Here is a 72089-nt window from a genome sequence, read left to right as displayed (position 1 = left end):
CAGGCCACTGACTCTAACGCCGTGGTGCTGAATAGACTTGGTGGTTATGAGTGGTGCGTATCTACACCTTTACATGCAGCCTTGTACACCTTTTGGCTCTCAAGCGTGACATTTTTATTTTATTTTACAATGTTAATAATGAACGCATAGGGGTTTGATGAAACAAAGTTAAGTTGTAACTGAGGTGCCCGTGCACGCCCCAGGTTAAGAAGAAGAGCCAATGCACTTCAAGTCCACGACGTTTACAATTTGAGTTGTACGACGTTTCGCTGGTAATTACATCAACCAGCATCATCGGGCGATTTGCCATATCGTGGTGGTGATCTAACCCAATAACGTTTATGATGATACTGGTAGGAACCTCATGGTTACACTAGCCCACAGAGGATTATTGTGTCCGTCCGTACGTCGTGCATCCAAAAATGGGAGGGGTGGGGCTGGGTGGAAAGGGGATGGTGGGGAGGGGCTGGGTGGTGAGGGAGCGGCTGGGTGGGGAGGGGAGGGTGGGGAGGGGCTAGGATGGGAGGGTGGGGAGGGTGGGGCTGGGTGGGGAGGGTGGGGAGGGGCTAGGTAGGGAGGGTGGGGCTGGGTGGGGGGTGGGGCTGGGTGGGAAGGGGCTGCTCACTCCGTGGTGCCCTTATAAAACTCAACGTTTCACCTACTCATGCCGGCTTGTGCCGGGCATATTTGCGGAATACACCACGCCGCCATTGACCCTGGCCATTGACCGAGCAACCCAACGTTCCTGCCAGCTCCCTCCGCAGGAATGTGTTGATGATTAACATTGGTCGCGAAATCCTCCTGCGCGTTATTGAATCACTGCAGTTGAATACAACCCCAGCACATTTCTGGCAAGCTCAACAATACTCTTAGGTTTTTTCGGTAAAGTCACGTAGGTAAAAAATATAAATCATAAAAGTAATAATATAAATGTTATTTCTATTATTAATATTATATTTCTATTATTACTTTTATTAATTTTAATTGTATTTTTGACCTACGTGACTTTACCGAAAAAACCTAAGAGTATGAATCCTTGCAGTCACGAAAGCTTCAAATCTAAGCTCAACAATGACCACGCCATTCGATGAACCCCGCTCACGTTCGCAGGGTTACGCCCACTCAGCCAATAGCCCCCGCCCACCACTCAGCTAGCCACGCCTACCTCCCAGGCAGCCCCGCCCACCTCCGGCATCGTTAATCGATAAAAAAAGGTTTTGGGGTTCGATCGCGATCTAAGCCAAAAACCTCTATTGTGGATGATATTGGTCGCGAAAGCCTACTATGTGTTAAATCGTTAGTCGAGCACGAGGCCAGAATTTTTTTAGACCCACGGTCTCACATCGGCACAAGAGACCCATCGATTCACATAGAGACCCATAGACTCACATAGAGACCCATAGATTCACGTAGAAACCCATAGATTTACATAGAGACCCATCGACTCACACAGAAGACCCATAGACTCACTCACCTCACCACTCACTCACTCAACCACCCTTTCACCCACATAACAACTCACTCACCCACTCACTCACTCACATAACCAATCACTCAACCATGACGTTAGGGAACAATTCTGAACCAAATTTAGCAGCAATTCGATACCGCGGCGTTTGGCTCCAAACTGCATCAAGCATCTTCAGGACAACATCCGGGAAGTGGGAATAGAATAACTAGGAAATCAATATTACTTTAGTGTAAATATAGCAATCTGGTACGCAGTGTGGCTCTGCCGCAGTAGTTGTTGTGATAGTTGTGAGTGTGTAATCCAATTATTGCAGTGATTACCAAACTAGGATAACACTAAAACTATTTTAACTATTTTTTGTTCTACTAGGTAAAGCCTACTGAGCTGTGTATCTCGTTTTCAGAAGCGACCTGGCCCCCAAATAACATCTCGACGAAGTGGCTTGTCATCATCACGTGGAGATTTGTTGACGCCAAATCCTCTAAACGCATGATGTTGATGATCAAATGTGGAGGGGGAAAAAACCCCACGTGACCACAGGGAGAGAGACGCAAACTCCAAATGTACAGCAGGCGTCAGGGTCAGGATCTAACTCACGACCTCCTGAACAACGCCAGGCGAGGTAGTCAACATCTCGTAGTCACCGTGGTGATGATGAGAGAGACACGCAAACTCCAAATATACAGCAGCAGGCGTTAGGGTGGGGATCAAACCCACGACTTCCTGTATACCAAGCGAGGTCGTCAACATCTCCTAGTCACCGTGATGATGATGAGAGAGACACGCAAACTCCAAATATGCAGCAGCAGGCGTTAGGGTCGGGATCAAACCCACGACCTCCTGAACACCAGGCGAGGTAGTCAACATCTCCTAGTCACCGTGATTATGATAATGAGAGAGACACGCAAACTCCAAATATACAGCAGGCGTTAGGGTTGGGATCAAACCCACGACTTCCTGTATACCAGGCGAGGTAGTTAACATCTCATAACCACCGTGATGATGATGAGAGAGAAACACGCAAACTCCAAATATACAGCAGCAGGCGTTAGGGTCGGGATCAAACCTTCGACCTCCTGAACACCAGGCGAGGTAGTCAACATCTCCTAGCCACCGTGATGATGATGAGAGAGACACGCAAACTCCAAATATACAGCAGGCGTTAGGGTTGGGATCAAACCCACGACTTCCTGTATACCAGGCGAGGTAGTTAACATCTCATAACCACCGTGATGATGATGAGAGAGAAACACGCAAACTCCCAATATACAGCAGCAGGCGTTAGGGTCGGGATCAAACCTTCGACCTCCTGAACACCAGGCGAGGTAGTCAACATCTCCTAGCCACCGTGATGATGATGAGAGAGACACGCAAACTCCAAATATACAGCAGGCGTCAGGGTGGGGATCAAACCCACGACTTCCTGTATACCAAGCGAGGTAGTCAACATCTCCTAGCCACCGTGATGATGATGAGAGAGACACGCCAACTCCAAATATACAGCAGGCGTTAGGGTCGGGATCAAACCCACGACCTCCTGCACACCAGGCGAGGTCGTTAACATCTCGCCCATTGAGAAAACTTGTGGTGTGTCCCCATCACCGAGTAAATAAGCGTAGATAATACAAAGGCGCATGTTTTAATTGCATTATTATCCTAAACGGCAGTGTTATAATAATTATTACGGCAGTGGGCAGGGAATGTTGTAATTTCCCTTTCGACCTAAAGTAATTGTAACATTACCCGCAGGAGAAACTCGCTGTAAGAACGATCACTCGACAAGTTGGGTAATCGCTGTTGTGATTGCGAGGGCCGCAATTGTCGTAACGTAATCGTGAACTGTAAGCATCCGTGCATCTACGATACACAAGTGGTGAAGTATGGTTAACCGCCCCCCCCACTTTCTTACCCAGCCCCCCCTCCCTCGTCCATTTAGGTATTAATTGCCAAAGTAATTGTGCTCGCGTTTTAAATCCTTTATATTAAGTTCACTTGCTTGCTTGCTTGCGCGCTTACGACCGTGCAAATTATTCGGTCGTTTTTTAACCCACTTCCCGTGATCCAATCGAGCTGATATTTTGCACACAGACTCGTTGTGCGTGACAATTTATTTTCGTGAAATTTTTTTCAAACATTTTCCACTTTTTAGGAAAAAAAAACATTTCCAAAATTTTCCACTTTTTAGGAAAAAAAAAATTTCACTAACACAATCATATATTTTTCCTAAACACAGAAAATTATTCAAGAAAACAACTAAAATGTACACTATAAACAATCATACAAAAACTGAAAACCTTATAATCTATATATATAAAATCGTTCATGTCTGTCTGTCTGTGTGTGTGTGTGTGGACTTTGGCCCATACGCACTTTCATTGGACGGCGGTTGCCCCTGGCAACGGCTAGCCACGCCTTCGCCGCTTTCATTGGACCTGGCAACGGCTAGCCACGCCTTCGCCAAGGGCTGCAGTTTCATTGGACGGCGGTTGCCCCTGCCAACGGCTAGCCACGCCTTCGCCACTTTCATAAGCTCCGTATTTAATTAAATAATAGCCATTACACAGTATTGTTGGAGCGCTAGGGGGGGGGGGGGAAGGAACGCCACCCGTACCCTGCCTCTTCCAAGCCGACAATTTTAGGCGAGGCCGCAGGCTTTGCACGCTACTAGGCCTCGACACCCACCACGCCACTCTGAGGTAAATTCATCAAAGTTTTTCCTACTCTTCACTACACCCCCACCACAATGTGTGCTATTAATATTACTTTTAAACCCAACGCGCCAACAATCGATTACTTTAATGTTCACTGTACAAATACTCATTAAGCTGGGTGAGCGTACTGCCAGTCTATCATGTACACTGTAGCCTGCTTATTAAGCTCGGTGAGCGTACTGCCACTCTATCATGTACACTCTAGCCTGCTTATGAAGCTGAGTGCGTGTACTGGCAGTCTATAATGTGGACTCTTGCCTGGTTATTATAATCGATTCTTTATATGTTCTTTGTACAAACAGTCATTAAGCTGCTTGAGCGACCCCAGTTCGATTCCAACTCACGCCCACCACCGCTGACGATTATTTGAAACGGACCTGGCCCTCCCCTAGGTCCACTCAGCCTCAAACGCGTAACTGCTGTCGTGTGTGAACATCGTCACTGGGGAGACAAAGGCGGCGGGGCATCGTGGATCCAAGTCCCGGGCGAAGCCGGGTCATGTGTATGTGTGTTTGTGTTTATGTGTATGTCTGTGTGTCTCTATGTATGTGTGTATGTATGTGTATGTATGTGTTTGTGTGTATGTGTGTGTGTATGTATGTGCGTTTTTTTTATGTCTTTATGTGTATGTCTGCGTGTCTCTATGTATGTGTGTATGTACGTGTGTGCATGTGTTTGTGTGTATGTATGTGTGTGTCTATGTATGTGTGTGTATGTGTTTCTGTGTATGTATGTGTGTGTATGTATGTGTGTTACGTGTCTGTCTGTGTGTCTGCATGTATGTGTGTGTGTATTGTGTATGTGTTTGTGTGCATGTATGTGTGTGTTTGTGTGTATGTGTATGTCTGTGTGTTTGTATGTGTGTGTATGTGTTTGTGTGTATGTGTGTGTATGTATGTGTGTGTATGTGTTTGTATGTGTTTGTGTGTTTACGCTCGCATTACACAAATGTGTTGCTGGTCTAAGGCGTTCCTCGCACAGCATTGCCGCTTTATTATTTCAGTCGTTTACTGCCTTACGCACCCTGAAAGTCGTGTGTGTCTGCAGCAAGCGCGTGTATGTGTACCTATGGACGCGCGCGCGTGTGTTGTGTAGGGGGAACGGTAGTGTAGTGCTTAGCGTGCTGTCTGTGTCTGTGTGTGTGTCTGTGTGTGTGTCTGTGTGTGTGCGTGTGTGGTGTGTGGGGAGCGGTAGTGTAGTGCTTAGCGTGCTGTCTGTGTGTCTGTGTGTGTGTGTGTCTGTCTGTGTCTGTCTGTGTGTGTCTGCGTGTGTCTGTGTGTGTGTCTGTGCGTGTGTGGTGTGTGAGGAGCGGTGGGTGTAGTGCTTAACGCTACGCTGCGCTACCAACCCGGCGAACCGAGTTCGATTCCCGCTCACGGCCACCACCGGTGACGATTATTTGAACCTCCCCTAGGTCGACTCAGCCTCAAACGAGTAACTGGTGTGGCGTATTAACATCGGCACTTGGGAGACAAAGGCGGCCGGGCGTGGTGGATCCAAGTCCCGGGCGAAGCCGGGTAGTACAGCTAGTCCTTATATACAACTTTCATTTGATTTAATTTAAAATACCAATGTGATAAAAATGAAACGCTTACTCAAGAAAAACAGAAATGAATAATAAAATAAAACCGATGCCACGCATATAAAGGATTTATAGTGAAAAACTTTGTTTTTACGGGTTAAATTTTTTAAACATCCTACCCGTCCGGCTTTGTTATTAATCCAACAACACCAATGGCACGTGTGCCCGCGTCCACTGCCGGATGAAGCTAGCGCGGGGCCTGTAGCATATGTTCAAAAGGGGCCCTAAATAAATAAAAAACACAAATATTAAAACACGAATTTTTAACTTGCATAGTAAAGTAATTGGATTTTTTAATTTGCTATACAGCCAGATAATACGACAAATCGCTAACCTTAAACGCCCAGTCGTTCATATTCTTAGGTTTTATCGGTGAAGTCACGTAGGTAAAACATCAAAATTAATAACATTTAAATATTATAATAATAAAATAAAGATTACGACGTTTCGGAGGCAACACAAGTCTCCATCATCAGGAGGGACCGTCACAGCCAGATCAGCTAATCTGGCTGTGACGGTCCCACCTGATGACGGAGACTTGTGTTGCCTCCGAAACGTCGTGATCTTTATTTTATTTTAATTTTATTAATTTTGATGTTTTACCTACGTGACTTCACCGAAAAAACCTAAGAATATGAATCCTTGCAGTCACGAAAGCTTCAAATCTAGAATTAATACCCAGTCGTTCATGAAAGTTGAAGACGGTATAGTACTATAGTAATAGAGCAAGTGCAGAATCACTGAGCCGGAATTGATCGCGTTGAAAGCATTTAGCGCGGGGCCCTTGAAAGTGCGGGGCCCGTAGCTACTTTTGCTACGAGGACAATCCGGCATTGCCCGCTTCACTTCACCACCGCGATTTGATTTGCTCTGTCGGGTGGTGGAGGGCAATACAAACAAGAATTATTGAATAAACGGAACGGCCAAAAGAAAGCGATAAACCCACCACCCCGTGCCCCGCAAGCAGAGTGGGGACATTTCGATTTAAAGCTTTCGTGACTGCAGGGATTCATCTTCTTGGTTCTTTCGGTAAAGTCACGTAGAAGGGAAGTAATAAAATAAGAAAAATAAAGCATAATAAATTACTTATTTGTAGGAATAAAGAAATATTTATTTTATTAGTTCGAATTTTTATTATTTTAGCATTTCCATTCTACGTGATAATAAAAAAATCATAATAAAATATTTATTTTATTATGTTTTATTTTTATGATAAAATATTTATTTTATTATGTTTTATTTTATTATTTTATTATTTCCCTTCTACGTGATAATAAAAGTAAAACATAATAAAATTCTTATTTTATTATGTTTTATTTTATTATTTTATTATTTCCCTTCTACGTGACTTCACCGAAAGAACCAAGAAGATGACAGAGTGGGGAAGGCTCTAATCCAGCAGTGGATTGGCACACGACGTCGCAATATACAGAGGGTGGCCCACGAATCAGAATGCGTGGGCTTGTTATTCGTACATGTATTTTTTTTCTAAAATAAATCGCATAGGGTTATTTAATTCGTTTGAGCAAATGTTTATACTGACATCCATTATTAACATTACTGCAATGATGCATGAATTATCTCGTGAAATGAATGTATGGTGGGTTTTTTGTAAAAAAAAAGATGACACGTGTGTAATCTTTAAAGCATTCATCAATTACATTTTGTGTTTCGATTGAGTAACAAAATAAAAAAAAATATTTCTGTAAATGTCATCTGAAAAGGAAGATTAAAAAATAATAATAGTAGATAACAAAAATATATTAACTTAAAAGAATACACCATTCATCGCTGTTAAATTAAATACAACCGTCCTATGTGTCCTAACTTTTGGGCCACCCCTCTGTATTTGTCAAACGTGTCTTTATCATTATTTATTATTAAGATGATTAATTGACTGCTGCTTGAATGAGCCTGTTTCCACTCTCTCCACGTGGCAAATTATCTATAACACGTGACAATTATCTCCCGCCCTTTAATTAGCCGTAAATTATAGCGCCCCCAACCACACAGCAACGCCTTGTTATTCAAGAGTGAAGTGATATTTAAGTTATGCTTTGCTTCTAATTGCCGTATATTCGAGTTATCAATTATACCGTCTTTTTATTTATATACATGCATGTGCGCCGTGGTAATGCACTCTAGTAAGAGCAGTGCGCTAACCACTGCGTCACCGCTCCCCCCCTCTCCCCCTCCACCGTTTTCCCCACTACAATCATCATCATCGAAAACCCTTTTTGATAAATCCACTGCTGGATGAAGGCCTCCTACCCACGGCGCGTGGAGCGAGCGGAGTTGTTTGACCGACCATACTTCACCACGCCGGTCACCGCTGGGTGAGGTTGGTGGTGGTGCACCAGGTGCTCTCCCAAGAGGCTCGTGACGTCGCTCTGCGCTAACCACTTGCACCTCCGCTCCTACCCAGGTAACATTCTTTTGGCGCGGGGGGGGGGGGTGGAGTTTTGCATTGCATAGGACAACCCCCGTTTACCTCTCCAGCATAGTGTTTCTTACTCTTAGGTTTTTTCGGTAAAGTCACGTAGGTTAAAATAAAAATAAATTTTTTATTAATAATAATAGAAATAAAATAATAAATCACGACGTTTGGGAGGCAACACAAGTCTCCGTCATCAGATGGGACCGTCACAGCTAATTTTACTGTATCAAGTGAGGAAAAATGAGTGTTTCTTCTATTTTATCGACCCCTCCGCAGGGAATGATGATGGGTTCGAGTGTTTCCCCCCCCACCCACGCATCATCCAAACCACGTGACCGGCGGTCATGAGTATGAGGTCACTCTGTATATTTTATCATGCTGTCCATTTATTCAAATATTAATTACAGGACATGAATAATATATTAGTAATGTAATGTTATTATTTTCACGTGGTTGTGATTATGTTTTAATTATAATTATAATAATTAATTGCTCTTGAATAATTGCGTCACAGGCAACATCAATGACTCAACGTGCCATATTAAATATTATTGTTGTTAGGTTATGTGTACGAAATCACTGTAATCATGCCCACTACCAACCACCACCACCACCAACAACAACTTTTTTTTATCACCACCACCACCACCAATATCACCATCATTATTATCGTTGCCACGACCGACCACCACCAGCAAATCATCACAATGATCACCACCAACATTACCATCAATATCATCATTATCATCACCACTATCATCATCACCATTACCATCAATATCATCATTATCATAACCACTATCATCATCGCCACCACCACCATTACCATCAAAATCATCATTATCATCACCACTATCATCATCACCATTACCATCAATATCATCATTATCATAACCACTATCATCATCACCACCACCACCATTACCATCAATATCATCATTATAATCACCACTATCATCATCACCACCACCACCACCATTACCATCAATATCATCATTATCATCACCACTATCATCATCACCACCACCACCATTACCATCAATATCATCATTATCATCACCACCACCACCATTATCATCAATATCATCATTATCATCACCACTATCATCATCACCACCACCACCATTACCATCAATATCATCATTGTCATCACCACTATCATCATCACCATTACCATCAATATCATCATTATCATCACCACTATCATCATCACCACCACCACCATTACCATCAAAATCATCATTATCATCACCACTATCATCATCACCATTACCATCAATATCATCATTATCATAACCACTATCATCATCACCACCACCACCATTACCATCAATATCATCATTATAATCACCACTATCATCATCACCACCACCACCACCATTACCATCAATATCATCATTGTCATCACCACTATCATCACCACCACCACCACGACCATCAGAATAAAAAGGTCAAAGTTTCTGCTTTAATAAATGTCTCTAAAGCTATAAATAATTTATTAATGCAAGCGCCCAATAAAATAATTAATTAATCCACGCCCTGCTGCGGCAACGCCGAACCCAGTTCGCGAACGCCCCCCCAAATCTCCCTCCCTCTCCCCCATCTTCCCCATCTGCCCCCCCCAAATCTCCCTCCCTCTCCCCCATCTCCCCCCCCCCCAATCTCCCTCCCTCTCCCCCATCTTCCCCATCTGCCCCCCCCAAACCTCCCTCCCTCTCCCCCATCTCCTCCCAAATCTCCCTCCCTCTCGCCCATCTTCCCCATCTGCCCCCCCCCAAATCTCCCTCCCTCTCCCCCATCTCCCCCCCCGAATCTCCCTCCCTCTCCCCCATCTTCCCCATCTGCCCCCCCCAAATCTCCCTCCCTCTCCCCCATCTCCCTCTCACCCCCCCCACATCTCCCACCCTCTCCCCCATTTCCTTTCTCCCCATCTCCCCTCACTCCCTCCCTCTCCCCATCTCCCCCCTTTCTCACAATCTCCCTCCCAACACCATCTCATCTATCCCCATCTCACTCCCTCCGAGTACTCTCCCCATCTCACTCCCTCCCCCAACACACCTCCTCCCTCGTTCTACATCTCCCTGCGCCCCACACTCTCTCCTCATCTCCCCTCTCTCTCCAAACACACTTTCTTGATCTCTCTCTCATCTCCCTTCTCTCTCCCTCATCCCCCCCCCCTCCCTCTCCCATCTCCCCCCCTCCATCTCATCCCCCCTCCTCTCCCATCTCTCCCCCTTCTCTCATCCCCCCCCCTCTCTCATTCCCCCCCCCCCCTCTCTCATCTCCCCCTCTCTCATCCCCCCCTCTCCCATCTCCCCCCTCTCTCCCCCATCTCCCCCCCTCTCTCCCCCATCTCCCCCCCCCTCTCTCCCCCATCTCCCCCCCTCTCTCTCCCATCTCCCCCCCCCCTCTCTCCCCCATCTCCCCCCCCCTCTCTCATCCCCCCTCTCTCATCCCCCCCCTCTCTCATCTCCCCCTCTCTCATCCCCCTCTCTCCCATCTCCCCCCCTCTCTCCCCCATCTCCCCCCCTCTCTCCCCCATCTCCCCCCCATCTCTCCCCCATCTCCCCCCATCTCTCCCCCATCTCCCCCCCCTCTCTCCCCCATCTCCCCCACCTCTCTCATCCCCCCCTCTCTCATCCCCCCCCTCTCTCATCCCCCCTCTCTCATCCCCCCCTCTCTCCATCTCCACCCCCTCTCTCTCCCCATCTCCCCCTCTCTCCCCCATCTCCCCCCTCTCTCCCCCCATCTCCCCCCCCTCTCCCCCATCTCCCCCCCCTCTCTCCCCCATCTCTCCCCCCCCTCTCTCCCCCATCTCTCCCCCTCTCTCTCCCCCATCTCCCCCCCTCTCTCCCCCCATCTCCCCCCCCTCTTTCCCCCATCTCCCCCCTCTCCCCCCCCTCTCTCCCCCATCTCCCCCCTCTCTCCCCCCCCTCTCTCCCCCATATCCCCCCCCCCTCTCTCCCCCATCTCCCCATCTCCCTCTCTCAATGCACGGGGATGGGCGAGTGCCGCCGAGCGCGCCGCTCGCCTTTAATAATCTGCTGCTCTTTAATTATTCAACAGCGCTGGGGGAGGGGGGGGCGGGGTGGTGGAGGGGGGCTGGGGGGGGCGAAGGCAATTTCCAGCAGCCGGGGGTCTGCGCGGGGCCCGCTTCTAATTTAACTTTGAGTCGGTGTCTAAATATTATCTCTGCCTTTAGAAAATTTATGTCAGCGCTATTAAGCTAATCAGCGCCTGTGAAAATTCATTTGTCTGTATCGGGAGGATAAGCCCCCTTTAATATTCCATTCAATTTATTTGCAAATGAAGGCCGCTTGACCAGGAGGTGGTAGCACGGATATTTAAACTGGGCGGCTGAGACGAGCGCGAGGCAGTGCAAGGGGCTGGTGAGAAAACTAATGGTTTTAATAATTGGGGTTTGGAAGCGGTGGATGGGTGGGTGGTTCGTTTGGTGGTTGGGTGGGTGCTGACTGTGGTGGGTTGTGCGTGTGCGCGTGTCTGCGCGTGTCTGCGTGTGTCTGCGCGCGCGTGTCTGGGTGCGCGTGTGTCTGCGTGCGTGTCTGTGTGCGTGTCTATGTGCGCGTGTCTGTGTGTGCTCGTGTCTGCATGTGTCTGCGCGCGCGTGTCTGGGTGCGTGTGTGCTCGTGTCTGCATGTGTCTGCGCGCGCGTGTCTGGGTGCGCGTGTGTCTGCGTGCGTGTGTCTGCGCACGTGTCTGTGTGCGTGTCTATGTGCGCGTGTCTGTGTGTGCTCGTGTCTGCATGTGTCTGCGCGCGCGTGTCTGGGTGCGCGTGTGTCTGCGTTGCGTGTCTGCGTTGCGTGTGTCTGCGCGCGCGTGTCTACGCACGTGTCTGTGTGCGTGTCTGTGTGCGCGTGTCTGTGTGTGCTCGTGTCTGCATGTGTCTGCGCGCGCGTGTCTGGGTGCGCGTGTGTCTGCGTTGCGTGTGTCTGCGTGCGCGTGTCTGCGTGCGCGTGTCTGCGCACGTGTCTGTGCGCGTGTATGTGTACGCGTGTCTGCATGTGTCTGCGCGCGTGTCTGTGCACGTGTCTGCGTGTGCGTTGTGTCTGCGTGTGCGCGTGTCTGCGTGCCGTGTCTGCGTGTGTCTGTGCGCGTGTCTGTGCGCGCGTGTCTGTGTGCGTGTGTTTGTGCCGGCTAACAGTACTAGCCCCAACAGTCTGTGGAGGCTATACGGGGGATCTTTTGTCTGTGTGCGTATGTGCTCGCTAACATCACTTTATCCAACAGTCTGTTGAGGCTATACGGGGGATCTTAGTGTGTCTCTGTGCTGGCCTTCATAGGTGCTCACTAACAGCACTTGCCCCGAAAATATATTGAGGCTATACGGGAGGATTTTTGTATGTTTGTGATGGGGAGCGGAGGCACAACAGTTAGCGCTCGGGTTACGAACCCGGCGACCCAATAACAGTGGCAAATATTTGAAGCGGTCCTGGGCCGCTGCTAGGTCGACTCATCCTTAAATGAGTATCTGGTGCGATGCGTAAAGATCACCACGAGGAAGATAAAGCGCCGGCTTTCATAGGTGGCCACTAACAGCACTTTCCCCAACAGTCGGTCAATGATGTCGTGTCTTTGTACGTCTGTGACGGGGAGCGGTGGCGCAGCGGTTAGCGCTCTACGCCAAAAACCCGGCGACTCCCGGTGATGATTATATCTGAACCAGCCCTTCATAGCGGCTCGATAACAGCACTCGCCCAAACAATCTGTTGAGGCTATACGGGCGGATCTTTGTAATTGTTCTCTGTGCCTTTTTTTGGTCTGTACGTGTGTGTCTATTTTCGTTTATTTCCGTCCTGCCCACTATTATCTTAATATTTAACACCACGACTTGCTAAAACCACATAACACCACCACAAAAATAAGAATTAAAATCGCCACATCATCATCCCACCCCCGAACTCCACCACTACCACCACCACTCCCTACCATCAAAGACAAAGATCCCCCGTGTAGCCTTAACAGACTGTTGGGGCAATTGCTGTTCGTGACCAGCACCTATGAAGGCCGGCACGGCTCACGAGGAGATGGGTGACCAGCACCACGCGCGACCGCCTTTGTGTCTCCCGTGGCGATCTTTCCACATCTCACCGGGAATAAATTTGAGGCCAAGTGGATCTAGGAGAGGCTCAGGACCGGTTCACATATTCGCAAATGTTTGTTTATCGTGAGCGGGAATCAAACTCGGGTCGCCATCACCACAATAACCATCACCACCAACGCCACCACCATCAACCCCCCCAACTAACTTCAGCATCGCTACCACCAGCACCAAAATGATCATCTCTTCCATCAACCACAATAACCACCACCACCACTAACTTCTACTATCTCAACCATCACCCCCATCACCACCACCACGCCTGCCATACGCCTCCCGGCAGCCGCTCCTCTCCGCCAGACCTCCAGATTTGTAAAAAAAAAACTTCTTTCGGGGTCCCGGGGGGATGATGGGGGGAGGGGTGGAACCAGCCCCCCCCCCCCGAGTCGGAGTGATTGTTCACGCAGCAGCTGTCGAGAATCAAACAACCGCTCCCGAAGGATGGTACCCCCTTCCTCACGCCTTACCCCCTCCACGCCTTACCCCCTCGACACTTCCACCCCCACTCCCCTCCCCACAAACCTCCCACCCCCAACCCCCCCCCCCAACTCGCCCCCAAACGGCCCAGCCCGCCACGTACCCCAGCAGCTCCTCGCTCTATTAGCGCTGACAGCTGATCAATCGCGTGATAACTCGCGAACATCAATAATGCGCGCGGCTCAACAATGTGGCCATCATCCACCATCCGTCTTAATAACGCACGGGAGAGAGGGAGGGAGGGAGAAGGGAGATTGGGAGGAGGGAGGGAGTAGATGGGCAGGGGGGGGGGGCAGGAGGAGTAGGGGCTAATTCGCGAGTGCACGCGGGGTGGTGCTGGTGGTGGTGGTGGTGTTTAACGCGCGCTCTCTCTCTCGTCACGCACGCGCACGCGTGTACACGCGCACGCATGTACACGCGTGTTGTGTGTGTGTGGACAGGGGAGTGGTGGCGTAGCGGTTAGCGCGCTACGCTGCGCTACTAACCCGGCGACCCGAGTTCGATTCCCGCTCACGGCAAACACCGGTGACGATTATCTGAATTGGTCATGGGCCTCCCCTAGGTCGACTCGGCCTCAAATGAGAACCTGGTGCGCTGTTGTAAACCAAATCACTGGGGAGACGAAGGCGGCCGAGCGTGGTGTTGGCCACCCACCCTCTCGTGTGCCGTGCCGGCCTTCATAGGTGCTTCTCAACAGCACTTGCCCCAACAGTCTGTTAAGGCTATACGGGGGATCTTTGTCTGTGTGTGTGTACACACGCGCACACGCGCACACGCGATCCCCCCGTGCACCCCGCAGGCTCTCACGACAACCACCGACATCACAACAATTAGAATTACAGCCACAAATGACGATCATCGACACCACTACCATCATCATCCTAATCTTCACCGCTGTCTGTGAGCACACACGCCAACAACAACAACCGCCATTCGCCACTAAGTGGCGGTGACGTCACCACGACGCTTGTGCCAGGCCATGTGCACCTTGAGGCCACGTGAAGTGTCGAACGCCCGCTGGCAGGAGGTCACGGGGCAGACCCACGTGCCACGGGTCGACTGACCGAGATGACACACGCACACACACACGCGCACACACACACACGCACACACACACGCGCACACACACACGCGCACACACACACGCACACACACGCACACACACACACGCACACACACGCACACACACACGCACACACACGCACACACGCGCACACACGCACAAACACACGCACACACACACGCACACACACGCACACACACGCACACACACACGCACACACACGCACGCACACACGCGCACACACACACACGCACAAACACACGCACACACACACACGCACACACGCGCACACGCACACACACACGCACACACACACGCACACACACCACACACGCACACACACACACGCACACACCACACACACGCACACACACACACGCACACACACACACACGCGCGCGCACGCACATGCAGACGCGTCGTCTAGCTGCGCACACGTGTGCACAAAGACAAAGGTCCCCCCTCCTCCGTATAGCCCTCAACAGTCTGTTGGGGCAAGTGCTCTGAGCGATCTCCCGATTAAGGTCGGAACGGAAGACGAAAGGGTGGAGCCAGCTCCACGCCCGCCCGCCCGCCCGACCGCCTTTGGGGCCGTCCATAAATGACGTCACGCGATTTTGGACGATTTTAGACCCCCCCCCCCGCGTCACAAAAAGTCAGACCCCCCCCCCTCAAATATGACGTCACAAAGCTCTGCTCCCCCCCCAAAAAACACATGCTTCAAATCGCTTTAAGCTATTGTCATTGTAGTGCGTATTTAATGTGGCGCTGCACTCTGATGTTGTTGGAGAAAACATTTATTAAAAAGTCTATTTAATTAAGTAGAACGTGTTGTCTATATTTATTTAAAGTTGCGCATTTTGATGTGACGTCACATTTCTCAAACCCCCGCCCCCCCTCGTCACACATCGTCACAAATGTCTGACCCCCCTCCCCCCACCCTAGGTGCGTGACGTCATTTATGGACGGCCCCTGTTACCATCACCATCGTCTCTTGGGCCACCGAGCTCTCGCAATCGTGACCTCGCTCGGGTGAAGAAACGCCTCCGACTCTTATCCATCGGCGCCATCAAGAGTGCCGTTTGTTACTGGCCGCTTTGCGCCCGTGCCTTGGCTCTTGACGTATCTGTCGGTCATCTCAGTCGGTCAACCCAGTGGCCTGTCCCGGGTCTGTCCCCGTGACCTCCATGCCAGCAGCGAGCGAGGCCGTCGCTATTTCTTTCTTCGCTATTTTTTTCTTTCTTGGACTTTCTTGGATTTTCTGTTTGCACATAGTCGCTTTAAGATGTTTTCTTGTTCATGTTTTTGTTTTCTGTGTGTTGCGGTTGCACCCGATTCAAGAGCCGAATGGCTCACAGGGCTATACCTAATAAATGAAACTTGAAAACTTCTTGGTTCTTTCGGTAAAGTCACGTAGAAGGGAAGTAATAAAATAATAAAAATAAAACATAATAAAATAATTCTCACGACGTTTCGGCCACAACACAAGCAGCCGTCCTCAGGTGAAAACCAGGTCTGTCGAGGCGTTGTGGCCGAAACGTCGTGAGAATAATTTTATTATGTTTTTATTTTATTATTTTATTACTTCCCTTCTACGTGACTTTACCGAAAGAACCAAGAAGATGAATCCCTGCAGTCACGAAAGCTTTAAATCGAAATGAAACTTGAAACTTGAAATTTCGCGTGCCCTTCGGAGTGCACCTAGCCTGGCGCAAGTGGCGTGATGACGTCACCAAGTGGCGAATGGGCGACTCGTTGTCGTTGTTGTACCTGTGCTTGCGTCCCCGCTTGCATATCTCGCTCTCTCTCTCTCTCTCACCTGCGTGTCCAGGTGAGCGCACCTGGCGGACGAGACGCAGAGGCACCGCGAGCATCTCCCTACTTCTAGATTTGAAGCTTTCGTGACTGCAAGGATTCATATTCTTAGGTTTTTTCGGTAAAGTCACGTAGGTAAAACATTAAAATTAATAAAAGTAAAATAAAATAAAAATCACGACGTTTCGGAGGCAACACAAGCTTCCGTCTTCAGGTGGAACCGTCACAGCCACGACAGCTGTATCAAGTAAATGAGCATTTTAATTTTAATGTTTTACCTACGTGACTTTACCAAAAAAACCTAAGAATACATCTCCCTACTCTTCTGCATCCTCCTTACCGCGTCACGGAGGTGGGGCAGGCTCCAAATCGCGTCACGTGACGGGCTAATTAACATAATCTATCACCCCCCCCCCCCAAGAAAACACCCCTCCCCTCCCTCCCCCGTTCCACCCCCCTCCGACTCATCCCACTTCCCACTCACCCTCCCCCCTCCACCTCCCCCCCACCCACCCCTACCCATCCCTCCAACTCATCCATAGAATCGACTCAAGTTTGACGACGCCTTGCTCGGTATCCCCGTAGCGGGGGTGGGTGGGGGGGGGCTTCAACTGTGCGAGGGGGAATATTGAATTGGTTGCGTCTCGGGCCTCTGCGTGTAATAGAGGACTCTGGCGAAGGGCCGTTGCCCGGAACGTCGTACACCCCGTGCATTGTTCTCCATTGAAAGCCACGGCCGTTTGTCCTCCTATGCGTCCACGCGGTTTGTAGGACATGGCGACAACAGCTGAGCGGGGGGGGGGGGCGGTCGGTTTGGCATGGCTGTGAGCTCTCTAACCCCCCCATGCCCCCCCTCCCATGCCCCATCCCCATTATTCCCACTGGCATGCTGCCCCGTACCCACACATAATACCCCCCCCCCCCCCACAACAACAACAATGAGGCCCAGGGTGTCCTCCCCGCGTCAAAAAACAGCTCAAAACAAACACGCGCCGCGGGTTTCGACGCGATTAATTAATTATTCACGCCGCCTCGTTAATTATTCACGAGGCTAAATGAGCAGACGAGCGGAATTGCATTGTTATAAATTATTTATTTACAGCTATTTACTTTCGTTAAACAGGATATGATACACAACATATATTGCGGATAACATTGGACGATTACGACGACGCACGAGCGCTCGCGCGGCTGTGTGGTGCTGCGGCTCCCATCTCGTCCGTGGTGTCGTCTCGGGGGAGCGGTGGCGCAGTGGTTAGCGCGCTGCGCTTCGAAACCCGGGAAACCCGAAGGTGGGGGTCCCCTCCCCCGTAGCCCCCCACCCCCTCCCCCAACAGCGTGCGGTGTGTAAACATCAACACGTGGGGAGACAAAGGCGGCCGAGGGTGGTGCTGGTCCCCACACCAACCGCTCCTCGTGTGCCGTGTCGGCCTCCTTTATAAGTGCTCGCTAACAGCACTTGCCCCAACAGTCTGTGTAGGATATCTGGGGGACCTTTGTCTTTTTTCCCTCTCCCCCTCGTCTTATGAAACTCCCTTTAGCGTATTAAAGTCATATCATTATCATCATCGGAGATAACATCATTATTATTGTCGTTGTCATTACTGTCATTATTATTATTGAGCATCAATATTTAACGTAAATATATAGTTTATGTGAATGATATAGATGTGGACTCTGACGCACGCGTGACCGGTTCGGGAGTCGAACCTCTAGGCCCCGTGTCTGGGCGGCAGTGTGACGCGCGCGCGAAAATCGATCACCCCACCCACCCCACCCACACCACCCACCCCACCCACCCCATCTACACCACCCACACCACCCACACCCTCGTACTCACGGCACTCTGTCCCAACAGTCCGGTGAGGCTACACGGTGGTGTGTGTGTAGGCGGGGAGGCGAGTGGGTATCTGTGTCTGTGTTGTCTCAAACCCAACGAGGGGATTTGATGGTAACGGGCAGGGCGCCCACAATGACCCCCATTCTTGACCCAGTAACAAACAACAACGAAAAAAACACCGCACCCACACGGACTCCGAAGACTCGGTTCGAACACGAGGGCCCTGCTACTAATTGCGATGTCTCTTGGCCAATACCACTCACAGTGCGTAGGTTTTGTAGCCGCGGAAGAGAAACCGGACAACTCGGAGGAAACTCGCGCAAGCACGGGGGGGGGGGGGGGGTTGAGGGAGAGAGACTACAAAATCCACAGCAGGAAAAGCGGCACCCGAAGTGGGAATCGAACTTGGGCTCTCCGTGGTACCCGCCTGAGCGTTCCACCCCCCACGAAGCCGCCACGCTTCGCACGCCACGGGAATCTGGAAGCGGCGCTCACCACTCCCAAGTCCTCGTCTCAAGCGGCACGTTCGCTTGCTCTGGCTGCAGTTTTCAGCCGAGGGGACATCCACACCGCTGAGTGGCGGCTGTCCCTGGGCGATGCAATGTGGTACGCGGCGAGTGTCCATTTCGTCTGCCGGTGGCCGGGAGATGTTTTGTTATAGGTGGGTGGTTGGGTGGTGGAGGAGGTAGGTGGTAGGGTGGGTGGATGAGTGGGTAGTTGGGTGGGTGGTGGGGGAGGTAGGTGGTAGGGGGGTGGTTGGATGGGTGGGTGGTAAGGGAGGTAGGTGATAGGGTGGGTGGGTGGTTGGGCGGGCAGTTGGTGCGTCGTGGGTTGGGCAGGTGGTTAGTGGACTAGGTGGGTAGGTGGTAGGGTGGTTGGATGGGTTGTTGGGGGGCTGGCTGGTTGGTGGACTAGGTGGGTAGGTGGTAGGGTGGTTGGATGGGTAGTTGGGTAGTTGGTTGGTGGGTGGAGAGAAGTGAGAGTTGATTGTGGACTCGGAAACCTTTGTCAGATTTATAGCCCCGAGGTCACGTGGGCGTCTTATGATCCATTATCATCACCACCAACACTGTTATTATCATCATCGTTAATATCATAACCATCATGATCACCATCAATGGGAATTACCTCGATTACCATAATCATCACCACTATCATGACCTCATCATCATCATCACCATCATCATCATGAAGTGTCGTGCGTGCAAGAACCCATCATCATCACCGCCACCATCACCGCCACCATCAACGTGCTCATCCCTCCACGGTCAAACCACGTGAGCGCCTCTTTGTGACGATGCACACACAGAGCGGTCGTCCAAGTGACGGACAAACAGACGGACAAGACTGGTCCCCGTCGTGGTAACGTGGAGTGTCCACGGTTGTTCCTGACATCGAGAGACGCAGTTAGGAGCGGCGTCGCATCTTCGGGGGTGTTAAGAGAAAAGTTTCTGACTTTTTTTGCCGACCGCGGGAAGACAGAAGCGAGGACTTCGCGATGATATCGGCTTAGTTGTTGTTGTTGCTGCTGTTGCTTATCGATGTGTGTGTTGTTGTTGTTCGTTACGATTCCGCTTGGGTGCTTTCTGGAAGGATTCGCGTGTTGCTGGTGATGTCTCCTGCGACGTTTAAGTCTCGTCACGGCGAACACAACGAGTGCGCAACGAACACGGGGAGGGAGAGCTAGCGAGCAAGAGAGATAGCGAGAGAGATAGTGAGAGAGCGAGCGAGAGAGCGAGATTCCAGAATGAGTCAACAACATGTGAAACAGTGCCGCAGTGGAGAGATAAACAGGCAAAGACACGGTTAGGTAAGAGAGGGAAGTTGAGTAGCATCAAGCGTGGGAACGTGTGAAACCTATTTTTCCCACTGCAGACCGAGCCGCAACAGAACCGTGCCGAGCCAGGCCGGTGCCGCTGACGTTGCACGCAATGAACGAGTAATTAGTCGCGCTCCCGGTCCTGGTTTGGCCCCGAGTCAGATTCAGATATCTTCTTGCCAGGCCAGCGTATATCATGGTTTGGTTCCGGCTCGGCACCAGTGGAAAAACAAACAAACCCCACCCGTACTGGAAGGGTCCCGCGCTGGCTCGGGTTCGGATGTGCCAGTGGGAAAAACAACCCCCACCCGTACCGTGAGGGGCCCGGGTTGGCTCGGTTCGGATGTGCCAGTGGAAAAAATAAAAACTATCCGTACCGTGAGGGTCCCGCGCTGGCACGGCTCGGATGTGCCAGTGGAGAAAAAGAAGTTTCTGCCGTGGCCTATGGTGAGACACAAAGTCGTCCTCTCGGTACCCGCAAGGTTCAGCAAAGAGACGTGGTAACAGAGGAGTTCAGAGAGCCGGGTTCTGACCTGAGCGCTGGATATTGTATCGTCTTTGTCCAGAACGTGTTTTTGTAACTGTTTTAATCATGATGGTGATGATGGTGGTAACGACGATGATGACGGTGATGTTGATGGTGATGACCATAGTGATGATGATTGTGGTGCTGGTGAAGATAACGATAATGACGGCGTTGATGTGGTGATGGTGATGATGATGATGTGATGGTGGTGGTAGTGAAGATCAGGAAGATGATGGTGATGTGGTCAAGGTGGTGGTCGTGACGATGATGATGATGGTTGCGATGATTAAAGTCGCGTGATACAGCAGGCAAGAGAGATGGCGGGTGACAGGAGATGTGGCAGAGAGGGCGGAAGATCGGAGACGGAGTGGAGATTCAGAACAGGTAGAGCAGAGAGACCGGGTATAGAGTGGAGATCGAGGAAATAGATGAGTGGAGACGTAGCAGATCGAGACGAGGATAGATTGGAGATGTAGGTGATAGTTGAGAGGAGTGGAGTTTTCGGGAGATCGAGGAGAAATATCTATAACAGTGATTTTTGTTTTGTTTGTTGAATATGAATGTGTCGTTAAACCCGCCACCACCCGACACAGCCAATTAGTAAGGTTTGTCACGTGAACAGAAACGTGCCAATTCGTTACTCGTACAGCACACACACCGGCGTGTTGGAGTGTAAAGGTTTTTCTGTGTCGGGTGGTGGTGGGTGTCACGACACATTTTTATTAACGCGATCTAACCCCAAACCCCCACTCCCTCGCTCCCCTTTATTATGGTAAACATTGGTGGCGAAAGCCTCCTCCTCCTGCTGCGGCTGCTCCTACTGCTGCTGATGCTGCTGCTGCGTTAAACAGAGGCGAGAGATGTTGAGAGAGATTGGGGCGCGTTCACATCTGAGCCCAAAACGACCGGTCGATCTATTCGTGCTCTCGCGGCGAAACCCCCCCACCACCCCCAATCATAATCGATTATGATAACCAGACTTAAATAATCGATTAATTACTCCGATTTAAATCATCGATCAATTCAAACGCGGCACCATCGCACGCACGCGCACACATCCGTCGCAACTCAAATCTACACAAATAATTGCTCAAATAAATTATCACAAAAAAAAATGCACCCAAAAAAATGTAACAGACACGGCAATATGTTTAAAAATATATATATATACCACAACGTAACTAAATAATTAAACGATGAAAAAGAAAAGGCACGATGAATTACAATAAATTAAGGAGCCGATCGTTAAATACGTGGATGACTAAGATATAGGGAGGGATACCGGGGGAGGGGGGGTCGAGGGGGGAGGATTTGGGGGGGGGGGCCCACAGATTTTACCCGGAATCGAACATTGGCCGCAGAAGTGGCCATCAATCATCCCTCGGTGTTCGGAGAAGGAAGGTTGTCTAACGATCCACACCCAGACACGCGGAGAGAGTAGGGGAGATAGACACGCAAACGAGCGGGGGGGGGGGGGGCACAGGCATTCATAGACAGACACTCACACGGCCAAGCGAGCCGGCTCGCCTGTCAAGACAATGACCACATTCTCCCGATTATAAGACGCATCCGGAAAGTAAGACGCAGTATGTCCCAGGTGTCAATAAAGTTATACAGATCTGGTTTCACACACACACACAGAGCTGTCGGATTATAAGACAGCCAGACAGACAGATATATACTGCGACAGCCCGTCGACCAGCCAGACAATTTTAAAGACAGCCAAGGCAGAGACACTTACGCAGACAGCCATCGTGAAAGAGAGAGAGAGACAGGGAGATACACAACACACAGCCGACCGGTCAGCTAGCCAGATAGAGACTCACACAGCCAGATAGACACTCAGATAGATAGACAGGCACTCACTCTGACAGCCAGATAGACACTGACAGCCAGACAGACACCCACTCTGATAGCCACATAGGGGCGTGGACAGACAGACAGGCAAGTTCCAATTGTACCACGTCCTGAGTCTTCTCTCCAACCACCACCACCACCACCAACCACCACCAACCACCACCACCATCAACCACCACAATGTCCACCACGAGTCTCCAAAACAAACGCGCCAGCAAAACGTCTTCCATCCCCTCCCTCCCTTCCTCCCTCCCCTCCCTCCCACGCTCGCTCGTCGTGTCTCCCACTTCCTTCAGTCCGCTCTCGTGTCCTCACTCATCGTCATCATCATCAACATCACCGTCCTGCTCCTGCTGATGATGATGCTGCTGCTGCTGATGATGCTGATGAAGCTGCTGCTGCTGCTTGACTCCCACCTCGCTCTCCGTCACGGCGGCGGCGGGCGCGGATTTCAAAACGTCTACTCCATTCATCTCCCCGGCAGCTCTCTCCTTCTCATCCTCACCGACAGCCCCTTCGACATCATCATCATCAGCACCACCACCCACCGCTGCAGCATTCGCATCGTCAGCTGCTGGCGCCACCGCTCCAGTCTTAGCCGCCGGCGATTCAACAACAGCACCGCCCTCGGGGCCTCCGTCGTCATCGTCGTCGTCGTCGTCATCGTCGTCGTCGTCATCGTCGTCGTCATCGTCATCCCCATCATCGCCACCATCGCATCGCTGCACGTGCCTGGCGTCGTTCCCGCGTCGCTCGCTGCTGCCGCCGCTGCTGCTGCTGCTGCGGCTGCCGCACGCTCGGTGCTGAATGAGGAATCCGAGGGGCTGAGTGACCGGGAAGAAGGAGAGGCGAGGGGGGCAGCCGCCGCCCCCCCCAATCACCGGGACCCCCCCACTGCCACCACCACCGCCACCGCCACCACCCCCGATCTTGCACGGCGACTCGTAGTCGCGACGTCTGCGTTGCGGGGGGCGATCGGCCAACAGACTCTCCACGCTGAACGGGTTCGCTCTGAGCGTCGTCTTCGTGTCGTCAGACTCCCCCTGTTGCTGCTGCTGCTGCTGATGATGCTGATGCTGCTGATGAGGATGTTGAAGCTGCTGCTGGTGGTGGTGATGGTGGTTATGGTGGAGGAGGTGATGGTTGTGATGGTTGTGGTTGTGATGGTTGTTTAGCTGCTGCTGCTGCTGGTGTTGTTGGTGTTGTTCCTGCTGCTGCTGCTGCTGGTGGTGATGTTGCTGATGGAGCTGGTGATGTTGCTGCTGCTGCTGCTGATGGTGATGATGATGATGTTGTAGATCGGACGGTTGCGTAGCGCCCACGCTCTCCCGACCTCCCCCGGTTCCTCCAACCACTCCAGACCCCAAGTCCCTGCTCCCACCCGCCGATCCACCAGCACCACCAGCACCATCCACCTCCTCATCCCGCGCAACCTTCACCGAACCCTCATCATCACCACCACCACCACCAACCTTGACAGCGCCCTGCAGGAACGCGTGCGTAAACGACACGGGACCGCCTCCGCCACCGCTACTCCCACTGTCTCCACAGCCGCCCTGCATGGACGAGCTGGAATCGCTCTCGTCACCGGACACGGACAACGGCCCTTGTCTCAGCCCCCCGACTCCTCCTAAACCACCACCACCACCACCACCACCGCCGCCTCCTCCTCCGGCCGCCGCCGCCGCCGCTGCCGCAGCTGCCTTGAGCCCTCGGCGTTCGAGCTTTCGCTTCTTCCTTTCGAGCCTCTCGCGCTCCCGGCGGGCGATGTCGGCTGGGTCCATGGGTTCGCCGCTGCACGTGAGCGGGTGCGCGTTGTGCGCCGGCCTTCCTGGGCCCTTCTTCGTGTTCTCTTTCTTGCGCCACTTGGCACGCCGGTTCTGGAACCAAACCTGCAGGGGGGGGGGACGGGGACGGCGGAGTTCATGGGCGCGGTGGCGATTCGCGTTTGCCCGAGGGCGCTATCGCCCCGGAAAGGTCGCAACGGAGCTGAAGGCGAGCGAGTTAATGGTTCACGCGATTCTTGAACAAAAAAAACGTAACATATATACACAGTGTCTCTGTGTGTGTATGTGTCTGTGTGTGTCTGTGTGTGTGTATGTGTCTGTGTGTGTCTGTGTGTGTGTCTGTGTGTGTGTGAGGTAGTGGGGAGCGGTAGTGTAGCGGTTAGCGCGCTGTGCTATGAACCCGGCGACCCGGGTTTGATTCCCGCTCACGGCCAACACCAGTGACGATTATTTAAACCGGTCCTGGGCCTCTCCTAGGTCGACTCAGCCTGAAATGAGTACCTAGTGCGGTGTGTAAACATCGCCACTGGGGAGACAAAGGCGGTCGGGCGTGGTGCTGGCCACCCATCCCCTCGTGTACAGTTCCGGTAAATGGCCCACGCGATTATTGAAAAAAAAACGTAACATGCTTGTGATTTGACCACGGATACAAGCATCCTTACCACCACCACCACCACCACACTCCAAAAACACAGAACAACATTAATGAGTAGAGAAGGCCTTTAAGAAAAAAAAGCGTCTTAAGGCGGGATTTATATAAACCGAGGAATCAGAGTAGGACGGTCGAGGATGAGGATGGAGGAGGATGATGGTAACGATCACAACAACAACGGTCAGTTGCGATAACGCTGACCAGATGAACTCCATCTGTACCTTACAGATGAACTCCAACTTACATATGACCTACATCTCTACCTTGCAGATTAACTCAATCTGCACCTTACAGATTAACTCCATCTGCACCTTGCAGATATATACTCAAACTCTACCGAGCCTGTGAAGACCAGATGTAACGCAAGGACTAAACATCGAGGGTTCGTTGCCGATGGAGTTGGACGGCCTTGAGGCGTTGCGAGATGCAAACATGGACGAGCGAGGGGAGGCAGCAGCAGCCAACATTTGCCCGAGATCCGCGGTGCTCTACGTATGAAGGCGTTACCGACTCATCGACGAGTTGTTTGTACGCGAGTGCGGTGGTGGAGGGTAGGAAGGGTGGATGGATGTGGCAGTCATTGGGAGAGGAACGGAGAGCGAGAGAGAGGAACTTAGAGCGCTAAATAGAGAAAGAGAGAGTGCAGTGGAATGAGAGAGGCACGAAGGGGGGATGAGAGAGATGGAATGAGGGATGGAGGGAGAGAGAGAGAGATGGGGGGATGTGGAGGTGTGCAGAGGGGGAGGTAGTGAGAGGACGGGTGGGTGGGGGTTAAATAGAGAGGGTGGGCATTAGAGAGATGGAGTTATGAAAGGAGAGAGTAGGAGGACAGAGGGAGCTGCATCTAAACGTGTGGGGGACTCACCTACACCGACTCACACTCACATTGACTCACACTCACACCGACTCACGCTCACCCCGACTCACGCTCACCTCAACTCAAACACGTGGGAGGGTTAGAGTCAGGGTTAGGGATCAATGTTGTCTGTGTCTTTGTAGCAATATGTGTGTGTGGAGCGGTAGTGTAGCGGTAAGCGCTACACTGCGCTACGAACCCGGCGACCCGAGTTCGATTCCCGCTTACGGCCACCAACAACCTAGTTACGAATATCTTAACTGGTTTTGGGCCTCCTCTAGGTCGACTCAGCCTCAAATGAGTACCTGGTGCGGTGTGTAAACATCACCACTAGGGAGACAAAGGCGGCCGGGCGTGGTGCTGGCCACCCATCCCCTCGTGTACAGTTCCGGTAAATGGCCCACGCGATTATTGAAAAAAAAACGTAACATGCTTGTGATTTGACCACGGATACAAGCATCCTTACCACCACCACCACCACCACACTCCAAAAACACAGAACAACATTAATGAGTAGAGAAGGCCTTTAAGAAAAAAAAGCGTCTTAAGGCGGGATTTATATAAACCGAGGAATCAGAGTAGGACGGTCGAGGATGAGGATGGAGGAGGATGATGGTAACGATCACAACAACAACGGTCAGTTGCGATAACGCTGACCAGATGAACTCCATCTGTACCTTACAGATGAACTCCAACTTACATATGACCTACATCTCTACCTTGCAGATTAACTCAATCTGCACCTTACAGATTAACTCCATCTGCACCTTGCAGATATATACTCAAACTCTACCGAGCCTGTGAAGACCAGATGTAACGCAAGGACTAAACATCGAGGGTTCGTTGCCGATGGAGTTGGACGGCCTTGAGGCGTTGCGAGATGCAAACATGGACGAGCGAGGGGAGGCAGCAGCAGCCAACATTTGCCCGAGATCCGCGGTGCTCTACGTATGAAGGCGTTACCGACTCATCGACGAGTTGTTTGTACGCGAGTGCGGTGGTGGAGGGTAGGAAGGGTGGATGGATGTGGCAGTCATTGGGAGAGGAACGGAGAGCGAGAGAGAGGAACTTAGAGCGCTAAATAGAGAAAGAGAGAGTGCAGTGGAATGAGAGAGGCACGAAGGGGGGATGAGAGAGATGGAATGAGGGATGGAGGGAGAGAGAGAGAGATGGGGGGATGTGGAGGTGTGCAGAGGGGGAGGTAGTGAGAGGACGGGTGGGTGGGGGTTAAATAGAGAGGGTGGGCATTAGAGAGATGGAGTTATGAAAGGAGAGAGTAGGAGGACAGAGGGAGCTGCATCTAAACGTGTGGGGGACTCACCTACACCGACTCACACTCACATTGACTCACACTCACACCGACTCACGCTCACCCCGACTCACGCTCACCTCAACTCAAACACGTGGGAGGGTTAGAGTCAGGGTTAGGGATCAATGTTGTCTGTGTCTTTGTAGCAATATGTGTGTGTGGAGCGGTAGTGTAGCGGTAAGCGCTACACTGCGCTACGAACCCGGCGACCCGAGTTCGATTCCCGCTTACGGCCACCAACAACCTAGTTACGAATATCTTAACTGGTTTTGGGCCTCCTCTAGGTCGACTCAGCCTCAAATGAGTACCTGGTGCGGTGTGTAAACATCACCACTAGGGAGACAAAGGCGGCCGGGCGTGGTGCTGGCCACCCACCCCCTCGTGTACCGTTGCGGCCTTCATAGGTGCTCGCTAACAGCACTTGCCCCAACAGTCTGTTAAGGCTATATGGGGGATCTTTGTCTTTGTGTACGTGTGTGTGTATGTGTGTGTATGTGTACTGCGCGTGTGTGAGGGTGCGCGCATTTTTATTTATTTAATTTACGTTCAAACATTAAAATCGTTTAAGAGTTGAAACGCGGGTTCGGAGCGAACGGGGAGAGGGGAGTTTGATCTCTGGCGCTTTCTACTCCACACGTCCTCGCACGCGCGCGCGCGCGCGTACACGTGGCGCTCACGCGCACTGCAAAGACAAAGGTCCCCCGTATAGCCTCCACAGGCTGTTGGGGTTGGTGGTGGTGGGGGCAAGTGCTGCTAGCGAACAGCACCGATGAAGGCCGGCACGTCGCACAAGAAATGGTGGGTTGGGTGGCCAGAGAGCCCGCGCCAAATAAACCTCCGTTGTCTCTCCCCCCTCCGCCGAGTGACTGTCGATGTTTTGATTACACATCGCGCTAGGTACTCGTTTCAGGCTGAGTCGACCTAGGGGAGGGAGGCTCGGGCCCTCGGTTCAGATACAATTCTGTCACTGATGTTGGGTCGTGAGCCGCAATCGAGAAAGCCCGGATCGCCGGGTTCGGAGCGAGAGGCATGCTCACCGCTGCACTACCAAACAAAGACAAAGCTCCCCCGTGTAGGCTGCATCAGACTGTCGGGGCAAGTGCTGTTAGCGAGCACCAGATGAAGGTTGACAGGGAAAACGAGAGGGGGTGGATGGCTAGCAACACACACACACGTGGTCGACTCTACCCCTAAATGAGTACCTGGTGCGGTGTGTAAACATCGTCACTGGGGAGACAAAGGCGGCCGGGCGTGGTGCTGACCACTCACCCCGTCGTGCGCCGTGCCGACCTTCAGCGGTGCTACTCGCTAACAGCACTTGCCCCCCAAAATCTAAGGCTACACGGGGAGTCTTTGTCTTTGGTGTGTATGCACGCATACATCGACACGCGCGATGGAGGCTGAGACGAGGGCGATTGATGAAAGTGCGAGAACACGAACTCTCCCCCCCCCCGAAACGCAACATCACTCGCGCCGTGCATCCTTAGCCGAGCGGTGGCGGTGTTGGCTACGCTGCTGCACGGGGCTAGCTGCCTGTAGTCCAGCACTGCTCTGCAGGCAACAGCAGCAGCAGCGAAGGGTTGGTGGGTCACCACACGGATGGAGTGAATTTCCCATCTTCCCGTGAGCGGGCGCGCGGGGGGGGGGAAGACTTAGCCAGCCTCTCTATCCGTGCCCCATCTGGCGAATTTAACGAGGTGTCAAAGAGGGAGGGGGAGGAGACGGGGGCAGGGGGGGGGGACGAGGGAGATGGAATGAGGGAGGGAGCGAGGGACGAATGGAGAGAGGAGGGGGGTGGGATGAGAGAGAGGGAGGACAGAGGGAGGGAGGGAGGGGTGAGAGGGAGGAGCGAGAATCGTGGGAGGGAGGATTGGGGGGAGGCGGAGGTGTCAAGGGGATGAAGAGGAGACGGAGCAATGATTGAACGGGGACGCGAGGGAGAGGGAGGGGAGGGGGCAGACGAGGGGGCGGGGCGGGGGATAGACGGGGGATGAGGTAAGAGAGTGGGACACGCGAGAGAGAGGAAGGTATTCGTTGGCGATGAGTAGAGGCTGTGGTAGGAATGGGGGGGGGGGGCAGGGGGGGGGCTAGAGTGGGGGGGGTGTGTGGGCTGAGGGGGGGGCGCGAGATGGGTGGGGGGGGGGGGCGCGAGATGGGTGGGGGGGGGCTACCCCCAGGCACGTCACCCTGTACCGCGAACACTAAACACATATTAGCCGTGCGGAACTGCGCCTGGGGCATCGAAAGCGTGCAGCGAGGAACGGAGAGCGGAGGAGTGAGGGGATGAAGGGGGGGTGGGTGGGTAGGGGGGGTGTGGGGGTAGGGGGGGGGTGTGGGGGTGATGGCGAGGGAGTCGGGCGCGGCTTTGTGTGCGAGTTGTATTTCGGTGATTCGCTCCGCGCCCGCTGGTATCGACCTCAATAGGTGCTCGCTAACATCACTTGCCCCAAAAGCCTGTGAAGGCTACACGGGGGATCTTTGCGTTCGTTGTGTGTACGTGTGATGCGACTGGAGTGGTGGCGCAATGGTTAGTGAGTGGTGCCTTCTAACGCCTGTGAGTCCCGGCCACGGCTACGATCAGTGGCGATTGATATATAGACAGTGTCTCTGTGTGTATGTGTGTGTCTGTGTGTGTCTGTGTGTCTGTGTGTGTGTCTGTGTGTGTCTGTGTGTGTATGTGTGTCTGTGTGTTTGTCTGTGTGTGTGTGTGAGGTAGTGGGGAGCGGTGGTGTAGCGGTTAGCGCGCTGCGCTATGAACCCGGCAACCCGGGTTAGATTCCCGCTCACGGCCAAAACCATTGTAGATTATTTGAACCGGTCCTGGGCCTCCCCTAGGTAGACTCAGCCTGAAATGAGTACCTAGTGCGGTGTGTAAACATCGCCACTGGGGAGACAAAGGCGGTCGGGCGTGGTGCTGGCCACCCATCCCCTCGTGTACCGTTCCGGCCTTCATAGGTGCTGGCTAACAGCACTTGCCCCAACAGTCTTTGAAGGCTACACGGGGATCTTTGTCTTTGTGTATGTTGGCTACCCACCCCCTCGTGTGCCGTGCCGGCCTTCATAGGTGCTGGCTAACGGCACTTGCCCCTACAGTCTTTGAAGGCTACACTGGGATCTTTGTCTTTGTGTATGTTGGCCACCCACTCCCTCGTGTGCCGTGCCGGCCTTCATTAGGTGCTGGCTAACGGCACTTGCCCCTACAGTCGTTGAAGGCTACACGGGGATCTTTGTCTTTGTGTATGTTGGCCACCCACCCCCTCGTGTGCAGTGCCAGCCTTCATAGGTGCTGGCTAACGGCACTTGCCCCAACAGTCTGTTAAGGCTACACGGGGATCTTTGTCTTTGTGGGGGGAGCGGTAGTGCAATGGGGGGTAGATGGGAGGGAGGGGGGGGGGAGATTTCATGGACGCTGTCCTCCTGTGTTCCTAATGCCGCGTCGGGAAATGGAATCGAACCGGTTGCCTCTGCATCGCAAGTCCCGTGCCGCTGATGATCATTCGCTCCCGCACCTCCTACGATCCGCACGGTTGGCTACGTAGTCGAGGGCTGAACGATTTGGGGAAAAGATCGAATTGCGATTTTTCAGTGCAATATTCACTGCGTGATGGATTTTAAAACATGTGATGGAGCATTCGCACATGATACCATCAAAATATGAACTGCTCGATATATTCTAATGCAAGCATAAGAACTTAAACGATGTGAATTGCTTCCAACATGTATTTGAAATCGCTCCCACTACCAAGGAGTTTATTATTATCATCATAATAATCACTGCGTAGATATTTTTTTGAGTACGGCAAAAAAAGAAAAGAAAAACCGTTTTTTTGTGTTCCGGTTCCCCCACATGCGGTTACCGGTAATGCGACGACTTTGTGTTACAGCTCCAGAATAAACACATTCCTGCGGAGGGAGCTGGTAGGAACGTTGGGTTGCTCGGTCAATGGCCAGGTTCAACGGCGGCGTGGTGTATTCCGCAAATATGCCCGACTGTGAGGGCGGGCACAAGCCGGCGTGAGTAGGTTAAACGTTGAGTTTTATAAGGGCACCACGGGGTGACCAGTCCCTCCCCACCCAGCCCCTCCCTGCACGACGGACACAATAATCCCCTTGTGGGCTGGTGTAACCAGGAGGTTCCTACCAGTATAACCACGAGTTCAACTCCACCTCGGGCGCATCATTCGCCTGGGCGGTGGTATCGGTCATGGTTTCGAAGCGAAGTTGACGCTGCTGATGAGACGCTGAATACCGACTCTCCCCTCCCCGTCGAGAGTTTGTTCGTCTTGGAAGAAAAAAACTGTTGATGATCATCGATAAATGACGATACACCCCCCCCCCCCCCCCCCATTTTAACAGAATAATCGCGTATTTATGACGAAAGTATTATGACTATCAGATGCTGCTTCCTGTTTGCGTTTACAGTGGCGGTGCAATCACACTACGCGTGTTGCGAGTGTTTTGTTGTGTTCTGTCGTGTCGTGTGAGTGTTGTGTGTGTTGCGTGTGCTGTGTGCATGGTGTGTCTGTTGTGTGCGTGTTCTGTGTGCTGTGCGCACGTTGTGTATGTTGTGTGGGTGTTGTGTGCTTGTTGTGTGTGTGTGTTGTGTGCGTGTCGTGTGTGTTGTGTGAATGGTGTGTGTGTTGTGTGCGTGTGCGTGTTGTGTGTGCATGTTTTGTGTGTTGTGTGTCTGCGTGTGGGTGTTGCGTGTGCGTGTTTTGTGCTTGTTGTGTGTATGTTGTGTTGTCTGCTTCGTTGTGTGTGTTGTATGTGTTGTGCGTTATGTATGGTGTGTGCTATGTGTGTGTTGTGTGTGTTATGTATGTTGGGCGTTATGTATGTTGTGTGTGTTATGTATGGTGCGTGTTATGTATGTGTTATGTATGTTGTATGCGTTATGTATATTGTGTGTGTTATTCATGTTGTGTGTTGTGTATATTGTGTGCTATGTATGTTGTGTGTTATTCATGTTGTGTGTTGTGTATATTGTGTGTGTTATGTATGGTGCGTGTTATGTATGTTGTGTGCGTTATGCATGTTGTGTGCGTTATGCATGTTGTGTGCGCGTGTTGCGCGTCGTAGCGCGAGCCGTAAAACCTCAGGAAGCGGTCTAATTCGAGGCGATTTGATAATGAAGGAGAACGCGAAATGAAATTCCGCGCACGCGAACGCCTCGGGAGGGGGGGGGGGTCCCGCGTGTGATTGCCGATTACAAGACGAAACCCCCCCCTAGCCCCCCCCCCTAGCCCCCCATAAACTCACCCCCCCTCCCCAACTCAACAACAGCAAGCGTCGTCATCGTCATCGTAGCCGGGTAACTGGCTACACGAGGGTGGCTTACACCGCGTGACCCAAACAGCGTCGCGCGCACGTGGAGTTGCGTTGAAACGTCGCGACATGACGTTCGGACGACGTTCGAGACCGGGAACAACAACAGATGGGAGGCATCGTCGAGATGCCGGGGGTTGGGGTAGTAAACAAAGAGAGAGAGAAAGGCCTAGGAAACCCCGCGTGGGTTTAACATATCGGCTGTCTCACTCTGCAACGTGCGCTTGCTGCTCGAGTACTTCCATCGCCGTGATGTTATTTAAATCCGAGATACTTTCTACATTACACATATATGCTAAACAAAAACAGATGATCTCACGTTGCAAATCATCTTGGTGTTTTATTATTATTACGTGGGGGAGGGGGTGGGGAGATCAAAATGACGCTCAGTGCTCTGAGTAGAGGAGGATTGCGAGCAGAGCACGACAATAAAAGAGAGCATGGGGTGGGTTCTCTACTCGTTCTACTGATTACCATCTTACTACCAGCCAGATGTGCTAACCACTGCGCAACAACTCCTCATCTTGCGTCCCGATAATCTCTTCCATCCCATCTCCTCCCTCCCATCTCCTCCCTCCCATCTCCTCCCTCCCATCTCCTCCCTCCCATCTCCTCCCTCCCATCTCCTAACTCCCATCTCCTCCCTCCCATCTCCTCCCTCCCATCTCCTAACTCCCATCTCCTGCCTCCCATCTCCTCCCATCTCCTGCCTCCCATCTCCTCCCTCCCATCTCCTCCCTCGCATCTCCTCCCTCCCATCTCCTCCCTCCCATCTCCTAACTCCCATCTCCTCCCTCCCATCTCCTAACTCCCATCTCCTGCCTCCCATCTCCTCCCATCTCCTCCCTCCCATCTCCTGTCTCCCATCTCCTCCCATCTCCTCCCATCTCCTACCTCCCATCTCCTCCCTCCCATCTCCTGCCTCCCATCTCCTCCCTCCCATCTCCTAACTCCCATCTCCTGCCTCCCATCTCCTCCTCTTTTCTCTCGTCATCATCATCGTCACCACGTTCAGCTGAAGGAAGGCCTCTCCCCCCGCACGCCGTGCAGGGATTATTTGACCATACTTCACCATGCTGGTCAGTGCGCGGGTTTGTGATGGCTACAGGGGAGGGGCGCGGAGCTTAGAAGTGCAGCGCAACATCTCATGTTGTTGTACTGCCCTCTGCTGTCCACCCATATCCAGGCGCTATCCACACACACACAGGACACACACCCAGGTCACACACACAGGTCACACACACAGGTCACACACACACAGGACACACACACACACCCAGGTCACACACACAGGACACACACACACACAGTGACACACACACATACCCAGGTCACACACACACAGTGACACACACAGGACACACACACACAGGTCACACACACACACAGTGGCACACACACACAGGACACACACAGGACACACACACACAGTGACACACACACACACAGGTCACACACAGGTCACACATAGGTCACACACACAGGTCACACACACACAGTGACACACACACAGACACACACACAGGTCACACACACACAGGGCACACACACACACACAGGTCACACACACACAGACACACACAGGTCACACACACAGACACACACAGGTCACACACACACACAGACACACACACACATGGCACACACCCAGGTCACACACAGGTCACACATAGGTCACACACACACAAGACACACACACACACCCCAGGTACACACACACACAGGTACACACACAGGACACACACCCCAGGTACACACACACACAGGGCACACACACACACACAGACACACACACACACAGGGCACACACACACCCAGGTCACACACAGGTCACACATAGGTCACACACAAGACACACACACACACCCCAGGTACACACACACACCCCAGGTACACACACACACCCCAGGTACACACACACACACAGGTACACACACAGACCCACACCTCTCGACAACTCCACACGCGGATGGATGTCCACGCCGACGGCGTCGCCTGGGCGAGATGGCGCCCGGCACCGAAGCGGAGTCGATTCACCGTTCTCCTCCGCGCGGATTGTTAATGGGGCATAATTAGGCGTGGAGCGGCTTAATCGGCGTTCTTAATGAAACGCCGGTGAATTGGGAGGGACGCGTCATCGGAGCGCCCTTAAAGAGCGCGCAGCGACTCTTCATTTGGCGGTGAGACGGTGCGAGGGACGAGAGAGACGACGACGATGATGGTGATGTTGTTGTTGTTGATGTTGTTGATGTTGTTGTTGATGATGTTGTTGTTGTTGATGATGTTGTTGATGTTGTTGTTGATGATGATGGGAGAGAGGAGCAGGAGATGATGGGAGAGAGGAGGAAGACGATTGATGATGTTGATATTGTTGATGATGTTGTTCATGATGTTGATGTTGTTCATGATGTTGTTGTTGATGATGATGTTGTTGTTTCGATTTAAAGCTTTCGTGACTGCAGGGATTCATCTTCTTGGTTCTTTCGGTAAAGTCACGTAGAAGGGAAATAATAAAATAATAAAAATAAAACATAATAAAATACAATTCTCACGATGTTTCGGCCACAACGCAAGCAGCCGTCCTCAGGTGAAGAACAGGTCTGTCGGAAAGACAGGACACACACACAGACGCTGTCTTCCCGACAGACCTGTTCTTCACCTGAGGACGGCTGCTTGCGTTGTGGCCGAAACGTCGTGAGAATTGTATTTTATTATGTTTTATTTTTATTATTTTATTATTTCCCTTCTACGTGACTTTGCCGAAAGAACCAAGAAGATGTTGTTGTTGTTGATGATGATGATGGGAGAGAGAAGCAGGATATGATGGGAGAGAGGGCGAAGATGATTAATGATGGGAAAGAGTTGCGGGAGGAGAATGGAGAGAAAAGATATTGGGAGCGGAGGAGATGAGAAGAGGGATGATGGGAGAGAGAGAGAGGAGAGGAGAGAAAAGAGGAGATGGGGGAGAGAGAGAGGGTAGGAGGAGATGATCAGAGGACGAGAGAGGAGAAAGGGAAGAGGAGGCCACTCATCACGTGAGCGGGGCTAACGAGTGAGTGGCCGTGGTTTGCAGCGGTGACGTCAGAACCCCCTCCCCCTTCACGAAACCGCTCTTGACCATCGTGGTGAAGTATGGTCGAACAGCTCCCAGCAGTGGATTGACACGCGGGGCTGAACGTTATTATTGTTTTTTGTTGTAGAGCTTTCGCGGTTCGAACGCGTCGGCCGCCCTGGCCAACACGAACGTGCGCGGCGTCGGCTTCACGGCTGACGTTAAAGACCCCGTGACGTCACTGCACGTGTACGAAGAGTTGGCCCATTGTGGTGCCCGCGTCACGGCACAACATTGGCAACAACAAAAAAGTTGTTGCTAGAAATGTAACCCTCCAATTACTCTGCGTTAAACCTCACGGAGCAACATCGCCTCCCCTCCTACCCCCTGCTGCTGAACTACTGCAGGCTGCTGTGTCTGTGGTGTCTGCGGTGTCTGTAGATGCTGTGTCTGTGGTGTCTGTGTCTGCAGTGTCTGTGGTGTCTGTGGTGTCTGTGTCTGTGGTGTCTGTGGTGTCTGTGTCTGCAGTGTCTGTGGTGTCTGTGGTGTCTGTGTCTGTGGTGTCTGTGTCTGCAGTGTCTGTGGTGTCTGTGGTGTCTGTGTCTGCAGTGTCTGTGGTGTCTGTGGTGTCTGTGTCTGCTGTGTTTGTGGTGTCTGTGGTGTCTGTGTCTGCGGTGTCTGTGGCAGAAGCAGCGCCTCTCGTCGTGAATCCGGCGGCGACCCGAGTTCGATTCCCGCTCACGGGTGCAAAAAAAAAATCAGCGACGAATATTTTGAATAGGTCCCGGGCCTCCTCTAGGTCGACTCAGCCGCAAATTAATAACAGTACCCGGCGTGTAAACATCAGCATGTGGGAGACAAAGGCGGTCGTGCGTGGTGGTTCTGGCCACATCGCTCCCCCCCCCGCCCTCGTGTGGGGTTCTGGCCTTCTTAGCTGCTGCTATTCGCTAGCAGCACTTGCCCCGACAGCCAGTTGAAGGCTATATGGGAGATCTTCTTGGTTCTTTCGGTAAAGTCACCTGAGGACGGCTGCTTGCGTTGTGGCCGAAACGTCGTGAGAATTGTTTTATTATGTTTTATTTTTATTATTTTATTACTTCCCTTCTACGTGACTTTACCGAAAGAACCAAGAGGATGAATCCCTGCAGTCACGAAAGCTTTAAATCGAAAAATATATGGGAGATTTTTGTCTGTTTTTTTGTCTTTTTTGATATCCCTGCCGTGTCAAAAATAAAAACCGATAGCGCGCGGACACCAAATCTACTCGCCATTAGACTGAGCACCTTCGCTCACCACGAGTTTGTATTCTCTCCGCCTGCCCTGCATGGACTTCCTCCGAGCTCTGCCTGTTATCCCTCCTCCCATAGCTAAACCCACACCCACCGTGGAACTGGCGGTGGACAAACATCCCAAGGGAGCGGGACCCTCCTCCTGCTACGTTGGGACTCGGTGTGGCTCTCCTCGGTAAATGAGCGACGATCATCGTTCAACCTCGGGGGTTCTTGTGTGTCTCAGTTGAGCCTCCCAGAAACTCTGAAGTGACGCTCTCTCTCCTCCCCTCGCTCTACCTCTTACTCTCTGTCCGTCTCTCTCACTCTCTCTTCCTTTCTCCCTCCCTCCCTCTCTCACTCTGTGTGTTGTTATCTCTTCCCCTCGCTCTCCCTCTAACTCTCTGTCCGTCTCTCTCACTCTTCCTTTCTCCCTCCCTCCCTCTCTCACTCTCTGAAGCGCTCGCTCGTCACCGTGGCGTGCGCGATGACCACCACCACCACAGCCACCACGTGGCTTTTCTTTCGTGTTGTACGCGGTGCTTTTAGCGCCACGGCGCGTGGATTTGTAGCGTTTAATTTCATTTGTTTGCTGGTGACTTTGTGTATTTTTATATCGAAATCGCCTCCAGTGCTGTTGCTGCGGCGGCAATAAAAGTTGTTTAAAAGTCAAAAGTCTCTCACTGTCTCTCTCGCTCTGTGTTGTTATCTCTTCCCCTCGCTCCCCCTCTTTCTCTTTTCACTCTCTGTCTCTTCGCCTCCCCTTCTCAATTCCTCTCTCTCTCTGGTCTACGCTGTGCATGGCGCGTGTGTGTTTTTTGTGTTTGGTTAGTCACATATTCACACTCAGTCACATATTCACTTTAAGATGTTTTTTTGTTCATGTTTTTGTTTGTTGCGGTTGCACTCGATTCAAGAGCCGAATGGCTCACAGGGCTATACCTAATAAATGAACTTGAACTTGAAATTTGTTGCCGGTGACTTTGTTTCGTATCGAAATCGGCTCCGGTGCTGTTGCTGTTGGCAAGCAATAAAAGTGGTTTAAAAGTTAAAAAAGTTTTTCACTATAAATCCTTTATATGCGTGTTCAATGGGCCACAACCCAGCCCACATTGGTCTTTGAAACGGGCGGCTAGAGTCCTCTCGTCCTCTGGCTTGAGATGGCTGTCACCTATGGGTCAGATGATTGCCTGCCACCATTAAGCAATTGGTAATTAAATATAAATTTTCTTTACTTAAAAAGTGTAACATTTTGGAAAAATATTTTCACGAAAATAAATTGTCACGCACAACGAGTCTGTGTGCAAAATGTCAGCTCGATTGGATCACGGGAAGTGGGTTAAAACACGACCGAAAGATTTGCACGGTCGTAAGCGCGCAAGCGCGCAAGCAAGTGAACTTAATATAAAGGATTTAAAAAGAAAGTCTGTCTCTCGCTCTCCTCACCTGCACGCGCGACTCCACGAGGTCGAGCCGCAGGGCGAGAGCCTCGCGCATGAACACGTCCGGGTAGTGGCTCTCTGTGAAGGCGCGCTCCAGCTCCTCCAGCTGCCAGCCAGAGAAGTTGGTGCGAGTGCGACGCCGCTTACAGCCCGGGTTCTCCTTCTCAAGATCAGAGGCCTCTGCGAGCGAGCGAGAGAGAGTGAGAGAAAAAAAGGAGGAGAGAAGAGCGTGAAATCTTTTGTGAAATCATTCATTTAAAAATGGGGGGGGGGGGGGGCACATAAAGCAAAGCATTGTGGGAAAAAAACAACAAGAAAACGAAATGATGAACGAAGCAAAGTGCCGACTACACCGAGCATCTTCTTGTTTCCTCTGATCGTAAAAAAAAGAAGAGAGTGAGAGAGAGAAAGAGCAAGAGACTTGTTAACCAATTTTATTGCTGCCAGCAGCAACAGCTCTGCAGACACTTTTGCTACGGGAGGGTCACCAACATCGAGTCTAGCAACATCACGAGAGAGAGCGAGAGAAAGGGAACCTTCTAGATCATTGTGTTATTCGCTAATTTACAGAACGGGGGGGGGGGGGGCTCTGTCGCCGACAAGACATCATCAGTGTGAGGGCCACCGCACCATTTGAAGCCACTGAGGGGGGGGGGGTGTCACTCTGTGTGTCGTGTCGGGGGGTCACTTGTCAGGGGCCACGCTAAAGGCCACCGGCGGCCTCCAGTGGCCCGTGGGCCTTGCAGTGGAGAGGACACCGCCCAAGGGCAGCGCTTGTCAACCTGGTTGGTATGGTGGCCCTCCCCCCATCAAGATCACGGAAGCTCCCCCCCAAACACCCGCTCCCCCCCCCTTCTTCCCCCGCCCCTGGGTGAGTGAGTGGGTGAGTGAGTGGGTGAGTGGGTGAGTGGGTGGGTGGGTGAGTGAGTGAGTGAGTGGGTGGGTGAGTGGGTGAGTGAGTGGGTGGGTGAGTGAGTGAATGAGTGGGTGGGTGAATGGGTGGGTGAGTGAGTGAGTGAGTGGGTGAGTGAGTGGCTGGTTAGGTGAGTGGGTGGGTGAGTGGGTGGGTGAGTGAGTGGGTGAGTGAGTGGGTGAGTGAGTGGGTGAGTGAGTGGGTAGGTGAGTGGGTGGGTGAGTGAGTGGGTAGGTGAGTGGGTGGGTGAGTGAGTGGGTGAGTGGGTAGGTGAGTGGGTGAGTGAGTGGCTGAGTGAGTGAGTGAATGGGTGAGTGAGGGGTTGATATAAATTGCAGTGTTGGTGACTGAGCGGGCGATGCGAGTGCGTGGGTGGGTGAGTGAGTGATTGAGTAGGTGAGTGTGCTCTTGTGATCTGTGTGGTGGTGGTGATAGTGGTTGGACGCAGCGTGGTGGTGGTGGTGGATGAGACGACACGGTCAGTGTCTGGTGATGACCGAGCCAGCAACACGGGTGGAGGAGGAACCGACGGGTGAAGTTCACGCCGCCTGTGGCCACGGTGGTCGTGGTGGCGTGGAAGCGACTGCCCGCCGGTGAGCGAGTGAGTCACCGCAGCGAGTCGCGAGTGCGGGGACATCCGTCACCCCGACTGCTGCTTCCACTCTGAGTCAGTCGCTTCACGAGTGTGGGGGGCACGCGGGGGGGGTGCCTTGCCCCCCCCCCCCAAAACCCCCTGGTGGCCAAAGCAACGAGTAGTGGGGGGGGGGGGGGGGGCTTTACAACGCGTTAATTTAAAAAAAATAAGAAAAAAATCATTTACGTTCCACGTTTTTTTATTATTATTTTTTTATTCAAATCAAGTATTGGGGGCCCCGCTTGATCGATTGCCGCACCACCCTGAGCTGAAAACATAAATACCCACGCCACTGATCTCAATAGCTGTTTGCGAGCACCAATCCAGGCTTCCCGCCCTCCCACCCACAAAGATCCCCCGTGTAGCCTCAACAGACTGTAGGGGCAAGTGCTGTTAGCGAGCACCTATGAAGGCCGGCACGGCACACGAGGGGGTGGCTGGCCAGCACCACGCCCGACCGCCTTTGTCTCCCCAGTGGCGATGTTTACCACACATCTCACCAGGTACTCATTAGAGGCTGAGTCGACCTAGGGGAGGCCCAGGACCGGTTCAGATAATCGTCACCGGTGTTGGCCGTGAAGCTGGAATCTAATCCGGGTCGCCAGGTTCGTAGCGCAGCGTAGCGCTGAGTGTTGGTAATTCATAGGCCTCTCTTGGTTAAAGCGTGGAAGAGTAGGCCAATACTAGTGGGGGGGGGGGGTGTGATCTTCTCGCGGCAGTGTCGGTGAGCTTGCAATCTCACCTCTGATTAGCACGGTTGGCTACTTTGTACGGTGCGGAAGAAGTTTAATATACGTACAATTGCAGGGCTGCAGGTGGAGGGGGCTTTATTTCCCATTTAAAACGTGATTAATCAATGAGCTAATCAAGAGGTCAATGCGTTTGTTTGGAGCGAGTGCCGAGGGGGGTGGTGGGCGGATGGTGGGTGTTGGTGGGTGGGTGGTGGTGAGTGTTGGTGGGTGTTGGTGGGTGTTGGTGGGTGGGTGGTGGTAGGTGGGTGTTGGTGAGTGGTGGTGGTGGTGGGTGGGTGTTGGTGGGTGTTGGTGGGTGGTGGTGGGTGGTGGTGGGTGTTGGTGGTAGGTGGTGGTAGGTGGCTGTTGGTGAGTGGTGGGTGTTGGTGGGTGGTGGTGGGTGTTGGTGGGTGGTGGTGGGTGTTGGTGAGTGGTGGTGGGTGGGTGTTGGTGGGTGGTGGTGGGTGTTGGTGGTAGGTGGTGGTAGGTGGGTGGGTGTTGGTGGGTGTTGGTGGGTGTTGGTGAGTGGTAGGTGGTGGTGGGTTTTGGTGGGTGCTGGTGGGTGTTGGTGGGTGGTGGGTGTTGGTGGGTGGGTGTTGGTGGTAGGTGGTGGTAGGTGGGTGGGGGGGGAGGAAGGGGTGAGCCGGCAATTATCCCAGCCCCGAGTTCTCACGCCAATCCGCCGTTAATTAAATCCTCGGGCTCGCGAGTTCACTACCGCGAACCTCACCGCGCTATCGTCGCCGACGGAATCGACGCTCCATCACGTGACCGTTCTTGCCAGTATCAACATATCACAATTGTTGTTGTTGTTGTTGTTGTTTACCCGTTCCGGCAATATAAAACAGGAGGTGTTAAGATTCTTAGGTTTTTTCGGTAAAGTCACGTAGGTACGTGACTTTACCTAAGAATCCTTGCAGTCACGAAAGCTTGAAATCTAGAATTAGGTGTTAAGATGTTTCCAATAGCAAAGAGAAACCTTTCGCAAGGAATCATGGTCTGTATTAGCCACGCGTACTTTGTGGTGAACACGGTGATGAGGTTGGCTGGCAGCGATGGTGATTTGTTTTTTGGTGGTGATGGCGGTGGCGATGATATAAGAATTGGTTTTAGCCTTTCCGGCAAAAAAACAGGAGGGTGTCACGATGTTCAAACACCAAACAGAAACTTTTCGCAAGGAATCATGATCTGCATTAGGCACGCGTACTTTGTGGTGAACATGCGGACAAAAAAAAAACACGCTCTGGTCAATATATGATGCATCCTCTTTGGTTCTTTCGGTAAAGTCACGTAGGTGAAAATAAAAAGTAAAAAAAAATAGAGAATAAAAATAACTAAATTAAATCAAGACGTTTCAGAGGCAACACAAGCTTCCGTCATCACAGCAACATTTTTTTACTGTAGTCGACAACTTTTTGCTGTGGTTGTTCCACCTGATGACGGAAGCTTGTGTTGCCTCCGAAACGTCGTGATTTAATTTAGTTATTTTTTAATTTAATTTAATTTTCACCCACGTGACTTTTCCCCAACGTGACTTTACCGAAAGAACCAAAGAGTATGGATCCTTGCAGTCACGAAAACTTCAAATCCAGAACATGATGCAGCGTCTTGGAAACCGACCGGGTCCACTCTTCGGAGCCTCGTCTCAAACCGCGGTAGATGCTTGCCACCAAAATTAATCGGCGCCACTCGAAAAGGCCACCGGGAGAAACTGAGAAGCTGTTCAAGGTGGGAGCGGCCTGGGGTTGGTCCGTAATTCCAAGAATTTTATACGTCCACAATAGAGGGTTTTTTTTGGATGATATTGGTCGTGAAAGCCTACGTGTTAAACATTATATATATCTACAAAAATACATATAGGTTTCTACATTAATAATTGGAACACGGCAAACTGGGTACATTCGATGAAATATTATTCTCGAACTCGAATTGTAAATGTCGTGGCTTTACTGTCCAACACGCAACCCGGTTTGTGCTGAACGAGTAGCTCATCGCCACGTTTTTTGTTCACGTGACAGACCTTACTCATTGGCTGTGCCGGGTGGTGGCGGGTTTAACGACACATTTATATTTACGCGATCTAACCCCCCCCCGCCCCCTTTATCATGTATATTCTCTGGTGAATAGCAATAATAATGCAGGCAGCCCTCGATTCATGAGCGTACCGGTTTTTACGAAATGTAACACATTTGATAAATCAGGGACACCTTTTGTCGATGAACCTAAAATCGAATTTACGCGCGAACGAAATTTGACTCCGGCACGCGAGATCATCAAAAACAAGAAGCCCCCCCCCCTTATCCCCCCCCCACCCACACCCCCCCCCCTTATCCCACCCACCCCCACCCCCATCCCTCCTCGACAATGGCAGCACTAACGCCGTAACGTCGTCATCATCATCGTCATCGTCCCCTTGGCCCGGGTCATGCCAACATGTTTTTTTGTTTGTTTCGTTTTAAATTTAACGAGCATTCAATGGTTTTAATATGCTTGTTCAGTTGTTGTTGTTGTTGTTGGTGTTGTTGTTGTTATTGTTGTTGTTGGAAGTGATGGAGGTGAATATGTTTGGGTTTGGAGTACAGTTGGAACGACTGTCCAAACAGACATCTTTAAATTCATTCGAGAAGCCATTCAGATTCATGAAATTTATTTTTAGGCTTTTTTCATTTTTAAATCTTTCAAGAACGCATCCCCTTTCGTAACTCGAGGGATGCCTCGGCATTGGGCTGTGCTTCGGAGAACGCAGTACTCAATATATACTCATCGTCAACAACTCATTCGGCGACGCTGCAGTTGCAGCTGTTGCGTTAGCAGTGGTGGTGCACAAGCACAGTCAACGACAAAGGCCATTGCCCGAAACGTCGTCTATTATACATTGTTTTGCTTACAAGGCCACACACAGTGTTATTGACTAATGCGTTGCGTTGTGTTTGTGTATATTATGGACACGTCCGTCCAGCCATCAAAACTTAAATTTATTTATAATATAAGATGATTGCTCTTGCCACTGCGTACGATTCATCATCATAGCAGTCAATGTGACGCCTCTGCTTTGGCGTACGTGTTCTATTCCACGTGGTCTTCTCTCTGTTGTATATCAATACAAATTACATTACAATTGTTTGACCAGGTAAGGCCTACGGAGCTATATAGCTCTTTTTCAGAAGTGACGTGGCGAAACGAACAGCTCAACGAAGTGGCTTATCGCGTGGACATTTATAGTCGGAGCCAAATAGTCTAAACGCGTGGCGTTGATTCCACATGTGAAAGAGAAAGAACGGAGGGGACCCGGATAAAAAAAAATCCACGCGACCACAGGGAGATAAAGAGAGAGAGAGACACTCAAACTCCAAATATACAGGAATTGGGGTCGGGATCGATCCCACGACCTCCTGTAAACCAGGCGAGGTAGTCAACATCTCTATGGAAGAGAGAGACACGCAAACTCCAAATATGCAGGAGTCGGGGTCGAACCCACGACTTCCTGTAAACCAGGCGAGGTAGTCAACATCTCTATGGAAGAGAGAGACACGCAAACTCCAAATATACAGGAATTGGGGTCGGGATCGATCCCACGACCTCCTGTAAATCAGGCGAGGTAGTCAACATCTCTATGGAAGATAGAGACACGCAAACTCCAAATATATAGGAGTCGGGGTCGAACCCACGACCTCCTGCAAATCAGGCGAGGTAGTCAACATCTCTATGGAAGAGAGAGACACGCAAACTCCAAATATACAGCATGGGTCGGGATCGAACCCACGCCCTCCTGTCTCGTGCCGCTTCTACATTTAAATAATCATCGGCCTTGATCAATCCACTGCTCGATGAAGCCCTCCTTGACGATGGTCAAGTCAGCTGGTGTGGCCAGCAAACAAAGACAAAGATCCCCCAGACTGTTGGGGCAAGTGCTGTCAGCGAGTAGCATCTGTGAAGGGCCGGAACTGCGTTCACCAACACCACCATCACCACCACGGCACTGTGTACTACAACATTTTTTTGTAGGCTGAGTCAACCTAGGGGTGAACTCAGGAACCAGTTTAAATATTCAGAAGTCGCTCTTTGTTTACAAGGGCGACTCGGCCGGCAGACAACCCATTCGCTGTGACTGCAGCACTGTCGGACGTGAGCGGGGATTCGAACACCCGGTCGCGCGCTAACCACTGCGCCACCGCTCCCCCACTTTGTTTGACCTCCCCCCTTCCCAACACCCTCCCCCCACGCACCTTCCACCCACACCCCAGCAGCAGCAGCAGCTGTGGGAGTCGCTCTCTGGTCGCGACATAAGGCGCGTGGCGACGCGGGTTTGTTTCGCAGGCATCGCTTTGTTCTGAGTTGTGAGTGAAATGATGGAGGGGGGCGTGGGGGAGTGGGCGCGTGGTGGTGGTGGTGGTGGGGGGGGGGTCTCAATAACGGCGGATGAATGAAGTGCTGAGAAGTTAACTGGCGTCAACCAAAGCCCCTTTTGTGTTGAGAGCGCGAGAGAGGGAGCCGTGTGCGTGCGAGAGATACAGAGGGGCGCGTGTGTGCGTGTGTGCGTGCGTGCGTGCGCGTGTGTGCGTGTGTGTGAGTGATTGTGCGTGCGTGTGACTGATTGTTCGTGCGCGTGTGTGTGCGTGTGTGTGTGTGATTGTGGGGTGCGCGCGTGGGTGTTATTGATATTGAGAGTTTGATTGTGTGTTAGTGTGTGTGTAGTGTATTATTGAGCGTGTGATTGTGTGTTAGTGTGTGTAGTGTTGAGCGTGTGATTGTGTATTATTGAGCGTCTGATTGTGTTAGTGTGTGTAGTGTTGAGCGTGTGATTGTGTGTTAGTGTGTGTAGTGTGTGTAGTGTGTGTGTAGTGTGTGTAGTGTGTGTTAGTGTGTGTTAGTGTGTGTTAGTGTGATTGTGTGCTAGTGTGTTAGTGTGTGTAGTGTGTGTGTATTGTGTGTAGTGTGTGTGTGATAGTGTGATTGTGTGTTAGTGTGTGTAGTGTTGAGCGTGTGACTGTGTGTTAGTGTGTGTATGTAGTGTGTGTAGTGTGTAGTGTGTGTTAGTGTGTGTGTAGTGTGTGTGTATTGTGTGTAGTGTGTGTGTTAGTGTGATTGTGTGTTAGTGTGATTGTGTGTTAGTGTGATTGTGTGTTAGTGTATGTGTAGTGTGTGTAGTGTGTGGGTATTCTGTGTAGTGTGTGTGTGTTAGTGTGATTGTGTGTTAGCGTGTGCAGTGTTGTCGGCTCGGCCTCCAACGAGTACATGCTGTGGTGCGTAAACATCAGAACTGGGGAGACAAAGGCGGCCGGGCGTGGTGCTGGCCCACCAACCCCTTCGTGTGCCGTGCATGCCTTTCATAGGTGCTCGCTAAAAAAAACTCTTGTCCCAATAGTCTTTTGAGTTTATACGAGGTACCTTTGTCTTTGTGTTATTGAATGTGTTGTGTGCGTGTTAACATGTGTTGTATGATTGTGTATGTGTTGTGTTCGTGTTAACATGTGTTGTATGTTTAACACGTAGGCTTTCGCGACCAATATTATTCATAATCAACGTTTTTGGGTTAGATCGTGTTATTTCTAAATTGTAAATGTTGTGGTTTCACGCTTCAACACACCGGTGAGCTAAAGCAGTGAACTATTTTGTCTTTTGTCAACGTGACACTTTTTTGCTGATTGGCCGTGACGGGTGGTGGAGGGTTACGACACATTTATAAATAACGCGATCTAACCCAAAAACGTTGATTATGAATGTGTTGTATGATTGTGTACATGTGTGTTCTAGAGTGCATGTATGTGTATATGATTGTGCGGCCTTGTGTATTTGTCTGTGTGGTTGTGTTATTGTGTAAGATCGAGTGATTTTGTATTGCGAATGGCATCGTGTTGCCGAGTTTATACTCGCGTGTCATTGCCCGAGTTATTATTTATACTGAATGTTTGAATGTGCGATTGTGTTATCGAGTGTGTGTGTGTATGTTTGCATTCAATGTCTGTGTGTGAAATGTGTTACATTGTACTTGAATAGCAAGAGCTTTTTACGCGAGTCTCTGTCCGTGTGTGCTGCAGAGATACAGGATTGTGTGTACGTATGACAACCGGTCCTGGGCCTCCCTCTAGGTCGACTTAAATGAGTACCTGGCGAAAAGGAGACAAAGGCGGCCGGGCGTGTTGTTGGTCACCCCGACCCTGTATAGATGCTGCTGGCTAACAACAGCACTTGCCCCAACAGCCTCTTAAAGGCGATACTGGGCGGAGGAGATGGATATTTGTACATGCGAGATGTTAATCACCTCGCCTGGTATACAGGAGGTCGTGGGTTAGATCCTGACCCTCTCATCATCACGGTGGCTAGGAGATGTTAACCACCTCGCCTGGTTTACAGGAGGTCGTGGGTTCGATCCCGACCCTCTCATCATCACGGTGGCTAGGATATGTTAACCACCTCGCCTGGTATACAGGAGGTCGTGGGTTAGATCCTGACCCTCTCATCATCACGGTGGCTAGGAGATGTTAACCACCTCGCCTGGTATACCGGAGGTCGTGGGTTCGACCGGACCCTGACGCCTGCTGCTGTATATTTGGAGTTTCCATGTGGCTAGGAAATTTTAACTACCTCGCCTGGTATACAGGAGGTCGTGGGTTCGATCCCGACCCTGACGCCTGCTGTATATTTGGAGTTTGCGTGTCTCTCTCTCATCATCATAATGGTGGCTAGGAGATGTTGACTACCTCGCCTGGTATACGGGAGGTCGTGGGTTCAATCCCGACCATGACGCCTGCTGCTGCTGTATATTTCGAGTTTGCGTGTCTCTCTCCCCGTGGACGAGTTGATTTTTTTCTCCTACGGGTCCTCCGGGTTTCCCCCCCCCACTCCGCATGTAGAATGACCATCACGGGTTTTCGAGTGTATTTAGCTGCGACGAATCTCCACGTGCATCGGCCACTTCTCGTCGGGCTATCATTTGTGGCCACGTCGCTTCTGAAAAGGAACTACACATCGCTCAGTGGGACTCACCCGGTAATTGTTTTTGTTTTACATGTGCACGCAAAATATTGTTAATTGGAACTACAGTGTGTGTGTGTGTGACTGGGGAGACAAAGGCGGCCGGATGTGGTTGTGCTCGCTAACAGCATTGGACCCAGCCCCCCCCCCGAACCTCCGATTAGCGCGTTTGGCTACGTACGGTGCGAAAGAAGTCCACCGCGCACACACGCACACTACAGAGGGGGGGGGGGGCAGAACAGTCCACGTCGGAGGAGGAAGGCGGCGAGCGTGATCTTTAATGAACTTAGTGTTTAATTGATTAATTGACGAGCTTAATTGTTTACGCGCGTGCCCTCCGCTCGCACTCGGTGAGTGACACCTCGGGTCGCGCGCGTCTTTCGTCTCCATGGTAACACCCCCCCCCAAAACCGCCCCTCCCCCCCCCGCCATTTAACCCCCCCCCCCCATATCCCCTCCCCCCAATTACCGCATCACGCGCTCATTACGGCACGAGACGCACAGACGCGCGCTTTGTGGGAGGTGGATGGGTGGGGGCGGGGGGTGGAGGGGTGGGGGCGGGGGGTGGGAGGGGGGGATGGGGGGCGGGGTTGGGGGGGGTTATGATGTGGGTGCGGGTGAGGAGCGGTGGCGCAGTGATGAGCGCACTGCCCCCATCAGAAGCCGGCCACCCGAGTTCGATTCCCGCATCATCGGTGACGCATATCTGAACCGGTCCTGGGTCTCCCCCTACGTCGACTCGGACTAAAATGAGTACCGGGTGCGGTGTGCAAACATCGCCACTGGGGAGACAAAGGCGTTTGGGCGTAGTGTTGGCCACCCACCCCCTCGTGTGCCGTGCCGGCCTTCATAGGTGCTGCTCGCTAACAGCACTTGCCCCAACATTCTGTTGAGGCTATCGGGAGGGGAGGGATTTTTGTCTTTGTTGTCGTGTACGTGTGTGTGATTTCATGGGAACCCAGGGAATTCGTGGGGGTGAACGCTCCCTTACCTCTCCCTTCTGCCTCTCTGCTCCATCTCTCCCTTCGCGCTCTCTCCTCTCTCTCTCTCTCGAGGGAAGCCCGTTTTGTCATCGCAACCAGACAGTAAAAAGATTCAATACGTCACTCTGTCTCCTCATTCTGTTTTCTGTCTTTGTCTCTCCGAGTGTGTATCCGTGTCTCTCGGACTCTGCCTCTGTCTTTCTCATGGTGCGTCGCTGTATCTCTCTCTGTCGATTTCTCACTACATCTGTCTACGTCTTTGTCTAGCTTTCTTCCGCTACTCTGTACTCTTGGGCGATGTTTCTGCCTCTCTTCTGTGTCTTCTGCTCCCTGTCTCTCCCCCTCTCTCGCTGTATGGCTGTCTCTCTCTGGCACAAAGCACCACGGATGTCTCACACGTGGAGATGTTTCACACGTGGAGATGTCGTCTCAGACGTGGAGATGTCGTCTCACACGTGGAGTCATCTCACATGTGGAAATGTCTCACACGTGGAGTCATCTCACATGTGGAAATGTCTCACACGTGGATATATCTCACACGTGGAGATATCTCACACGTGGAGTCGTCTCACACGTGGAGTCGTCTCACACGTGGAGACGTCTCACACGTGGACACGTCTCACACGTGGACACGTCTCACACGTGTGAGACGTCTCACACGTAGAGACGTCTCACACGTGTGAGACGTCTCACACGTGTGAGACGTCTCACACGTAGAGACGTCTCACACGTGGAGTCGTCTCACACGTGGAGTCGTCTCACACGTGGAGACGTCGTCTCACACGTAGAGACGTCTCACACGTGGAGTCGTCTCACACGTGGAGACGTCTCACACGTGGAGACGTCTCACACGTGGAGTCGTCTCACACGTGGAGTCGTCTCACACGTAGAGTCGTCCCACACGTGTGAGTCGTCTCACACGTAGAGACGTCTCACACGTAGAGTCGTCTCACACGTGGAGTCGTCTCACACGTGGAGACGTCTCACACGTGGAGATGTCTCACACGTGGAGTCGTCTCACACGTGGAGTCGTCTCACACGTAGAGTCGTCTCACACGTGGAGTCGTCCCACACGTGGAGTCGTCTCACACGTGGAGACGTCTCACACGTGGAGATGTCTCACACGTGTGAGTCGTCTCACACGTGGAGTCGTCTCACACGTGTGAGTCGTCTCACACGTGGAGTCGTATCACACGTGGAGTCGTCTCACACGTGGAGACGTCTCACACGTGGAGACGTCTCACACGTGGAGTCGTCTCACACGTAGAGTCGTCTCACACGTGGAGTCGTCCCACACGTGGAGTCGTCTCACACGTGGAGACGTCTCACACGTGGAGATGTCTCACACGTGTGAGTCGTCTCACACGTGTGAGTCGTCTCACACGTGGAGTCGTCTCACACGTGTAGTCGTCTCACACGTGGAGTCGTCTCACACGTGGAGTCGTCTCACACGTAGAGTCGTCTCACACATAGAGTCGTCTCACACGTGGAGACGTCGTCTCACACGTGGAGACGTCGTCTCACACGTGGACACGTCTCACACGTGGAGTCGTCTCACACGTAGAGTCGTCTCACACGTAGAGTCGTCTCACACGTAGAGACGTCTCACACGTAGAGTCGTCTCACACGTGGAGTCGTCTCACACGTAGAGTCGTCTCACACGTGGAGACGTCTCACACGTGTGAGTCGTCTCACACGTGGAGTCGTCTCACACGTGGAGACGTCGTCTCACACGTGGAGACGTCGTCTCACACGTGGACACGTCTCACACGTGGAGTCGTCTCACACGTAGAGTCGTCTCACACGTGTGAGTCGTCTCACACGTAGAGACGTCTCACACGTAGAGTCGTCTCACACGTGGAGTCGTCTCACACGTGGAGTCGTCTCACACGTGGAGTCGTCTCACACGTGGACACGTCTCACACGTGGAGTCGTCTCACACGTGGAGTCGTCTCACACGTGGAGACGTCGTCTCACACGTGGAGACGTCGTCTCACACGTAGAGTCGTCTTACACGTGGAGTCGTCTCACACGTGGAGATGTCGTCTCACACGTGTGAGTCGTCTCACACGTGGAGTCGTCTCACACGTGGAGTCGTCTCACACGTGGAGACGTCGTCTCACACGTGGAGACGTCGTCTCACACGTGGACACGTCTCACACGTGGAGTCGTCTCACACGTAGAGTCGTCTCACACGTGGAGACGTCCCACACGTGGAGACGTCGTCTCACACGTGGACACGTCTCACACGTGGACACGTCTCACACGTGGAGTCGTCTCACACGTGGAGACGTCGTCTCACACGTGGACACGTCTCACACGTGGACACGTCTCACACGTGGAGTCGTCTCACACGTGGAGACGTCGTCTCACACGTGGACACGTCTCACACGTGGAGTCGTCTCACACGTGGAGACGTCGTCTCACACGTGGAGTCGTCTCACACGTAGAGTCGTCCCACACGTGGAGACGTCCCACACGTGGAGACGTCTCACACGTGGAGACGGTGCACGCTGTTGTGAGCTACATATCCCCGGATTGAGACGACCCACGTGGGGTTTTCCCGCGTTATATTCCAACGCGATATTTGTTTTTATTTAACCTATAAAATTTCCAGCCACGATTTTTGAAAGGGCTCCACGCTCGGGCCGTCAATCGGCCTCCCAGATCCCGGAATTATCCAGCACAAGCATCGGTTTGCGCTTGGACACGTGTCCACCTTTTTGGCTGTTTAGTTTTATTTGTGTACATATATTTTCAAGTGATGTGTCTACCTTTCCTATCGCGTTGTTTTTGTATTGTTTGTTGTAACGTTCTGACCTGCTCCTCCTGGACATCTGTTGAGAAAAAAGAGCCGTATCGCTCATCGGATTCCTCCTGCAGTACAAATAAATATCCTGACTGTTGATTCTGGGTGTCGTCATTTCGAATCCAAGCACTGTCCAGGCTGGGAACACCTCCGCTTGGCTTCCGAGAGCTCATGCGGAGGGGCCAGATCAATGATGCGAGGACGCATGCGTGGGTGCGATCCCAGTGACTCTGTCGACTGGTAAATTATTCCACGTATCACCACCATGATTCGTGAATTATTAAGCCATGGTCACTCCACTGCTGGATGAAGGCCTCTCCCCTCGATCCGCCGATCCTGTGCGATCCAACAATCCGCACAGGCACCTGCTCTACAGCACGCACGCCGGCTGGTTTTAATCATCGCTCCATCTCCTCTCGAAAGTTCCCCATCCGTTTGTAACGCGTCTACTGAGTTATTATTGAACGCTGTCTCCATCACTACGCAAATTCCTTTCTAGCGCCGTGGGATGCATCCTCGAACCAGGCCCAAACTGAATATTCCTCACCGGTTATGGTCGATGTCATTAGCCTGCGTGCGTTTTCTAAGCCTCTTTCTGTTATCTGAATGTATGTACTGTACGTTGAACGTCTTTCGCACCGTACGTATCCAACCGTCCTCATCGGAGGTGCGGGGAAAGGACGATAAACTAAAAACAAAAGGCAGTTCTAAAGAAATGAGTTTGTCAATCGAGATTAAATCATCGAGATTGACCGCTCCACTGGTTTCCTAATATCGGAAGGAAGAGCGTTCCAGACGGCCGCAAAAGAGCATTTGAAAGCGCGCGATGCAGTGACCGTCTTTGTTCGATGGCCAGCCAGAAGCCGCTGCTGTAAGGATGATCGGTGTTCGCTTGATGGTTTATGCTTCTTGACGAGATCGGCAAGGTGTTGTGTGGTTCATTTGTGTGAATAGCGAAAGTTTCACCTCTGCAAAGGTCCCCCGTATAGCCTTACCAAACTGTTAGGGCAAGTGCTGTTGGCGAGTAGCGCCTATAAAGGCCGGCACGGCACACGAGGGTTTGGATGGGCAGCACCGCGCCCGGTCGCCTTCGTCTCCCCAGTGGCGATGATCACACACTCGCTTGAGGCTGAGTCGACTTAGGAGAGGCCTATGACCGGGTCAGATAATCGTCGCCGGTGTTGGCCGTGAGCGGGAGTCGAACTCGGGTCGCCGGGTTCGCAGCGCGCCGTTCAGCTCTCCACCGCCCACACCCCCGATACATTAAGTTATAATATTAAACAATTCCACGAACACGTAAATAGATTCTCCATTATTTAAACATCGCAGTGGCAGCGTTAACATAATCAGTGGTCTTTAAAGATTTATACAAATAGGCTATTGATTATTAACGCGATTCCAGGCCAAAGTTAAAGCGCTTAGAGCTCCCCCTTCACTTCACGCCGCAAAAGCAGTTGCGGCGGTGAGTTTGGCGTGTCGGCGAGTTTTTGTTGCTGCACTGTTTGCGCGAATCGTTTACGTTTTGTAAATTGCGTAGCGATATAGTTGGCTTTTGTTAATTGATGAAACGGCAGAGGGAGAGGCAGCTGGACACAACAAAGACCCCCCCCCCCCCCCACCGTATAGCCTGAACAGACTGTTGGGTTGGGGGCAAGTGCCGTTCAAGGGCGGCACTGTGGCGCACGAGGGGGTGATGTGGCCAGGACCACGACCCGGCCGCCTTTGTCTCCCCAATGGCGATGGTTTACTACACACCGCACCGGGTGCTGATTTGAGGTTGAGTCGACCCAGGGGAGGCCCAGGGCCGATTCAGATAATCGTCACCGCTGTTCGCAGCGAGCGGGAATCGAACTCGGGTGGGCCAGGTTCGTAGCGCATTTCTGGCAAATCGCCTGATGAAGCTGGTTGTAAATCACCAGCGAAACGTCGGACTGACATTATAAATGTTGCGGGTCTACTCTCTAACGAATCGGTGTGGTGAAGTAGTAAACTAATCGGCACGTTTTGTTCACGTGGTACACCTTACTCATCGGATGTCGGGTGGTGGTGGTGGGTGAACGACACATTATGATTATGAATAATATCGGTCGCGAAAACCAACCAATGTTAAACTGAGCGCAGCGCGCTAACATCCTGACCGCCTCTCCTCACACACGCACACTCCTCGCACGGACCTGGGTCACGCCACGATCTGGAAACTTCAATCAGCGCTGCGTAAAAGTCTAACCGGGGGGGGAGCGGTGGCGCTTCCGTTAGCGGGCTGCGCTGTTCGATTCCCGATCAGAGCTAATGGCCAGTGGGCGAGCGATATCAGAACCTGTCGTCAGTTGACTTAGCATTAAATGGATACGTGGTGCAGAGTAAGAAACTCATGTATAACCCCCCTCTCTCTCACACAGACAAATACACAGCCACGGAGCGATGTAAGCTCCAATGATGTTTCGAAGGCCTCGAGAACTGAGATTTGGCACCAATGGAGTTCAGGTCTCTGCCGACAATTTTTTTACAATTCCGCCAAACTGAAAATTGTCGATAAATTTGGGCCACCGACAAAATGACGACGGTCCGGGACTCGGCCTGGAGGAGTTCCACATCGCGGCTACTGCTGCGATGTGGAGCGAGTCTCCCACGAACGGCACTCACTCGAGTCTCGGAGTTCGTCAATCGGCGAACCGAGTAATTCGCCTCGCGTGGAGTGTGACGCTAAAGCCGACAGAGAGCACGACACCGTATTCTTGGTGCTTTCGGTAAAGTCACGTAGAAGGGAAATAATAAAATTATATATTATTTTATTATTTCCCTTCTATTTTTTCCCTTCTACGAGAAAGTGGTGTCGTGCTTTAAAGCTTTCGTAACTGCAGGGACTCATATTCTTGGTTCTTTCGGTAAAGTCACGTAGAAGGGAAATAATAGAAGGGAAATAATAAAATATTATATTATTTTAGGGAAATTATAGAAGGGAAATAATGAAATATTATTTATTATTTTATTATTTCACTTCTATTATTTCCCGAAAATAATATAATATTTTAAAGCTTTCGTGACTGCAGGGATTCATATTCTTGGTTCTTTCGTAAAGTCACGTAGAAGGGAAATAATAGAAGGGAAATAATGAAATAAAATTATATTTTATTATTTCCCGTCTATTACTTCCCTTCTACGTGACTTTACCGAAAGAACCAAGAATATGAATCCCTGCAGTCACGAACGCTTTAAAGCACGACACCGCTTTCTCGTACAGTACCGCACGCACGCGCGCATATAAACCCGTGCAAAGGCAAATATCCCCCGTGTAGCCTCGAGGCAATTGGGACAAGTGCTCGCTAAAAGCACGGCCGCACGCTGTTTCAGTTATTACATTAAGTGGTTGGTTATGTAGATGAAACGCGCTCGGGCGCCATTGTCTTCCCAGCGGTGACGTTTATTACAACCCGCATCAGGCGCTCGTTCGTTAAGGCCGAGTCGACCTAGGGGAGGTCCAAGTTGCGTTGATTTGTCCCAGTACCAGGGGCGACATTTCCCGTGAGGAGCGGGGGGGTGGCGGGGGGGGGGGGTGTCGGAGGGAGGGGGGTGGTGGGGAGTGGAGGGGTGGTGGGGAGTGGAGGGGTGGTGGGGAGTGGGGGGGTGGTGGGGGGTGGTGGGGAGTGGGGGGGGGGGTGGTGGTGGGGGGGTGGCTAGCAGCGGGGAAGGTGGCGAGGGGGGTGGCGGGGGGGTGGCGGTGGCGGGGGGGGGGCGATGGGGGGGTGATGGGAGGGGGGCGTGATGGGGGGGGGGGGTGTGATGGGGGGGGGGGGTGATGGGGATGGATGGAGGTGGATTGATGGATGGAGGGGGATTAATGGGGGGGGGGGGGGGGCACCAGAATGGGCCACTGCCCCGCACCACTGAGTTGTAGCAACCCCTCGACTTTGCCGGAGTCATGTGCTACTTGACTATCGCAGACGACCTCGGCACATCATCTACTTATTTGTTTTAAGGCCACACGCGCGCGCTGTTGTAGGTCCGAGTAAAACCTTCCCAGGCAACGTTGTGAGCCCAATGAAGGCCACGCGAAGATGACAATATCAATGAGGGCTGTCGGCCTGATGATGCTGGTTCTTGTAATTAGCAGCGAAACGTCACGGCACTCGAATCGTAAATGTTGTGGGTTCACTCTCCTACACAGTTACTGTCTGTGTCGGGTGGTGGCGGGTTTAACGACGTGTTTATATTTACGCGAACTAACCCAAAACCCTATATTATGGATATTGGTCCCGAAAGCCTACGCGTTAAACTAACGATGGATGTTATACGCCGCATTAAATCTGATGTTTCACACCTACCACGCGTCTGCAGTATCCGTAGACAAACTCATTACACGTTTCCGCGGAATATATATAAACTCGGCATGCGTAAGAGAAACATTAATTCTACTCTCGACGCTCTACATTACGAATATCACTGAGATTTCCTCATGTCCAGCAGATGGAGAAAATACTTCGTGAGAACCTTTGATCAAATATTAAGCTTAAAACAAATGTTATTTCAATTCCTATTATTATTCTCAATTACACGGTTGTCATGTATTTGTTTTTAATTAGTGCGCGCTTAAATTGATGTCCTGTAATTGTGTGTTGTTGTTGGAGGTGATCCGTTAAGAAATATCTCCCTGCAGAGTGACACAAAAAAATGTAAAAAATATACAAAAAAAAATACTACAAAATACAGATGTCCCTCGCTCCATGCGTATGTACGTGCGTTGAACCTCTTTCGCACCCGTATGTAGTCAACCGTGCTAATCGGAGGTGCGGGATTGGAGAAACACGCGCGGGTGAGCGGACGAGACGCAATCTGCCGAGTAAGGGAAGTTGTTGGGCTTGGGAAGGACGCGTGGCTCGAAGGGAGGATGATGATGATGATGATTTTGGTGGTGGTACGGTGGTCGAGAATAATAACGGAGTGGCAGCCAAGGGATGGAACGTGTTTTTTTTTTAATCCACCTTCCACCCCGACAACCCGCGAGGAGATGGAACGATGAAATCGCTCCATGCCCGTGTGTGCTGGGTGGATCATCGAATTGCGGGATCGATCGCGAGAGGTGGTGGCGGGGGGGGAGGGATTCGTCCAGCAGTGGATTGAACATGGCTAGATACCGGTGATTATGGTGTGTGGATAATAGCACCTCCGATTAGCAACGGTTGGCTACGTACGGCGCGAAAGAAGTTCAACGTACAGACACATACGTAGGATTCCATCTGTAAATATATTTACTTTCGTCGGAATGTACCTTGAGGTTGGCCGGACCCAGCCCCGCGTAACCCATCCGTACAGTGCTAAGGAGCGCATACAGTGCACAGCGCGTGTGTGTCGGGTGATCAAATAAATAAATAACCTCTAATTGCTTAATTAATTAAGCAGGGCCCTTAATTGGGACCGCGTGATGAGATTATGAATGCAATGACAAAGACCGCCCTGCCGAAGAGTGTAGCCTCCACGGGCTGCTGGGGCAAGTGCTGTGAGCGAACAGCCCAGGTCTATGGAGAGAGCACGAGGGGGTGATGTGGCCAGAACCACGCACGACCGCCTTTGTCTTCCCGCAGCAGATGCCCGGTTTTTTTTAACGCAAAGTTGGCCGCGGTCGGAAGACTGAACTCAGATCAATGCGCTAAGCACTGCGCCACCTATCTCAATATACATACACAGACAAAGGTCCCCCATGTAGCCCACATACGATGCGCGCTGGTGTGTATGTACAGGCACAGTACATGGGCATTTGTGTTTGCATTGTATGTGTGTACGAACCCTATTGCGTGTGTGTGTACACGAATTTGAGTGGGGTGTGTATGTATGTGGTAGTGTATATGTGGGGAGCGGTGGGGCAGTGGTCAGCGCGCTGCGCTATAAACCCGGTGATCTGATTCCCAACACTCCGACATCAGTGACGAATATCTGAGCTTTAGAGGTGCTCGCTAACAGCACTTGCCCAAACAGTCGATAAAAAATATTCGTTGGGTCTTTCTTTACCGAAAGACCCAAATAATATGGATTCACTAAAGCTTTAAGTCAAGTCTATCAAATAATAAACTGGGAATCTGTCTTTGAGTCTATGTACTGTGCTGTTTAAGTGTGCGTGTGTACACTCGTACCAGGGTGATTAAACCGGTAACCATTAATTCACCATCGATTACTGGGTTCGGATAGTTCGAAACCAGGAATGTAAAATCGTTTCCAGTTAAAATATGCACGCTAGACTTTTCTATATGTACGGAAAACCGTAACCGTTTTTTTTCTCTCAATACGGTTACCGGTATATATGGGTTTATATAGTACTGACAGTACAGACAAGCACACGGATCCCCCGTGTAGCCTTAACAGACTGTTGGGGCAAGTGCTATTAACGAGCAACCTATAAAGGCCGGCACAGGAAAAGATCGTGGATGGGTGGCCAGCACCACGCCCGACCGCCTTTGTCTTCCCAGTGGCGATGTTTACACACCGAACTAATTTGAGGCTGAGTCGACCTAAGGGAGGTCCAGGGCCGGTTAAGGTAATCGTCACCGGTGTTATGTGGCCGTGAACGGGAATCGAACTCGGGTCGTCGGGGTTTGTGGCGCAGCGCGCTAACCACTACACTACCGCTCCCCAAAAGCATATCCACACACACACATATACAACAATGCAACACACACACACACATTATACACAATGCTACTCACATACACACACTTACTACACACCACACCTTAACACCAAATCAAACGTACATTTTTGAGAATATAACTAATTAATAATGATTTTTTTTAATCTATACAGTATATACCAAATTAGTCAGATTTCCTTGTCGCGAATTAAATAAGATGCTTGTATATCACGTCAACGTTTCGGACAATCGACCTCATTCAGAAGACGGGTCAATGATACCGATCACGTGGAGGGAGCGGCAGTGGAGCGGTGAGCGCGCTACTAACCCGGCCACCCGAGTTCGATTCCCGCTCACGACCACCAACAACACCGGTAACGATTATCGGAACCGGTCGTGGGCCTCCCCTAGGTCGACTCGGCCTCAAATGAGTTCCCGGTGCGGTGCGCATGGGGAGACAAAGGCGGCCGGGCGTGGTGCAGGCCACCCACTGCCTACGCGTGATGTGTTGGCCCTTCATTGGGCGCTACTCGCTAACAGCACTTGCCCCAACATTCTGTTGAGGCTGCACGGGGGATCTTTGTCTTGCTGTCGTTACCTCCTCTGTGTGCCCCGCCCCCAATGCCCCCACCCCCCAATGTCCCACCCCCTCAATCCTTTAAACCCCGCCCCCTCAAGCACCTCGGCCCACCAATCAGCGTTACGGATTCCCCGTGCCACGTGCGGGTAAGTTCAATTGTCGCGCCGTCGTCACGGCGTTGAATCGACGTTGTAGAGAGAGCGCGCTTTAAAAAAATTAACCCGTAAAAACAAAGTTTTTCACTATAAATCCTTTATATGCGTGGCATCGGTTTTATTTTATTATTCATTTCTGTTTTTCTTGAGTAAGAGTTTCATTTTTATCACATTGGTATTTTAAGTTAAATATGAATTTTTTTTTTCCTAAAAAGTGGAAAATTTTTGAATTTTTTTTCACGAACATTAATTGTCACGCACAACGAGTCTGTGTGGAAAATGTCAGCTCGATTGGATCACGGGAAGTGGGTTAAAAAACGACCGAAAGATTAGCACGGTCGTAAGTGCGCAAGCAAGCGAACTTAATATAAAGGATTTAAAAATTGTGTACGCGCGAAGTTCACACAAAGACCCCCCCACCCCTTTACATAGAATGTTGGGGCAGGTGCTGTAAGCCAGCCAGCTCCCAGCTGATGCGGCCATACCCACGCCCGGCCGCCTTTGTCTCCCCGGTACTGATTGTTTGCACGCCACACCAGGAACTCGGTTAAGGCTGAGTCGGCCTAGGGGACTTGGGTCAGAAATAACAAATTCGTCGATAACGCTGCCTCAATAGATATATGTGCGACGTTTCGCGCAATGCCCCTTCTTCAAAGCACGACTAATGAGTTTATCGCGCAGTGTGTGTGTGTGAGAGAAGCACTGCACTTGCCCCCGGCTGTCTCTGTAGGCTACACGGGTGATCTTTGTATAGACGCGCACGTGACTCGGCTCAGTTTTGGCGGGAAAGGAGCGGACGGTGACGGGATACAGCCGGAAAGGTTGACGGGGGTGAGGGGAAATAGTTGTTTAACTAAATAGAAGTTATGTCTGACGGGATGGGACGACAACCGAATGGTGGAGGAAGTAAAAAAATGTAATAGGAAAAGAAAACAAATTACAAGGAACGGGCTTGGCACGGCAGGAGAAATACAAAAACAAATTTAGCGGGAAAAAATATTGGCGGGTAAAAATGTTATCTGGCGGAGCAACGATCGGGCGCGCTGATTGGTGGAGAGACCGGCGGGAGGCGGGACATTGTCGGGCGGGACATTTAAAAAATGGCGGGAAAATGTTTAAATCTGGCGGGAAAATCTTCCGACGCGTCTCGTTTCGAATTTACACTCAAATGTCTGATGTGTTATAGCGTGGCGTGTTTGAGATATTAAATTGCACATCGCTCTGTGTTAATATTTGCCTCGTATGCAATAATTGACATGATCCGTAACGCGTCTGAGGGGAGATGGAGCGATGAAATCAGATCGCGCGTGATTTGCAAGCATTAGCGATCGGAAGCCTTGTACAGTTATCGATAATCATGATTGTTGCGGTGATTACATTGAAAAAAAAAACAATCGTAAACACGGAACATTGCACGAGCGATGGAACGAAACGCGTCCGCGAGTACGACTGCAGCGGGAGATGGAGCGTTGTGGGTGGATCGGCAGCTCGGGGAAGCCTTCATCCAGCAGTGTATTGATCGTGGCTGGCGATACACATATAGCTAATCACAAAGAACCCCCCCTATCGATAGCCTTTAACAGACCGTTAGGGGCAAGCACTGCCAATGATGGCCGACAAGGCGTATTGAGTTGGCGACACGCCCGGTCGTCTTTGTCTCACTACACCTGCACAAATGGATACATCGTGGTTGGACGGGGGCCTCGGTCATTTGTATAATTTGACCATACTTCACCGCGCCGGTTTAATGATCTGGTTCACTGACGTTAGCCGTGGCCCGGGAATCGAACTCTGTCGGGTTTCGCGGCGCGGTGCGCTAACCACTGCGCCACCGCTCCCCACTAAAAAAAATCTAATACACTCACTTAAACATACAAGCACATATAATACATACGTACATACATATCCATGATAGATTATGTGTTTTGGGTGAGATCGCGTGTAAAAATATGAATGTGTCGTTAAACCCGCCACCACCCGACACAGGCCAATTAGTGAGGTTTGGTCACGTGAACAGAAGGTGATCATCCGTCACTAGTTAAACAACACCGGCGTGTTAGAGAGTAAATCCACAACATTCACAATTCTAGCACCGTTGTGTAAATGTTGTGGGTTTACTCTGCAACACACAGATGCGTTAAAGAGTAAATCCACAACATTTTCAATTCCAGCACCGTTGTGTAGATGTTGTGAGTTTACTCTGCAACACACGGATGCGTTAGAGAGTAAATCCACAACATTTTCAATTACAGCACCTTTGTGTAAATCTTGTGGGTTTACTCTGCAACACACGGGCGCGTTAAAGAGTAAATCCACAACATTTACAATTCTAGCACCGTTGTGTAGATGTTGTGGGTTTACTCTGCAACACACGGGTGTGTTAAAGAGTAAATCCACAAGAATTACAATTCTAGCACCGTTGTGTAGATGTTGTGGGTTTACTCTGCAACACACGGGTGCGTTGAAGAGTAATTCCACAACAATTACAATTCTAGAACCGTGACGTTTCGCTGGTAATTTCAACAACCACCATCACCAGGCGACGTATACTAAGTACAACATACAAATACGCGCTGCCTCCCAAGTGTTTCACGCTTCACGCGTCTGATGATTGTTAAACAAGGCTTACGTGACACCACAGCCTATAGCACCTCGAGGTGCACCATCCAAGCCAACGCTGCTGAGCTTGCGAGATCAGTAAAAACAATTCTAGCTGTGATTTTCACACCTGATGATGATTGCTTGTGTTGCAATCGAAACGTCGTGATTTAATTTACTTTTTTATTTTATTTTTTTCCCTACGTGACTTTACCGATAGAACCAAAGAGTATAGGTCAGATGAGACCGTAGTTCTGATCACAAGATGAAATGCGCTTATTCGGGGTACGTAAATTATAATAATGATGATCTGTGTCTTACTCAACGCAGCATTAATGACGTCGTTTAGGATCTGTCGGTTTTTTTGCGAGTGCGTCGAGTTAAATTGTTGTGGTTATATCGGTGCAGAGTTGAAACATTCCCAAGAGGTTCGATTAGCACGGTTGGTGCGAAATAAGTTATATTTACCCGATACATGCCAACTAACACACTTTGAAGGAATGGAACGCGTGTGTCCGAGAGGACCTCAAACGTGGAGATGGAGCGATGGAATCACTTCGCGTGCAGGTGGAGGATGGTGAGAGATGACAAAAGCTCTGGGAGGCCTTCATCCAGCAGTTAATTGGGCATGACAAATAATGATGATACGTATACGTAGGGAAGGCCGATAGGTCGACAGACTAATATTATCTTCTTGGTTCTTTCGGTAAAGTCACGTAGAAGGGAAATAATAAAATAATAAAAATTAAATGTAATAAAATACAATATTAATTAATTGTGATGTAATCAACTCGCTAATAATGATACACACCCACGCTCCGCACAGATAGATCCAACAATCCATCTACTGCCATCTATCTCCCTATCACCTCGCATCCCATACGTACAGCACCTGCCATTGCCAATCAGTGTCCCATCCAGCAGTGGATTAACCACAGACTCTTTCACTTAAACGTGTGTGTTGTGATGTGAGGTCGACTCAGCCTGAAATGAGTACCTGGTGTGGTGTGTAAACATCGCCACTGGGGAGACAAAGGCGGTCGGGCGTGGTGCAGGCCACCCACCCCCTCGTGTACCGCTCCGGCCTTCATAGGTGCTCGCTAACAGCACTTGCCCCTACAGTCTGTTAAGGCTATACGGGGTATCTTTGTATGTGTATATGTCTCTTGTGTAGTTGTGTATGTTTTATTGTAAATGTGTTGTTTGTGGCACAGCGGGAGCACAGGTGATGCACCTGCCATCTCAGTTAACCCATGGCACCTGCTGGGTCTGTGCCCTGACCTCCTCCTGCACCTAGCCTGGCACAGCAGTCAACCCATGGCACCTGCTGGGTCTGTCCCGTGACCTCCTCCTCATGCACCTAGCCTGGCACAGCAGTCAACCCATGGCACCTGCTGGGTCTGTCCCGTGACCTCCGAAGAAGCGAAGGAACGAGCCTTGCACACTGCATGTGTGCACCTGGCCTGGCACAAGCGCCGTGGTGACGTCATCGCTAATTATTGCACGATAAAAGTTGTCGTCATAGGCGTAGCGTAGCGGTCAGCGCGCTGCGCTACGAACCCGGCGACCCGAGTTCGATTCCCGCTCACGATCAACACGCGGTGACGATTATCTGAACCGGTCTTCGGCCTCCTCTAGGTCGACTCAGCATCAAATGAGTATCTAACAGCACTTGCCCCAAAAGTATGTTAAGGCTATACGGGGGATCTTTGTCTTCGTACACGTGTGTCTGTGCGTGTGTGTACACGTGTGTCTGTGCGTGTGTGTACACGTGTGTCTGTGCGTGTGTGTGTACACGTGTGTACGTGCGTGTATCTGTGCATGTGTCTGTGCGTGTGTCTGTGCGTGTGTCTGTGCGTGTGTCTGTGCGTGTGTGTGTACACGTGTGTCTGTGCGTGTGTCTGTGCGTGTGTCTGTGCGTGTGTGTGTACACGTGTGTCTGTGCGTGTGTCTGTGCGTGTGTCTGTGCATGTGTGTGTACACGTGTGTCTGAGTTCGCTTCCCGCTCACGGCCAACACCAGTGACGATTATCTGAACCGATGGTGGACTTTCCCCAAGGTCGACTCAGCTTCAAATGAGTCACTGGTGCGGTGTGTAAACATCGCTACTGGTGCTGGCCACTGTGTACACATCATCAATGGAGAGGCAAATGTTGCCCGGTGTGGCGCTTGGCTCCCAATTCCCTGGTGTGCTGTGCCGGCCTTAATAGGTACTCGCGAACAGTACTTGTCGGTGTGTGCGTGCGTGTGTGAGCCATCAACGCTTGTGGGGAGCGGTGGGTGTAGTGGTTAGCGCGCCACGCTACGAACCCGGCGAACCGAGTTCGAATCTCGTCCTGGGATAAGGTATACACAGTCTACTCTATTGATGTTCTCTAACGGAATCGAACACGGACATTTGGTACACATTCATACGAATCTGTGCAAATGAATTATAAACTTTAAAAAATAATATAATTTAGGTTACCAAAAACAGGTACGCTTCGGAGTATGGATTTGGTTGCCTGGTCCCAGGGCAGGACCTGGCATATCACCCATTAGTGGACCGAGTAATTCGCCCACCTTGGAGCGTGACGCCGAAGTCGGCGTGGCCCGTGAGCCGAGTTCCGAGGTGTAGCAGTGTAATAATTAAATGATGTTTAAATTTAGCGTTTTTTAAAAAAAATATTACGAGTTTTAGTGGACAAAAAACACGAACATTTAACCAAAAAATTCGTGGTTCTGATGCGTATTTAGTTTAAATGAAAATTGTAATACCGTATTGTTGTGAGGCCTTCATCCAGCAGTAGATAGATAATGGCTGATGGTGATGACTGGTGTTTGGCGACACTGAGGGATGTAACACAGACATTCCCTCAACACGATTATCAGCCGACTCATCAAACTCATCAACCATTTACAATGCTAATACTAACCAGATGTTGGCAATAACCCCCCACACTAACCATATCCCGTAACACTAACCATGACTAATTAACCTAGCCCCCGATATTAACCCTAACTCACTAACCAGATACTAAAACTAGCGCCACCACTAACCCTAGCACTTACCAGATATGAAACCCCTTACCCATTACACTAACCCTCCTAACTTTAACGCTCACTCGAGGCTAACTTTAACGTCTAACCAGAACTTGCAGATACAAAAATAAAACGTAACCCCAACACAACCACTATCATTATCAACAATGTAACCGTACATTTTGATTTAAAGCTTTCGTGACTGCAGGGATCCATATTCTTGGTTCTTTCGGTAAAGTCACGTAGAAGGGAAATAATAAAATAATACAAATATAAAACAATAAAAATTCTCACGACGTTTCGACTGCAACACAAGCAACCGTCACCTGATGATACGTGACTTTACCGAAAGAACCAAGAACAATGTAACCGTAATCACACCAAACCAGATACTAACCCTAACCGTTAACCGTAACCACTAACCCGAGACCCAGGACACGGATCTTAGCCATTGTATTCATGGCAGGGTCGCTCTGTCTATGTATCACATTAAATGCACAATTTACACGCAAACACAACACCGTCAAATGCAAAAGGTCACCCAAATGGCTCAAATACATTGTGGCGAGTGCTTTTAGCGAGCACCTATTAAGGCCTCTTCGGCGCACGAGTGCGTGGCGTGGCCAGAACCACGTCCGGGCCGCCTTTGTCTTCCCAGTGCTGACGCTTTAAACGCCTTACTAGGTACTCGACTGAGGCGACCTAGGGGAGGCCCCGGACCGGTTCAATCGTGACTCAGAGTCGAACACAGTTCGACGGGTTCGGAGTTCAGCGCGCTAACCACTACGCCACCGCTCCACGCGCACACACGCACACAGATACGCACATGTACACACACACACACACCCACGTGTATACTGCCGTACACATAGTTGGTGTCAATTGGCTGGTTCAGGTTAATTACCAATAGTAATAACAATGGTGCTTTGCTATCACCATGCGAGTCTTTTGCTCTATAACAAGAGTCTATGGTTCTGTGAGCCTATGGGTCTCTTAAGTCTATGGGTCTCTATGTGAGTCTGGCTCTGTGAGTCTATGGGTTTCTAAGTCTATGGGTCTCTATGTGAGTCTATGGGTCTCTATGTGAGTCTATGGCTCTGTGAGCCTATGGGTCTCTATGTGAGTTTATGGGTCTCTAAGTCTTTGGGTCTCTATGAGAGTCTATGGCTGTGTGATTCTATGGGTTTGTAGGTTTATGGGTCTCTAAGTAAGTATATGGTTCTGTGAATCTATGGGTATCAATGTGAGCCTATAGCTCTGTGAGTCTATGGGTCTCTAAGTCTTTGGGTCTCTATGTGAGTATATGGCTCTGTGAGCCTATGGGTCTCTATGTAAGTCTATGGGTCTCTAAGTCTTTGGGTTTCTATGTGAGTCTATGGCTCTGTGAGCCTATGGGTCTCTATGTGAGTCTATGGCTCTGTGAGTCTATGGCTCTGTGAGTCTATGGGTCTCTATGTGAGTCTATGGCTCTGTGAGTCTATGGCTCTGTGAGTCTATGGATCTCTATGTGAGTCTATGGGTCTCTATGTGAGTCTATGGCTCTGTGAGTCTATGGGTCTCTAAGTCTATGGGTCTCTATGTGAATCTATGGGTCTCTATGTGAGTCTATGGGTCTCTATGTGAGTCTATGGCTCTGAGTTTATGGGTCTCTATGTGAGCCTATGGCTCTGTGAGTCTATGGGTCTCTAAGTCTATGGGTCTCTATGTGAGTCTATGGCTCTGAGTCTATGGGTATCTATGTGAGCCTATGGCTCTGTGAGTCTATGGGTCTCTATGTGAGTCTGTGGGTCTCTAAGTCTATGGGTCTCTAAGTCTATGGGTCTCTATGTGAGTCTATGGCTCTGAGTCTATGGATCTCTATGTGAGTCTATGGGTCTCTATGTGAGTCTATGCCCCCCCCCCCCCCTCCGGTTCCCCCCACCCCATCCCATCATTGCCTGGCGTCTGGGCTACTCCGAGACGCAGTTACACCGCCTGCACACACCTCAATAGCTACGCCGCCGAGATTAGAGATAAAAACAACTACAAACCCCACTAACATCTCGACGTTTTGGCCTCCTGGCCTTCTTCAGGAATCATTGAGGTTTAGAGGGGGAAAGCGAGCGAGAGTCTGAGGGTGGCATCGCAAGTTGTTAACAGCCGCGCCTCGTAACAAGAAGCACCTGGGTTCGATTCCCGACTCGTGTCGCCTTTCCGAGTGTGTTTGTCTACGTTCTCTCTCTCCCTCTGTCATGCACGGGGCTTCCTCGGGGTTCTCCGCTTTCCCTCGCGTAGCTACAAATGAAGAAAGCAACCCCATCCAGTGTAACGCGTGGTGGTCAAAATCACAGCCCGATTGCTGCAAGAATCACACAATTTTACGATTTAAAGCTTTCGTGACTGCAGGGATTCATCTTCTTGGTTCTTTCGGTAAAGTCACGTAGAAGGGAAGTAATAAAATAATAAAAAAAAACATAATAAAATAATAAAATAAAATAATATGATAAAATAATATATTATTCTAAAATAATATATTATTTTATTATGGTTTATTTTCATTATTTGATTACTTCCCTTCTACGTGACTTTACCGAAAGAACCAAGAAGATGAATCACCCAATTATTTTTTTATTATAAAATACTAATTCGGGATGTAGCACAGCAGCTACAAAGGTGTGGGGGAGACCTTCATCCAGCAGTGGATTGGCACACGCGGCCGAACATTGTTGTTGTAGAGGTTCGCGGTTCGGGCGCGTCGGCCGCCCTGGTGAACACGATGCGTGCACGAACGGGGGTCTTTAACGTCGGCTTCACGGCGGACGTTAAAGACCCCGTGACGTCACTGCACGTGGACGAAGAGTTGGCCCATTGTGGTGCCCGCGGCACGGCACAACATTGGCAACAACAAAAAAGTTGTTGCTAGAAATGTAACCCTCCAATGACTCTCCGTTAAACCTCACGGAGCAACATCGCCTCCCCTCCTACCCCCTGCTGCTGAACTACTGCAGGCTGCTGTGTCTGTGGATGCTGTGTCTGTGGAACAGCAGCAGCAGCAGCGCCTCCGTTTGTGATCTATATCGCCTTGCCCCTGTAACACACAGCGCGAATATCAAATGTACTAACTCATTCGTTAATGTATTCGTAATAACGTTGCATTATTCATGCAATAACGCCGCGGTGTAGGGAGTCGCTGGCGACTGAGGGACGGGCGGATATCTGAACAGTGGCAGAACAATGGCACCACCAAGCGCACACATAATCATAATAATAATTGTGTTTAAAACTCAAACACGTTCCGTGTTAATAACAACAACAACGCCACTCCGTGTGCGTGCGTGTGTGTGTGCGTGTGTGTGCGTGTGTGTGCGCGTGTGTGCGTGTGTGTGCGCGTGTGTGTGCGTGTGTGCGCGTGTGTGCGTGTGTGCGTGTGCGTGTGTGTGCGTGCGTGTGTTCGTGTGTGTGCGCGTGTGTGCGCGTGTGCGTGTGTGTGCGCGTGTGTGTATGTGCGTGTGTGTGCGTGTGTGCGCGTGCGTGTGTGTGCGCGTGCGTGTGTGCGCGTGTGTGTGAGCGTGTGTGTGCGTACGCGTGTGTGTGGGGGTGTTTGTGCGTGTGTATGTTTGGTGGTAGCCTTGCGATGAGCGGTGGTGTCGCGGTTAGCGCGCTGCGCTTCGAACCCGGTGACCCGGGTTAGATTCTAGCTCACGGCCAACGCCCGTGACGATTATCTGAACCGGTCCTGGGCCTCCTCCCCCTAGGTCGACTCGGCCTCAAATGAGTATCCTATGCGCAAACGACGTCACTAGGGAGACAAAGGCGGTCGAGCGTGGTGCTGGCCATCCACCCGCTCTTGTAGCGTTCCAGCCTTCATAGGTGCTCGCTAGCAGCACTTGCCCCAACAGTCGGTTAAGGCTACACGGGGGATCTTTGTCTTTGGTGGTGGCCTTCAAAGGAGAAGTTTATAAGAGGCGACGTTTAGAGCGATGACCCTTCTACGTAGCACGCAATGAAATAGAGACACGCCTAGAGAACTGCAGAGCGGACAGCAGTTGGAGACGGTACTGTGGTTCACACCATGCTGAACTTCTTTCGCGCCGTACGTAGCCAAACGGGCTCATGGGAGGCGCGCGCGCGCGGTCTCATCCCGACACAATTACGAACACCGCATTTTCCGCATTATAAGACGCACTCATTTCCCTTGTACGGTAGAGTGTGTTAAAACGAAGTCGTTGCGTATTATAATGCGGTATTTGTAGGTGCGTCTTATACTGCGGTATCTGCGTGCGCGCGCGTGCGATCAAAATTCTGTATAACTTATATTCATTGGTTCTTTCGGTAATGTAGAAATAAAATCACATTTAAATAAATCACAAATAAAATACAATTAAATTTCAATATCAAATTTTTATTTTAGTTGTGATGTATTAACATTTTATTTTATTTCTACATTCGTGACTTTACCGAAAGAACCAACGAGCATTGTAATTCCTGCAGCTTCAATTCTAGATTCTGTACAACTTCATTGACACCCGGGTGAAGGGAGCGTCAGATTATCGCGGCACGCACTCCGTGATTGGAGATTTGAGAGTTTGTTTGTTTTTATTCTCAGGTTTTTTCTGTAAAGTCACGTAGGTAAAAAATAAAAAATAAAATAAAAATCACGACGTTTCAGAGGCAACACAAGCTTCCGTTTGTGTTGCCACCGAAACGTCGTGATTTTTATTTTATTTTTATTTAATTTTAATTTTTTACCTACGTGACTTTACCGACAAAACCTAAAAATATGAATCCTTGCAGTCACGAAAGCTTCAAATCTAGTTTGTTTGTTGTTGTCGTCGTTTGAAAGCACGCGCGCGACACGTGGACGGTCGGATATGCGGCGTTCTGTTGTTGGTAGCGGGGTTTGTCGGTGTGACGGTGCCAGGCGAATGGACTTTTTCCCGAGCAATGTTGTTGAAAAGTGTCGCAAAAAAATAAAATCTCGATCGGCGAAACGAACCGAAGCTTGCACTCGAAACGCGCTATCTGGTACTAAATGAACCAGCGCTGTTTGTTGCTGATCGCTTGGCGTTTTATTGTTTTGTTTGTCAAGAGGGCTTTCTGGACATCGCAACTCAGCGACCTGCGATTCGAATAGACGAATACGTTCCGCCCTCCTGATGTTTCATTCACTGTTGTTGTTGGGTGGCAATATCGCGTGAAGTCGATTCAAGTTGCATCAGTGTCAATTGTGTTTTTTGTTTGTTTGTTTGTAACCGCTGCTGGATGAAGTTGAGGGGTTACGGGCGTGGAGCGGAAGAGGGGTGGATTTTAGCCGTAGCCGGGAATCGAACTCGGGTTGCCGGGTTCGGAGCGTAATGCGCTAACCACTGCGCCACCGTTCCCATCCATGTACGTTCACCACGCCGAACACACACACACACACAAGTACACGCAAATATATTTTACATATATACGTTCATACATACATACACCACCCACAGACGTACACCACGCATACATAAATACGTACGTGCATACACATGAAGACACACACAAAGATCTTACGTATAGCCTGCAACAGACTGTTGGGGCAAGTGCTGTTAGCGAGCACCTATGAAGGCCGGCACGGCACACGAGGGGGTGGGTGGCCACACACACACACATATTACGACATACTGTACACATACAAAGACAAAAGTCCCCCGTGAAATGTTGAATAGACTGTTGGGGAAAGTGCTGTTTGCGATCACCAATGAAGGCCAGAACTGCACACGAGGTGGTGGGTGGCCAGTACCACGCCCGGTCGCCTTTGTCTCCCTAGTAGCAATTTTTACGCACCGCTCCAGGTACTCATTTGAGGCTGAGTCGACCTAGGGGAGGCCCAGGACCGCTTCAGATAATCGGCCGTGAGCGGGAATCGAACTCGGGTCACCAGGTTCGTGGCGCAGCACCCAAACCGCTACACTGCCGCTCCCACAATGTACACCACACACACACCACACACCACACACACACACCACACACACACAACGCACACACCACACACACACACCACACACCACACACACAAACCACACACACACCACACACACACACCACACACACACACCACACACACACAACACACACACCACACACACCACACACACCCGCACAACACACACACCCGCACAGTGCACACACCACACGCACAACGCACACACCACACACACCCGCCCAGTGCACACACCACACACACCCGCACAACGCACACAACACACACACCAAACACACCACACACACGCGCACAATGTACACACCATACACACCCGTATAATGCACACACCACACACACACGCACAATGTACACAATACACACACCGTGCATGCAAAAAACCCGAAACCATTTAATACAAATTCAAAGGCCTGTTCGTCAATCCACTGCTAGATGAAGACCTCCTCGGCAAACCGTTACCATCTGCGATGTACAATCATCTAAATATATAGCAAGCAAATTGATTTCCTAGTGAGCTTATTTAATATGTCCATACATCTATATATATATCGATGGCGTAGTACCGGGCAGAACTACACAAGTGTATAATTGAACTCGCAAGAGGTTCACACCACACGCATACGTAACCTCGCGCGGTCTATATATATGCGCGCGAGTCGTCTGTTACTGATGTATCCTCATAACATTGACGCAGGAGGGAGCCTCACCGCCGACTCACAACACTCATTATCATTTTGTTTATTCAAGAGGCTCTTGGCCCAGGCTGGCAGTCGGGACCCTAAAATAAATATTCTGAACTTCACTGTGGGAAGAAAATTTGAAAAACCGCCACCTTTTTCAAAAATTTCTTGCTGTGGATTTCACACCTGATGATGATGATGATTGCTTGTGTTGCAGTCGAAACGTCGTGAGAATTTATATTGTTTTATATTTATATTATTGTATTGTTTCCCTTCTACGTGACTTTACCGTAAGAACCAGCAATGTGAATCCCTGCAGTCGCGAAAGCTTCAAATCTAAATTTCACTGCTGTGGAAGTTAAAGATCCGACTGAGCTCTGTCGGGCAATAGCCGAGCAGGCCGAGTGTGCCTTGCTGGCGTCACGGTCACAATGCACGCGCACAGTTGGGAATCAAACACAAAGACAAAGATCCCCCGTATAGCCTTAACAGATTGCTGGGGGCAAGTGCTGTTCGCGAGCAGCACCTGTGAATCAAAGACAAAGATCCCCCGTATAGCCTTAACAGATTGCTGGGGGCAAGTGCTGTTAGCGAGCAGCGCCTATGAAGGCCGGCACGGCACACGAGGCGGTGAGTGGCCAGTACCACGCCCGGCCGCCTTTGTCTCCCCAGTGGCGATATTTACGCATCGCAATCATATACTCATTTGAGGCCGAGTCGTCCTCGTGAATCACACACACACACACAATCATCGCCGCCTGCTTGCAGCAGACTATTTACCTATTTTAAAAGCACCGGGGTGCCGCGTACGGACAGCTGCCACTGGGGGTCCTGTCACTGGCGGTGCTAACCGCCCCCCCCCCCCCTCTTTTGAACACGTGATTGATGTCAGTCCCGTAGAGGGTGGAACGCGCGCTGGGACGCCACCGGCGAAATATCTCGGGCGATTGACTTTGCTACGTGCTCGCAAATAACTGAGTCGGCAACAACAGCGTCTTGGCCTCCACCACCACCACCCACCACCACCACC

At 51.0% G+C, this 72089-nt stretch overlaps 1 protein-coding gene across 1 annotated transcript; it reads right to left on the bottom strand.

Annotated features, from left to right (window-relative positions):
• Positions 1 to 15283: 15283 nt before the first annotated feature.
• LOC133347864 (homeobox protein unc-4 homolog) lies at positions 15284 to 64264 on the bottom strand. Its single transcript, XM_061560577.1, has 5 exons — positions 64163 to 64264; positions 38413 to 38588; positions 24394 to 24609; positions 23450 to 23541; positions 15284 to 15287 (listed from the first exon to the last, which is right to left on the bottom strand). The coding sequence occupies exons 1-5, from the start codon at positions 64254 to 64256 to the stop codon at positions 15284 to 15286; spliced, it is 582 nt and encodes a 193-aa protein (XP_061416561.1). The 5' UTR covers positions 64257 to 64264.
• Between the last annotated feature and the right edge of the window lie 7825 nt (positions 64265 to 72089).

The sequence above is a fragment of the Lethenteron reissneri genome, chromosome 3, assembly GCF_015708825.2.
Source record: "Lethenteron reissneri isolate LAM-NWPU_2019-01 chromosome 3, ASM1570882v1, whole genome shotgun sequence".
In the NCBI taxonomy this organism is placed as follows: domain Eukaryota; kingdom Metazoa; phylum Chordata; class Hyperoartia; order Petromyzontiformes; family Petromyzontidae; genus Lethenteron; species Lethenteron reissneri.
Note: the sequence above shows the minus strand (reverse complement) of the source record. Positions and strands in the feature narration are given on the sequence as shown.

What these genes read in the sequence shown, in the direction of transcription:
- LOC133347864 (XM_061560577.1), bottom strand. Translation starts at nt 64,256, where the DNA reads ATGTCTGTGTTACATCCCTCAGTGTCGCCAAACACCAGTCATCACCAT. An exon ending in TCGTGGAGTCGCGCGTGCAG is followed by an intron (nt 24,610 to 38,412) that starts GTGAGGAGAGCG and finishes CCCCCCCTGCAG; the next exon opens with GTTTGGTTCCAGAACCGGCG. An exon ending in CGGCAGCGGCGGCGGCGGCG is followed by an intron (nt 23,542 to 24,393) that starts GCCGGAGGAGGA and finishes CCGGTCACTCAG; the next exon opens with CCCCTCGGATTCCTCATTCA.